The 72089-nt window shown below is 35.2% G+C and overlaps 6 protein-coding genes and 1 long non-coding RNA gene across 7 annotated transcripts; 2 read left to right on the top strand and 5 right to left on the bottom strand.

Moving 5' to 3' along the window:
• Positions 1-16210: 16210 nt before the first annotated feature.
• LOC141668082 (uncharacterized) lies at positions 16211-17927 on the bottom strand. Its single transcript, XM_074474774.1, has one exon. The coding sequence runs from the start codon at positions 17736-17738 to the stop codon at positions 16290-16292; it is 1449 nt and encodes a 482-aa protein (XP_074330875.1). The 5' UTR covers positions 17739-17927; the 3' UTR covers positions 16211-16289.
• A 533-nt stretch (positions 17928-18460) lies between these two features.
• LOC141666695 (uncharacterized protein At4g19900) lies at positions 18461-22795 on the bottom strand. Its single transcript, XM_074472842.1, has 5 exons — positions 21229-22795; positions 20992-21141; positions 20677-20811; positions 20117-20311; positions 18461-19203 (listed from the first exon to the last, which is right to left on the bottom strand). Exons 1-5 carry the CDS (start codon positions 22524-22526, stop codon positions 19017-19019), a joined length of 1965 nt encoding a protein of 654 aa, XP_074328943.1. The 5' UTR covers positions 22527-22795; the 3' UTR covers positions 18461-19016.
• Positions 22796-23108: 313 nt separating this feature from the next.
• Positions 23109-23962, bottom strand: LOC141667390 (uncharacterized). Its single transcript, XR_012552623.1, has 2 exons — positions 23700-23962; positions 23109-23565 (listed from the first exon to the last, which is right to left on the bottom strand). It is a non-coding gene; the product is annotated as an uncharacterized LOC141667390 (long non-coding RNA).
• A 1702-nt stretch (positions 23963-25664) lies between these two features.
• LOC141667852 (peroxisomal 2,4-dienoyl-CoA reductase [(3E)-enoyl-CoA-producing]-like) lies at positions 25665-29509 on the bottom strand. The gene is made up of 5 exons (XM_074474485.1): positions 29198-29509; positions 27625-27784; positions 26981-27150; positions 26687-26906; positions 25665-25996 (listed from the first exon to the last, which is right to left on the bottom strand). Exons 1-5 carry the CDS (start codon positions 29405-29407, stop codon positions 25842-25844), a joined length of 915 nt encoding a protein of 304 aa, XP_074330586.1. The 5' UTR covers positions 29408-29509; the 3' UTR covers positions 25665-25841.
• A 1870-nt stretch (positions 29510-31379) lies between these two features.
• Positions 31380-32969, bottom strand: LOC141665092 (uncharacterized). The gene has a single exon (XM_074471074.1). The coding sequence runs from the start codon at positions 32967-32969 to the stop codon at positions 31380-31382; it is 1590 nt and encodes a 529-aa protein (XP_074327175.1).
• A 22900-nt stretch (positions 32970-55869) lies between these two features.
• On the top strand, positions 55870-56364 carry LOC141665093 (uncharacterized). The gene has a single exon (XM_074471075.1). The coding sequence runs from the start codon at positions 55870-55872 to the stop codon at positions 56362-56364; it is 495 nt and encodes a 164-aa protein (XP_074327176.1).
• A 3274-nt stretch (positions 56365-59638) lies between these two features.
• On the top strand, positions 59639-60301 carry LOC141665094 (secreted RxLR effector protein 161-like). Its single transcript, XM_074471076.1, has one exon. The coding sequence runs from the start codon at positions 59639-59641 to the stop codon at positions 60299-60301; it is 663 nt and encodes a 220-aa protein (XP_074327177.1).
• The last annotated feature ends 11788 nt before the right edge of the window (positions 60302-72089 follow it).

The following is a 72089-nucleotide window of genomic DNA, read 5'->3' on the forward strand; positions in this document are numbered from 1 at the left end:
ATGTAGCACTCGACGGATAAGAATTATATTCCCGACGGATAACTCATTATAGTCCCGACGGATGTTGACTTATTATCCATCGAGTGAGTAGCTTATATAATAATGAGTCTATAGCACAGTTCTGTATACATCTTTGTATAGATTCTGTAGTAGCCTATAAGTCATGCTGACTTTAACTAGATATGCAGAATAGGTTGATTAATTGTATATAAATGATGTCTTGTAATTCTACATAAGTGAAATGAAGTCAAGTGCCAAAATAGCTACCGACGGATGATTAACAAAGCCATCGACGGATGATCAAATGACTATCAACGGATGTTTAATATAGCAGTCGACAGATGATCAATGAAGCCATCAACGGATGTTCAGAAAGTCGACGGATGATCATATATCCAACGGTTGTTCATAAAGTCCAACGGATGATCAGATAAAGAATTCAAACAGCAGTTGAACAGTGAAAGCTGAGCACAGCCGTCGAGATGTATACAAATCTACTGTGGAAGCCCATTAACTGGGTAATAGAGGACGAAAAGTAGCAAAGCTTAAGACTGATAGTTTTTATATTTATTCAGTCTTTTTGACTTTGTAATTTTGGTAATATATAAACCAAGAACGTAGCAAATAGAAATAAGAGAGCTGAGATACAAAAACAGAGAAATCTTTGTAAGCAGAATCTTTAGCATTTCCCTGTATTCTCAGTAGTTCAATTTGTAAGCAGCTGTGAGCATTCTTGCACACAGAGTTCTCTTGATATATAATATATATCTCTGGTGGAATTGTTTAAATCCACCAGAAAGTTTTTAAAGACTCTTATTTTTAATTACTTATGTTTTGATTCAATTAAGTTTCTATTCCGCATTATGCTAATTAAAACACTTATATCTATATTCAAGTTGAACATTTTTATTTCGAGAAAAAGGTTCAAGAATTCCATTCAACCCCCCTTCTGTAATTCTTGCTATATTTTTAAGGGACTAACACACATCTTATTAGAGTCCAATTCCAAGTGTAATGTGCATCAGGTGCCTGATATGTCGTAATATTCTCAAGTCTCGTCACTGGTGTTATATGTTAGATACTGCTTCCTGATAATAACCTAGCACAATATACAAATTTACAATGATAACATTTACAGCTTGGAAACAGCCATATCCCTCAAATAAACCTTTGTTGTTATCTCCAAAGGTAACCAGTGGGCCAGCTTTCTCAACCACATTTGATAGCAGGGCTTTATCTCCGGTCATATGTCTTGATGATCCACTGTCAAAAATCCACACTACCGGTTCCACCTGTTTAATGCCCTGTACTACAAATGGATTAGACCTTCTTCGGAACCCAAACTTGGTTGGGCCCGGCATACTTGTAAAATTGTCCTTTGTCAGGCAAAACAACATTTTTAATTTTAATGGTCTCAACTTTCTCAATGACTGAACATTTGACCTTGTAAACAGCCTTAACAAATTTCTGTTTAGGCTTAGGCACAAATGTCTCATTTCTAGCCTTAGAAGGACTAGCAGTCTTAGACCTATCATGCTTCCTATTATTCACATGTTGACGAGGAGTAGTCTTATCACTAGAAACATGCTTACCATTAAAATAAGCATACATCAAATTAAAAGCACAAGATATACAATTAGCAACACCACATGCATTATGAGAGGGATTAACAACAGGCAAAATATGCATGGTAGACATGGCAGTTTTGTTATCCAACTCATGTGTGTCTGAGTTAGTCTCAGTTATTTTCACAACTTTGAATGGAACTTTCGACACACTTGACTTGGAAACAACCTTCTCATTAGCAAGATCTTCAGCACGCATTTCTTCTTGAATAATAGAGGAGGTCGTATCAAATGGTTCAGCAATTGATCTTTTATAGAGGGGTTCATTAACACCCTTAAGCACATGTGGTACTTCCCTACCTTTAGCACAGACATGAGGAGGGGAGTTTATGCCTAATTCTCCAATAGCATCATTGTAATCATAACCTATTCCAGATGTTTGATTAACAGCTTGCTTATTGTAGAACTCTTTAGCCTTCGAACAATAATTGAAGTAGGCTCTAACCTTAGTCTCAAGACCGGTGATCTTGTCTTTGAGAATAGTTTCGAGTTATCTATAATAGTTAACTCTATTCCCTAGAAAAGATACTTCTTCTTTTAACTTGTCTTGATTAATGTGCATAAGTCTTAATTCATTGACCTCTTTCTCAAGGTCTATGATCTGCAGACTTAACAGTTCATTATCACGATGAGCACAATCTAAGGAACCTCCTAGATGATAAACTAATTCAGCATCAGTAAATTTTACCTCTTTTCTTGAAGTTGAAGCTTTTCCATCAATAGTCATAAGAGCAAGATTCTCATCTTCTTCATCTTCACTATCAGTATCATCCCAGCTTCTTCCCTTTGTCAGGTAAGCCCTTTCAGAGTTACTCTTCTGATTTGAATCATAAGAGTTCTTCCTTACTTGCTTTGGCTTCCTGCATTCTGTGACAAAGTGTCCCAACTCATTGCAGTTATAGCATCTAATGGTGCTTCGATCAACCATCCTTGTTTTGTATCCACCACTACTGGTGTTAGAGGATGAAGATCCACCTGTTGTAGTTGGACTTGTACTTGAACTTGGGATTTCTCTTAAATCTGACATTGGAGAATCTCTTGACAATCTGGGCCATTGACTCATCTTCCAATTGCTCCAGCTCTTCCAAGGAATAAAAATCATCACTAGATTGATTTATAGTAGGAGGATCATATTCTGCTACTAACACATTTTCCTCAGCCTTGGAAAACTGTACCATTCTCTCCGACTGTTGAGATTGTTATTGTTGTTGTCCTTCAGCTACAAGAGCAATAGATATGCTGACCATTCTATCTTTCCCGTAGACTTCCTTCTGCTGAATCTGCTTCAACTCATAGGTTTTTAACACACTATAGAGTCTATCCAAAAAAATCTCACTCAAATCTCTAGCTTCCTTATGGCAGTGATTCTATGTTCAAGATGAGTTGGCAGTGTTAAAAGGAACTTTTTGTTGACCTCCCTGATTGAATAATATTTTCCATTTATGTTCAGGTTGTTGATCAATGCATTGTACCTCTCAAACACTTCAGTAATTCTTTCTCCTGGATTGGATTTAAAATGTTCATACTCAGAGGTAAGGATCTCCAACTTGTTCTCCCTAACTTCCTCTGTACCTTCATTAATCACCTCAATAGTTTCCCAGATGTGTTTGGAATTTTTACAGTTCATCACATGTCTATTCATCAAGGGATCGAGGGAATCAACTAAAATTAACTGAAGGCTGGCATCCAAGGAGGCTTCTTCTTTTTCAGAAGGAGAAAAATCCTCAGGCTCTTTTGGATAGGTTCTAGCTTTGGTAATCACAACATCATCTACTATCACCTCTGGTTCAATAACCATCGGAGTTTTTGGACCCTTCTTTAACAAGTTCGGATATTTGGGATTTGCAACTTGTAAAAACAAGAGCATCTTTTTCTTCCACATGATATAATTTTCTTTATCAAATAGTGGAATTTTAACGGTTCCAAATTTTTGTGAAGTAATTATGAATTTTTGAATAAATAAAAATTCAAGGAGTTGAAAAATCACAAAAGTCTAGGATCTTGATTTGTTCGTTAATCAGAAGACTCTGATACCAATTGTTAGGTCCCAATGTGTTTGTAGAAGGGGGGTTGAATACAAACAATACCGAATAATCGAATTTAGTGCAGAATAAAAAATTGAAACAAAATTCAAGTTAAATAAAAATATTATTAAACTTGAAAGGTGTTACAACAATGGTATCGATTAGAAGGGATTAATCTCAAATTAATTATCACAAATCTAGAACAAATTCGACATGAACTTTTTCTATTTTTGCAATAAAAAGATTCAAATGCTAAATTCAATTTGAGATTAAGTTCTAGGGATTTTGATCTGCTAGATAGTTACACAAGAACAAGAGAATGATTTCTAGTTGTTTGGATTTAACTTTAATTACTAGAAATTGTGATCTTGAATTTAGCAGATGAAAATGAAATATTGTGCTCGGCTTCTGCTTCTGTTCTTGAGTGTTGATTTTGGATGATAGTCTTGAATGTCTGGTGCTGCTTCTGTCTTTATATTTCAATCAACAGAATCACTTGAACTGGAATGACAATCGGTTGAACTAGCAAGACAATCTGCTGAACCAGTAGAACTTTCGGTATGACAATCAGTTTAAGCTAGTATGACTTTCGGCAAGACTATCTGTTGAACTAGCAAGACTATCAAACTAAACTAGCAAGACTATCTCCTTCCAGTAGAACTTTCGGTGAGAAAATTGAAATGACTTGGCATGACAATCGGTATGACAATCCAGATTGTCATGCTAGTTCAATTTCAATTGTCTTGCTGAAATAAAACTGATTTTAATCCAATTAAAATTCTGAAAATTCTTAATATTAATTCAGAATTAATTAATCAATTAATTCAATTAATCAATAAATTAATTTTTGCAGATATAATTTATTTTCTTAATTAAATTATATGACTTAATTAATTAATAGAGAATTAATACTAATCTTGAGCAGCAACCACTCTTCTGAAAATCTTTCTGAAAATCACTGAGAATTATGAATCAATTCCACCACTTCAATGTTGACACTCGATGTACTGTCTGGTTCATGAGTGACTAACTTCCGTGACGTTTCTTCATGTCTTGACTTTGACACTTTGATTTTCTTCAGATTAAATCCTTGTAATTCTCTGATACCCTGACGAGATCTCTGTCACTTGATTAAATCCACAATCTTGATTTGTATCACTGAGGCTTGAACAATTTCTTGAACTTCTTCCAGTGAATTAATTCCTCAATTCTGTAGATGAACGTTGTTTCTGAATCCTTTGACAGATGTTACTTTGAGAGATCTCTTTGACGGTAGATCCACTATTTACTTGTTACATTCTTATTTGAGTTGAGTTAAATCCTCGAATAAACAAATAGGCTATGACATATGCCTTTCAACCGATTTAATTATTATTACTTGGGTAGCAATGATGTATTACTAGATGCCACTCATTGTTTATAATTTAAGTATGAGATATTTAAATTATTGCCAACGTAATAATAACCTATAGGGTCGCACAAAGAAATCATGGAGGAATATTTAATTTAAATTCGGATTTAAATTAAAAAGAAAATTTGAATTATCTATTATTAATTAAGTTGGACTTAATTAATGGGATAAATGAATTTCGAACTTGTATTTTATTAAATCTGAAATTCAGTTGTTATTTAATAATTGAGTTAAACTTAATTATTAAATAAATAGAATTCAGATTTTAATAAACTCTAACTTGGATTAGGGGTTAGGACTATTTTTGGCCTCTCTATATAAACATTCTTATGGCTAAAATTAGGGTTACGTTTTTATTAGATAAAAACATAAAACCCTAGCAGCTAAAGGTGAGAGAGAGAGGGGAAAACAGGTCCGTTCTTGGTACTAGTACACGCCTCCTCCGTACCAGCTTTCGTGTGGATGCCTCTATGGCGTAGATCGTTAAGGCGGGATACGTGGTGTTCGGTTAAAGCTAGGATCTTCTTTTGACAATCATAATCGTAAAGCTTTTTAAGGTAAACATCTTATCCACGAATTAAATATTGTTTTTCGCATGGATCTTGTGGTGGATTTCGGTTTATTCTATTTTTACGGTTTTATTTATTATTTTCGCTGTGTTTTATGCCTCGAAGCCCAACAACAACCTACTACTTTTGTAAGAAGGCTGGACACATGAAGAAAGAGTGTTCCAAATATGCTGCTTGGCGTATGAAGAAGGGTAAGACTTCCGTCTTTGTTTGTTCCAAAGTTAATTTGGCTTCTGTACCTTAGGATACTTGGTGGGTAGATTCTGGTGCTACTACTCACATAAGTGTATTAATGCAGGGTTGCTTATGGAGCCGACCGCCATTTGATGCCGAAAGATTCATCTATGTGGGCGACGGTAATAAAGTTTCAGTTGATGTTGTTGGAAAAATTAGATTATTATTAAAAATTGGTGTCCATTTAGATTTATTTGAGACATTTGTTGTACCGTCTTTTAGACGGAATCTTATTTCTATATCCTGTTTTGACAAATATGGCTACACTTGCTCTTTTGGAAATAATAAAGTGTGTTTCTCTTTAAATTCAAATGTGGTTATCACCGGTTCTTTGATTGATAATCTTTATATGCTTGATACTGTTGCTTTTAATAATGGAATTTTGCACTCAAGTGCAAGAGGTACAAAATTTAAGTGAACTGAGAATTCTGCTATGTTGTGGCACAAGTAATTAGGTCATATCTCTAAACAGAGTATTCAGAGGCTTGTAAATGATAAAATTCTTGATCCCTTAGATTTAAGTGACTTTTAAGTCTGTGTTGAATGCATTAAAAGAAAATAAACAAACTCGAGAAAGTTAGGTGCCAATAGAGCTATAAGTGTCTTGGAACTGATTCATACCGATATATGTGGACCATTCCCTACGGCCTCTTGAAACGGTCAACGGTATTTTATCACTTTCATAGATGATTACTCAAGGTATGGTTACCTATACTTGATACATGAGAAGTCACAAGCTCTGGACGTATTTAAAGAATATAAAGCCGAAGTTGAACTTTAGCTAAACAGTAGTATAAAGCTGTCAAATCTTATTGTGGTGGTGAATACTACCGTAGATATAATGGACAGGTGAGCAACGTCCAGGACCCTTTGCTAACTTCCTAAAGGAGTGTGAAATTGTCCCTCAGTACACTATGCCAGGAAAACCAAATATGAATGGTGTTGCTGAAAGGCGAAACCGTACTCTTAAAGATATGGTGAGAAGTATGATAAGTCATTCTTCCTTGCCTGAGTTACTTTGGGGATATGCACTAAAGACTGCAATTTATATACTTAACCGAGTTCCAACTAAAGTAGTGGCTGAAACCCCTTATAAAATTTAGACTAGGAAAACACTTAGTATTAAGCATCAACATGTTTGGGGTTGTCCAGCTGAGGCAAGGCCAAATAGGCCAAATAAAAAGAAACTGGACTCTAGGACGGTCAACTGCTATTTTTTTGGGTATACGGAACGTACTCGCGGATTTTAATTTTATGATCCCGCTACTAGATCCTTCTTTGAGACTGATAATGCAAGATTTTTTGAGGATGTTGATTTTGGGAGGGAAGATATAGGTAAAATTATTGTCTTTGGAGAAGATAGTCATGATCCTATTTATGACTCTGTCGAGAGCAATGATCAGATTATGATACTTATCATTGTTCAAGGCCCTCCGGTTCAAGATAACACTGAAATTCCCCATGAGGAACCAATTGAGCAAACTCAACAACCTCATGAATCACAAGAGGTGCCACTAAAGAGATCCACTAGAGAGTGAAAGAGCGTAATTCCAGATGATTATGTTGTTTTTTACAAGAACATGAAGATGGAATTGGCATTGGGGAAGATGAACCTGTAAATCTTCAAAAAGTCATGCAGAGTCCTAACTCTCAAAAGTGGATTGATGCCATGAATGAAGATATGCAATCTATGAAAGACAATGACGTTTGGGATCTTGTCGAGTTGCCTAAAGGCTTAAAACCTATTGGTCGCAAATGGGTATTTAAAACCAAAAGGGATTCGAGTGGTAACATCGAAAGATATAAGGCACGTCTAGTCGCTAAAGGATTCACTCAAAAGAAAGGTATCGACTACAATGAGACTTTCTCTCCGATTTCCAAGAAAGACTAATTTAGAATTTTTATGGCACTGGTGGCTCATTATGATTTAGAGCTACATCAGATGGACGTAAAGATGGTGTTTCTCAATGAAAATATTGGCGAGATAATTTATATGGTGCAACTAGAAAACTTTATCATTGGAGATCCAAAGACCGTGGTTTGCAAATTAAAGAAGTCCATCTATGGTCTCAGGAAGGCTTCTCGCGAATGGTATCACAAATTTCATCATGTAATCACTTCATATGATTTCGAAGTGAACTTAGTGGAACATTGTGTATATCACAAGTTCAGTGGGAGCAAATTTATCTTTCTTCTCTTATACGTTGATGACATCTTACTTGCTACTAATGATATAGGCTTATTGCACGATACCAAGAAATTTCTCGTTAGTCAATTTGAGATTAAGGACCTTGGTAATGCCTCTTTTGTATTATGAATTAAGATACATCGAGATTGCTCTCGAGGTATTATTGGATTGTCATAAAAGAGCTATATCGAAAGAATCCTGGAAAGGTATGGCATGAAAGATTGTGCACCAATGGATACACCCATGTCTAAGGGAGACAAATTAGTCTCAAGCAGTGTCCCAAGAATGAACTTGAGATAAGGGAAATGCAAAGGATACCATATACATCGGCAGTGGGAAGCCTAATGCATGCTCAAGTTTGTACCCGTCCTGATATAGCATTCATTGTTGGAATATTAGGAAGATATTTGAGTAATCCGGGAATGGAGCAATGGAAAGCAGTGAAACGAGTCGTACGGTATTTGAAGAAAACAAAAGAGATACTCACATACAGGAAATCAGATCATCTAGAAATTATTGGATATTGGGATTCTAACTTTGGAGGATGCAAAGATGAAAGAAAATTTACTTCGGGCTATGTTTATCTACTAGTTGGTGGAGCGATTTTATGGAGGTCTTCCAAACAGACGCTCATAGCTTCATCCACCATGGCTGCAGAATATATAGAATGTTTTGTGGCATCCAATCAAGCTTTATGGTTGTGAAACTTTGTCACTGGTTTGCGTAACCTTGATGGTGTTAAAAGACCATTAAAGATATTTTATGATAATAAATCAGCAGTAGAGTATTCAAATAACAATAGGAGTACTACATATACAAAACATATAGATATTTAGTTCCTAATTGTTAAAGAAAGGATTTAGAGTGGAAATATTTTGATAGAACACATTGGCAATAACTCCATGATTGCGGATCCGCTCACCAAGGCGTTAACACCTAAGGTCTTTCATGAGCATACTGCTCATATGGATGTTACCTTATTTGATACTTTGGTTTAGTGGGAGTTTGTATTTTGGTGTTTTACGTAATAAATTTTGAGTTGTTTATGTTCTGCAGAATATAGTTGATGGAATTTTATTAAATGTCACTATACTTTTGTTCAATTATCTTATTGTGGTTTAACATTGAGTTGAGAAAATTGGAATCAATCTCGTTAGAGATTGACTACGGACTAGTTGGAAATAGACATTATATAGATCATATTATATGTAATTTCCATGTCATTTATCCATGAATTGATTCATATCGTTGAATATATTTGTGCGGTGACCATGGAAGGTTTAGTCACGTAAAGTATATGACGAATGCCGCCAGAATCTCATGCATATATAGTAGACGGACCGAATTATTTTGGTAAAATCTAAGGACGATAAATAGCATAAAGTTGTGCACTAAAGTTTTGTATAATTGATTCTGGATTCATATGAAGCCCAAGTGAGAGATTGTTATTATTATTTGAATAATGATTATTATTTTATGGCTACATATAAATATATCAATTGTATTTGCTATTAATTATACTAGGTTAAATTAAGTGATCAAATAAAAAACCCAATTAGGTTTTAATTTATTATATGGACCTAATAAGTGGATACCTAATACCAGATCCAATTAAATTATAATGGGAGATTTAATTAGGTGGTATATAAAAAGGGTTATAGTCCCCAATATATCAAGTACATGTAACGGCTTATCTTCTACCCATCAGAGAGAGCTATTGATTGAGGAAGACAATAATTAAGAACATTATAAATATTCGGATACCGTTACAATCGTCTTATGGATTCAGGTACGTTTCCGTTTTCGGTTTAATCTTGATAACTAGATATGATGATTACGATCCTTGTCTCTATTTTAGAGAATTATATATTTATAGAATTTTTATATTCTATCAATTACAAGAAAAACAATTTATTTAATATTACTCATAATGATGCTAGTATACATACAACTATGGCTCGGCCAAGTGCTCTCAGTTTAATCAGCTAAACATGCAAACAGGGGAACATCTTAACAAACATGTTTAAATCAAGGAAATATCATAATATATTTTGTTTCTTTAAATGAGTTGGCTGTCTTACGGGCATCTGAGCTTGTCCCTATCATCGCCTATTAACTTCCTTTTCAAGTTATTTTCTTTTTCTAAAGAATCACATAAAAGCTTTATCATGTATATCTCGAATAGCTTAAGACTATATTCAAGTATTAAATTTTATCAATATTGAGATTTTAATGTTACATCTATTACTGATGTAACTAATTAAATTTGCCACCTCGTCAAAAAGTGGAAAATGAGAGAACTATATACATGAGGCTCTCGGAAGTGTGGTTTACTTTATTTGAATTAAATTTGTATTTAAAAATGTGAATTACTTGAAAGGTAGTTAAATTTGCAACAAGATTTAGAACAATACATAAGTGACATGGTATAGTATTATTTTAGTACCAAAAATATTTTTCTATACTAAAATGTAGGTATAGAAATAGCTCTATTTTACCATAACACTGGCTTTGCTCTTAGCTGCGTAAATGCTAAAACTTTCAATCTATACTCAATTCTGAGTATTGAGGGATTACCTCTCACAGTAAGGGGACCACTGGACAACAACCTCTGCAAACAAACAAATGACAGCTCTTCTGATGATTGGCACTAATTCAAAATAGTTTGTTAGGGATTATTGTCTTTTCTGATTCTCAGTAGTATCTCCTTATGTAGTCTTCTTATCTTTATTTTACATTTTGAGACAGTGATGTATGAACCTTAATACAGGGCACTTGAACATTTCACTGCATCTCATATAAGATCCTTTTTCTGTGATCATTCTGTTTCATATGAATATCACATATATGCTTGTTTTGCATTTCTTATCATGGTATCAGAGCTACCAAGTGCTCTTTTGAATCTCTTGATTTGTTTCTTAAAGATTGAAATTTTTTTTGTCTGAGAACGTGTTTGTTTGTTCACTCTTTAGATCTTCAACTATTACTATTTTTTCAGTTGAGTTTTCTACCAACTATTACTATTTCTTGAGTTCTCTACCAACTGATCTTATTTCTTATCATGGCTAATCCTCGACTTACATATCAAGATATGGTGAATCCATTTTTCCTACATCCTTCAGATGGACCCATTTCAATACAGGTTGAGAAGCTCCAAGGCAGTTCTGACTACAAATCTTGAAAAAGATCTATGGAGATAAGTTTGTCCTCAAAACGTAAGATTGGGTTCGTTAAAGGAACTGTCCCTCTTCCAACTAATGATCCGGTGAAAGCTGAAATGTGGACAATCTGTGACAATATGGTAATATCTTGGCTCATTAACAATCCATTTCCTGCTATTTGTAAATCCGTTATTTATATGAACACATCTAAAGACATCTGGTCCAACTTGGAACAAAGATTCTCTCTAACCAATGGTTCTAAAAAGTACAGATTGAGCAAGAATCTGTATGAAATCAAACAAAATAATCTCTCCATCACAGATTACTACACATCGATAAAAACCATTTGGGAGGAGCTTGATGCTATGAATGCATTGTCCAGTGTTACTACTACTCCTGAGATTATAAAATTACTTAATGAGATTGAAACTCAAAAAGAGGAAACAAAACTTTTCCAATTCCTCAATGGTCTAAATGAGGAGGTAAAGGGACAAAGCTCTAACATTTATAATTGTACAGCTTGCGGAGGTAAAGGGCACACAGTAGATAGGTGTTGGACCGTCATTGGGTATCCAAAGTGGCATCTAAAGTACAAGGGACCCGGAGGAACTTATCCTAATGCAAACAATGGGGGAGGAACGAGAGGAAAATGGCATAACAACCCCCAAACAACAACAGGGATTCAGGACTGCTAATGCAGCATAAACCTCAGAATCCACAACAGATGGATTAGCATTCTCACAACAACAACTGAATCAATTGGCACAACTAATACAACTATTTGGACTGTAAAACTCAACGAATCAACATGATGAACTCCTGGAAAGCCCGTTCTCTGGAATGATGAGCTGCAGTGCAACAGTGGAAGGGCCAAATGGCTGGATTATTCATTCTGGAGCCTCCGACCATATGACTGCTCATTTGTCCAATTTGGAGTCACCCAAAGCTGTTACAACAAACAATCATATCAACTTGCCTACTGGAGCAACCGCAAACATCACCCACACTGGTACGACTGTTCTTTCTAATGGTCTCTACTTAACCGATGTGCTATGTGTTCCATACTTCAAACACAACTTGTTATTTGTTCAAAAGCTTATTAAAAATAGAAACTTTAAGGTTAAGTTTTTGCCTACACACTTTATTATCCTTGACACGCTCACTCAAGCTATTAAGGAAGTAGGTCAGGCAAAACATGGCTTGTATTACTTAGTTAACACAAATGACCTTGTGAGCTAGATAACCAAAAGTCAATATGTTTTACCATCTTGTGCAATTGTTAGTAAAACTTCTGAACTGTGTGGCACCATAGATTAGGGCATTCCCCCTTGTCCAAAATCCAACAAATTCCTGAGATATCTGTAACCAAATCTGTCTCACAAATTTGTGTAACATGCTCCATGGCCAAATTTACTAAATTACCATTCTCATTGAGTCAGTCACAATCCTCAGAGGTGATTGATCGCATTCATATAGATATATGGGGACCTTATAAGGTATGTACAAAAGGTAATTCGAAATTATTCATGACAATTGTGGATGACAAGAGTAGACACACCTGGATTTCTTTGATTGCATACAAATCAAAAGTTTTCTCAATAATAGAAGCTTTTTGTCAATATGCTGAAACACAGTTTGATAAGTCTGTTAAAGTCATTAGATTAGATAATGGCATGGAATTCTTGGACTCTAAATGATCTCAGTACTTTCACAAGAAGGGGATTTCACATCAAACATCATGTTCTTATAGGCCTCAACAGAATTCAAGAGTTGAAAGAAAGCATAGATACATTCTTGAAGTTGCTAGAGCCTTGAGGTTTCATGCTAACTTACCAGTTTCATTCTGGGGTGATTGTGTCACATGTGTTGTTCATCTCATAAATAGATTGCCCACACCAGTGCTGAATAATACTACCCCTTATCATGTGTTATTCCAAGAGCCACCTCAATATGACCATCTCAGAGTTTTTGGATGTTTAGCCTTTGCTGGCAATCCTACCATCACCTCAGATAAATTCGCTGCAAGGGGTGTACCCTGTGTTTTCTTGGGATATCCCTCTTTAAAAAAGGGCTACAAACTATACAATCTTATAACAAAAACCCACTTTGTGTCAAGAGATGTAACATTCCAAGAGTCTGTGTTTCCCTTTCAATATGATTCTCTTCAAACCTACATGTCCCCCTTGCCAATACCTATACAAACAATGCACCCAGTCGCTGAGTTTGACGATATTTACACATCTCTTGATAACACTGAACAGACTTCACCACCCTTGTCACCACCACATACTGAAAACATTCACACTCAGCCTTCACCAGATAATATTACACCTCCAGCTCCGGTATTGAGAAGGCCAACTCGACCTCATAAGCCTCCATCTTGGTTGCAACAGTTTCAAACAAACTATGCTACTTCAAACATAGATCTGCAGCATATTTCTAACCTGGCCTTCACAAACATACAACCTGAATTCAATTGTTTCCTTTCCAACCTCTCAATTCACAACGACCCTTTGTTCTTTAAAGATGCAGTCACTGATTCCACATGGGTCGATGCTATGAATATTCAATTAGACGCTCTTGAGAGAAATCAAACATGGTCAATTACCAAGCTTCCACCTAACAAGACAGCTATTTGTTCAAGACCAAATACAAGGCAGATGGATTATTTGTCAGAAAGAAGGCCAGACTAGTTATACTTGGATGCAACCAAACCTATGGAGAAGACTATGCAGAAATATTTGCTCATGTGGCCAAGATGACCACAGTAAGAACTCTGCTTGCTATAGCTGTTGTTGCTAATTGGGAAACCTTTCAAATGGATGTCACCAATGCCTTTTTGCATGGTGACCTCCATGAAAATTTTTACATGAAATTGCCTCATGGATATTCTCATTTTGGCAGCATAATCAAACTCAATGGTACAATAAATAAAGGCACTACAGATCTGGTATGTCTTCTCCTCAAAGCTCTTTATGGCCTTAAACAGGCTCCAAGGCAGTGGTTCTCTAAATTGTCAACCACTCTTCTTAATCTTGGTTTCTCTCAATCAAAGTCCGACTATAGTTTATTTTTGAAGAAATCTGAGTCCGGTATAACTGCACTACTTGTCTATATATGTAGATGATCTTCTTATTTGTGGAAATGACACTTCGGAAATACAACACTTGAAATATATGTTGTCTCAAACCTTTCACATGAAAGACTTGGGCACCTTGATATATTTTCTAGGCCTAGAGGTGAACAGAACAGCTGCTGGATTCTTTCTCTCACAACAAAAATATACCAAGGATCTCATACAAGAGTATGGACTGCTCTCTGCTAAACCTTTGAAATTACCACTTGAGAGCAACATCAAACTCACTCCTGATAAGGGTGATGTCCTTCCTGATGCTCGAATTTTTCAAAGACTCTTAGGAAAATTAATATATCTCACCATTACACGACCTGCCATCGTGTTCTCGATGCAACTCTTTAGTCAGTTCATGCAAACACCTACTACTGTCCATCTTCAAGCTGCAAAACGATTGTTAAGGTATCTTGTAGGCAGCATGACACAAGGAATTCTTCTCGCAACTACTAGCACTGCTCAATTATATGCTTACTGTGACAGCGATTGGGCTAGTTGTCCCAATACACGTCGATCAACAACGAGTTACTGCATTTTCTTTGGGGACTCTCCAATATCTTGGAAGGCCAAAAAATAAACAGTTGTAGCACGAAACTCTGCAGAGGCTGAATACAGAGCCATGGCCCTTAACACTTGTGAAATAACCTGGTTAATTGCTCTTTTGAAGGACCTGGGATTTGGTCATGATCCACCAAAAATTCTGCATTGTGATAATCAAGTAGCGCTGGCCATTGCAGCTAATGCAGTGCTCCATGAAAAAACTAAACATGTTGATGTAGACTGTCACTACATCCAAGATGAAATCAAAGTTGGGCACATCATTCCTACCAAAGTCTCCTCTACCACTCAGATAGCGGACATCATGACCAAGATCTTGCCGGTCCTTCTTCATCAGTCTCATGTCAACAAGCTGGCAGTTAATGTTCCTAACTCCCAGCTTGAGGGGGAGTACTGAGAGATTACCTCTCACAGTAAGGGGACCACTGGACAACAATCTCTGCAAACAAACAAATGACAGCTCTTCTGATGATTGGCACTAATTCAAAATAGATTGTTAGAGATTATTGTCTTTTCTGATTCTCAGTATTGCCTCTCCTTATATAATCTTCTTATCTTTATTTTACATTTTGAGACAGTGATGTATGAACCTTAATACATGTCATTTGGACTGCATCTCATATAACATATCATTTTTCTCTGATTATTCTGTTTTATATGAATATCACATATATGCTTGTTTTGCATTTCACATCACTGAGCCTCCCTTGCATTTCTTTCATCCGATTCTTCGGAGCCTTCATTTGCAAACTTTTCTTTAGGGACCTTCTTGTCTTGTCATTTGAGAACTTTTCTTTAGGCACCTTCTTAACAAACATGACACTATCCACTAGACCTAAATATTATTTTTAGTTACAAGAATTTGAGTTTGTCATCAGCCAGATTGGAGGCTTTGAAAGTGATAGAGTAGGTTGTAGTGTTGTCAAAATTAGAAAATAATTTCAATCTGTTGACAATATTAGCTTTCTCATACAATTCACCGTGCTTCATTGTACAGCATTTGCAGTGCTCTATGTTAAACAAATCAAGAGCATACTTGGAGAAAGAAAGGGGCAGTCTGTAATCAAATTTAGAGTCTAGCTCTATTCCTATAGGTTTGTTGCCGCAAATTTCAGCATCTAATCTTGAATTATGTTTCTTTTAACATACAATTATCATCTTTTATTATTACTCCGTCAATCTTCTCCATTGTCAAACCCAAATTTCATATTACATTACTCGGCTATATTGGTATTGTATAGAAATAGTTGTGAGAGACAGTGATATTGGCACGCAGTCAGAACCGATAATGAACCTAGTTACACTACTCAAAAGTTCAAAAGATTTATTGACAAGTACAAACAGTGATTGCTATCGTAATACAGAAGCTGACTTAATATATATTACCAGTTAAGATGATTTCTTGTAATAGCTGAGAACTGTATAAATTGTTTGCACCAAAGTGAGTACAAGTACTAAACTTAGAAATTGTCCAATTTTCTCCCATGGTGGCTGCGAGTAATCCTCGACCTGAAGCCTAACAACACGAACATTCTGAGTAGAGTAGTTAATGTCAGTCACCAGTTCCTTGAAAAGCTTTGGCAATTTTTCCCTCTGATCCCGATTTGCTCGAATTATCCCTTTATTTGACAGCAATTTTGCATCCCCGGGTGTCACAATGAGTTCACTCATGAGACGCACATAAGATCCCACCTCACGCCTGTTCTTTTCAAAATCCTGAGTAATCTCGTAATCTATGAGATACCTCAGCATCCACTTTGTATCCGTGTCAATATGTAAAGAAGGCAATTCAAGAACTGCTCGAAAAATGTTACTACTGAATTTTATTCCTCTTATCCCTTCACTTATTGGGATTTTCTTAAAATGTATTCCTGCTTGTTTCAACTCTGTTGCACTGCGAATTGGGCTTCCTATTCCACCATGATTTTCTAAGTTCTCACCTTGCCATTCCAAGTCCCCGCCATCTTCATCATCTAAGCTGTCGTCGTCTTCCTCATCTTCATAATTATATGGATCTTTCTTTGGGCCTACTGTCAACAAGTGAAGGGCATGGAGAAGATCTGCAGGCTGCTTAGTACGATCTTCTGTTTCAATTCCAAAAAGTTGATAAATCAGTCCTTTAACATTTACAAAGAAACTCCCACTACTACTGCTCCTCTGATTCTTTAAGGAAGGCAACAATAAGGAGTCATACAAAGCCATTTTGAAAAGATCCGATGAGGGTCTTTCCCATTTTCGCTTAGCTATCACACCCTTAAAAAAGCTTTGATCCATTAGCTGCAGAAGCACAATTTGCGGAATCTGATTCCCAACAAAGAACAGGGATCTTGTCCATGTTCTCAAAAGAGCTTTTATGTTGCGTTTCTCGCCAAATACTTGATGATCACTTGGATAATCAAGTTCTGCAGACCCTCCAAGAAGATACAAAGCTACTTGTAGAATAAAGCAACCATCTTCAATCAGCATCCGTATGAACTCATCATCTAGATAATTCTTGACCGCATCATCCTCATATGTGTTCCTAGCTTGTATATTTATATTTTCTACTGCAGAAAAATATATTCCCTCTGTTTCAGAATCCATACCTGGTGATTTACTTGCAACATGCTGCCAAGTGGCTTGCTTTGGCCTTGTTAGTAAGAGAGAACCTTGTCTATTGTAAAAAGGCCCAAATCTTTGGAGTGATTCGTACAAGTCTTTGACATCGACACGGTCAGAATGAAGCGAAGCTCTGGCTAGCTTACGAATTCTGCGATGAGGCTTTTCTATGAATTCTTCCAACTCTATCAGTTGGTTTCTTCTCAGAATTTTGGTGGCTGGTCTTCTGTTGTTTTCCATGAGGCCACCACTTAACAAGCTTGGTAATGCCTACTGGATAGCAAGTCATAAGTCTCTCTGTTAAAATAATAAAAAAAAAAAGATAACCTTCCAGATAAATGTACCAAGATCTCAGCAAACATGGCATTCCATCCCTACCATTCAATCCAAGAAGTTTACAACAGCATAAAAAACGCATTACAAGACAACAAACTATGTCCCCACTGCAGTTCTAATCATAATTTACCCACCAACTTTGTAATAAAGTTTAATTTTGGGTGTAAAGTTTCCAAACAGGAGAAAAAGAAAAGATGGATTAAATTCTTACAACTTATGGCAATGATATAATTGAAAGTGAAGAAAATATCAATTAAGTACTTTAGAGTTTTATAATATTCGTAAATTCATAAATCCAAACCTTATGAACTCTATCTTGTCATTCGGGTCTTTCTTTCAATTTCATTATTTCAATAAAATCATATTCATAAACTAAAAAACTTTTACTACCAAATTACTAATTTCCGGCAATTCGTAGGTGGGTGTGTCCCTCCAAGTCTAATATATTGAAGAAGGATGGTCCATATAATTGATAAATCAGGGTCATACCACTACTATATGCACACGCACACATTATCTATCCATGGCCACTCTGTTTACATCTTATGGATGAATATGGCCTAAATTGTTACATAACCAATTCTCCAATAATTAAACAAAAAATTGCTGATCACTGCAGCAGGCCATGTAAAATTTTCCTGTAAGATTGAATTTTGATTTACAACTAATATTTCTGACATTTATAAACATAAAATAGATACTAAGAATGTCTAAAAGCAGAACAGTACTACATCTTTTCTCAGTTTCAAAAGATTATGGGAAATCTTTTCCAACTTCGTGCCTAAGGCCGTTTCCACAAAGATAGATGTTACAGAACCATACACAATTTTAGCATTTGTCGTCAATTACATATTAGATCGCCCATCTCTTTGTCAGTTTCCGAACCTTAACTTCAAAAGCAGTGTACAAATGTTCAAGGCCAATGGCAGAACTCTATAAGATGCTTCCTTGTTAGCTCTCACTGAAGGTTGCAATCCATGTTTTGATTTTTCAAGCACAACAAAACCTTGATCTCTTAAGCATAGTATTTATGGCATAAACCTTCATGAATCAATCTTGTTCAGTGTGCCCCTTTCCAGACATCAGCTTCAGTATTGTTCAACATCAACTCAATGAGAAAGACTAAAAACCAATGTCCAAGTTCTTCCTAGTAACTTCTGGAATATACATGACTCTAAAAATTTACAACACGTCAGAGCAACGGATACAGGAGTGGTTAATAAGCCTTGCTACTAGACTATCCGGCTCGGGAATCAGGGCAGATGTTAAGCTGTTCCAAAAATGAAACGTCATGGACTCATCCAGAATCTTTTTGAATAAACCATCTTGCAGAGCTCTTTCATATGCACTTGATGGAGTAGTGAAATAGCTGTATAAATTCCAAAGTATTAAAGGAAAGTAGGACATGAAAGAAATGGAAACTAAAAGATGCATGCAAGTAGGAAAAAAAATTAAAGAAATTTGCAGGTTAAATGTAGAAACACCATTTATCAGAAATTCAAGCATTGCAAGCAATATTTCAGGAATGTTCTAAAAATATACAGAGATTTGGGGAGTAGTATCTAGAGTCTAGACATTCACAAGTACAATGCGGAAGCAGAACTATGAACAGGGGAAATCAAATATTACATTGGTGAAACAGCCTATACTTTTGTAGATATGATATATGACCAAAAAAAATATAATAAGTTTATGTGGATTAAACCGCAAATAACTTACAAGCCCTAAGTTGATTAATTGTAAAAGAACCATTGCCCTTTTAACTTCTCAGCCGCGAAACAGAAAGCAGCCCATAACAAGAGAGAGAACAATCTTAAATTCAATCAATCAAATCCTATAATAATAAAAGGTTGCATCTGCTTAAATAGGAGTAAATCCCTAAAACCTAACCACCAAGTAAAATCCTTATACTAAAGGATAAACCCTTTTCTTTTTCTCTGCCATAATCTAATATATTCCTGATCAACTATTTACATCAAAATGATTAAAAAATATAAAATTATAATTGAATTTCAAGTAACTATTTAGAAAATCCTAAGCAAAGACAAATATCTTAATTTAGCAGACTAATATATATGTATAGAAATATCAGATAAAGCTGTGAATCATTCTGCCCTTGTACAACTCCAACCCAGGTGCCATACACAGGGCATTATATTCATTATGTTTTGTAGTATCATGCATGTGTCCTTCTCTGAGAAACACCGATGAGGGTCAATGCAAAACATGTAAACTTTCACAGTTTCATGTAATTCAACCACATTGCATACTGTAAAACATACCTTGTAATTTTGTCACGACTAATAGGGAAGAAAGCAAAAGAAGGTTGCAGCTTCAGCTCCATCTGTTTATTGAAAGGACTCTTTTTGTTCAGAAAACTTTTACCAACTCTAGTCAGCAAATCAGCTCCATTCCCTCTTACAAGGGTATCATCATATGTCGCATAGAACTCTGTTAAACAATCCCAAATAAAGGGACTGCAGAGAGATGTAGAATAAGCATTAAACGATGGAACAAAGAACAAAAAAAAAAAGATACACCTGTATTTACAACTAAAAAGAAAAACTTTTAACCATTTGTGTTCCGAATTCCAATTAAGTACAACATGCATGACGGTGAACAGCTGCCCAAAAGAGAATTATGAAACTACATATAGAATAAAACTACACTGGGAGACCTAGTCATTTCACCCAACAACCTTGAACTTACAATTGTGGAATACTAAATACAGAACACTAGCTTATAGAATAGGCCAATCTGTTGTTGATTCAAACTCTATGTTACAAAATGCAAGTCCATGTCACATGATTTCTATCACGATTCACATATGTAGTTGCAGTACCTGTGTTTTCTAAATGCCATTACTGCACCATTCAGATTGCTTTCATTGTGCTCATTCTCTAGTCCAACAGTATTGTCCAGTGAAGATAATGGCTGTAAGACTACAATGTCTGAATCAAGATAGATTCCACCATATCTGCGTAACCCAGGCAACAAATGCAAAGAATCAGTGATCATGACTAAACATGGCAGATCTTTAAAGCTTGTAAGTTACACCACTCAAGGTTATAGCTCAAAAGAACATTAGATACCTAAATCTAAATAGATAAAGCTGAAGGTATAAATATTAATTATGTGCTACAGGTAGATCACTTACTTATACAGTGAAGCGAGTCTAACAAGTTCACTAAAGTGAGTAGAGTAGAATTTAGTCTTTTTCCAATCCAACCAGACAGAAGCAAATATATGGGTTGGTGTATCCTTCAAAAGTTCATCAAGATTTGGCAGGGCTACCGCAACCTTAAAACTGTGAAACATGTAAAGGACAAAATATGTTAGCTCGTTTGTACATACGATCTAGCATCAGACACATTCAACCAAGTTGAGAACATACCCGTCCTTGACGAAACTATCAAATAAATTAAGCTCAATTGTTTCAGAAAAAATAACTACACATGCATCTGGATTGTGAAACAGAAGGCTTTCAAGTCCTCTTTGATGCCGAACACTAAATGCCCATGGCGGGGAATTCCAGACCATAAAAATCCTCATAGAACACCTCCCTTTCTTAAAAAACGTATCCACGAAATCCGAAAACGACAAATGGCCATCCAATCCAGGATAATAACCCCATCTCCTTCCATCAGCATAAACTTGACCAGAAAACTCAGACCATGCCTTACCATCTACACTCTTAGAACCCTTATCACCAACCACCGAATCCACTCTTTTAGCATCACTTCCATTACCCTCAACACCACTTTCACCAACCGAACTATTAACTACATTATCACCCAACGCCTTCCTCTCCGCTACCTTATTTTCACTTTCCACATCCTTACCACCACCCTCAACATTACCAATCTCCGGTGGCTTCCTAACCAAAAACGGGACATTCTTAAACTCACTAACCAACGCTTTGAAAACCAACTTATCCCCTTTCGTCAACCCTGTCACCCCAACCCCATCAGGATCCTGCAAAAGCGGATTATTCAACGGATTCAACAACTCCAAATTCGACTTAAACATCTTATCCCTCCTCAAAAAATCACCCTTCTTATCAAACCAATCCCCCCACCCTTCTCTCAAAGGCGAAACCCTACCTCCAACTTTCAACAACAACGCGTCCTCAATCCCCTTAACCTCCCCAACTCTCCTCCTCACATTCTCATTTACCGGAATATCATCCGAACCAAACACACCCCTACTCAAATCCTCTAACCCTAACCCTAACCCTAAATTCATATCAAAATTAACATAATCCTCCCACAAATCAATCGATTTCTTATCGAAACCGCGACGAATCACACTACTAACATGATCAAAGTAATAGCCACTCACTAAACCCCTAGCTTTCGAAACCTTATTACTCTCATTTTCTAATTCAACGCCACGGTGAATCTCATCCTCCTCGTTGGAGATCTTCGATGGATCGGAGTCGACGTCGTCGAGCTCGTCGATGCGATCGTCGGATCCGGCGCCGGTTTTGAGGTCATCGGGATCGGCGTCGTCGAGGAGTGGATCGGAGAATGAAACGGCGTCGTTTGATTGGAGGATAGGGTTAGTGGGACGGTCAGAGGTGAGGCGGCTGTAGAGGAGAGAGACTGAGAGGAGGAGGAGAATGGCAGTGGTGATTGCGCAGAGATGCGATGCGTAATTGGGTCGCCGCCGTACGCGGAGGCGCCGGAGCATTTCTGAGGCGGAGGATTGTAAAAGTGTGGCGGGAAGAGAGAGTGTGATAAATTAACTGACTTTTTTAGTTCAGTTGTGTTGTGTGTCTGAAATTTGGACTAACTAACTAATTACATTCATAATAATTTTGGTTTAAATTTCTTATCAATTGTTATAAAAAGAAAAAATTTGCAACAAAACAAAAATTGTTATACAAAGAAATACTGCAGGGATGATTATGGGTTTCTTCTGAATGACTCGGTTGTAAATATGCACCGACATAGAATATGTTGCTAAATTGGCTTTGATTCTTGTGATAATTTCTTTTCTTTGCTTATTTTCTGTTCTCGGATGTATACGCTTCACTTGTACAATATTGCATTAGAAATTTCACTAAATTTTGGTCCACTTTTATTGATACCAAACATGTTCTCAAATGACATGAATAATGAAATAGAGTACCTGTGTATTTATATGCATTCATAAATTAAAATGTGATAAGTATAACACCATTTCATTCGGGACAAGTTTTGAAAACAGATTTGGGATAGTAACACTATTTGCTAAAAGTGAAATTGAAATAAAATTACACCACCAACCACAAAAAGAGGAAGTAGTAATTTATTGAACCAAAGTAGTAGAGGGATGATTAATCCTATTTATTTAACATACTTCCTTAATGGTCACATGCATGGCACTATTATGCCTATGTTAAATACATTGCGGTGGTTACATGATCCTCCCTGAATGCAAGCGAGCGACTCCAGTTATATGTGGAATGTCTGTAGGCAGAGCAAATGCAGTTTGGATGACTTGACTTCGGACACAAAGACGGTCCATGACAGAGTCCTGATTAGTGAATAATGTTGTTGATGATGTCTCTCTCTGCATCGGCGTTCTGGCAACAAGACGACCTACTGCACCTTCTTCCTGGCAGTCTAGATGGTTACCAGGCCCGGGAACTTTCTTCCGGCAGGGATTTTCCATTCTAGCTTTTGCTTATAGTGTGTGCTAGCTAGTTGTCTTGCTGTGCTTTACCATTATGTGCTGGAAGATTTGCCTGTTTATATAGACACATTGAAGAATAACTTTAGATAGTGAAACAACTATTTAATTATTCTCTATCTTCCTCAATTATGTAAACTTCATAGGCAATGGATTTTAATTTGTTACGAGTGATCAATGATGCTAAACCTGAGGTGACCAGTTATTCTTGATAGACAAAACAAGATCAAAGGCATGCAAGCAAGCAACTTGAAATGACAATAATTTGTGTTGCAAGAATCAACTGTCTCATCTTCTGGTTCCCAGATTCTCAAAATCACAATATTAAGATCGATCTATAACAAATTGAACATACCCTTTCGACTTGATACGCAAACTCATCTTAGACGACAATTGAGAATAAAAGTCACCGGCATGTAGATACTTGCATTATGATGTTATAATGTACATTGCTGAAATTAGGTTTTGGTGGAAGGGCTAACTTTGAAGTCATATCCATGAGTTGAAGTGGAGGAGCTATGAGAGGCCAACACAAGCATGGGAGACATGGAATTAGGTAGCTAGCAATTCTTGTGCACTTTTATAAAGCAGCTAGGGCTAGGGTAAATTATATATGCTTTGCCACCGGGGGTGTATATAAGGTGACATGACACCACTCATATCCCAACTTACCCAGCTTCATCCATTAACCTTTGCGATTACCAGAATCAGGTGACAAGACTCTACCCAGCACGCGGACAATCTGGAACAACTGGGCTTACTTTTGAGTTCTTACGTGTTTACTATTTATCAGTTGATGAGCAGAAACACCATAACCAAGCACCTACTACTTACTGTATATGATTATTGATTGTTGACTGGTACATGATCCGTTCATGCTAAACTTTTTCAACAATAATCACATATATGCATATATACAATCAAATATGGTGGTGTTGTCTAACTCACCCTCAGGTGGGTATTCAATCTTATTTTATTGAATAAAATAAATTTTCTAAATTTAATATTTTATTGAAAGATGTGGTTACATTTGGTTAAGATCTTTTAAATTTTCTAAATTTCCGATGGTACCAAATATTGATTGATTTAATGTAATTTCTATAAAATGATAAATTTTTAGTGAATTCATGACGTCAAGTTTTATGATAATCTATTAAAATTTTAATTGAATAATTACATTATGATCTTTCCTTAGGTGAAATCTAAAAGATCATAAATTTGGCACGTGTAACACAGGCAAAAGAGAACAATTAACATTTACCTATACATTTCAGGTTATGACATTAGTGTTCAGGATACTTTCTCCGGGAAGTGAAGATATTAGATTAACACTTAACAGGGATACCTTTTGTTTATGTATAAAAAGGACTACATATATGCTACTGATCATAGTGTACGTAAATCCTTCGAATTAGAGCTCATTCCAAAGTGCCAAACCAATCAAAGTAGAAATGCCAAAAATCTCAATAACCTGCTTTCTGGTCATCTTTATTCTACTAATTTCAGGTACCTAGCTACTTGTCATGCATCCGGTACATTTATATATTTTTAGCAGGGACATCCTATTCGAATAAATATACAGAGACATGTTAATGCTAAAATGACATAAAAATCTAATTTGTAACTGTTGTTGAGTGCAGGTGGAGGAAATGTAGGAGGGGTGAATGGACAAAAGCTGTGCGGAATGGATGTAAATGGAGACTCGTGCTTACCAGGAGTTGATGCCAAGTGCCAGAAAGATTGCGTCAAACTTGTCAAACCTTCCCTTCTTTTTAAGGCATTCTGTAGACAGGATACTAAAATTTGTAGATGTCTCTATATCTGTTGATTTTCAACTTCATTTTTATAAATTCATTCTTTAATTTTACCATTAACTATTTGGTTTACAATTTCTTTCGCATGTCCCGCAAATTTACACAGATTATCACCTACGTCCTACGATACCAAATCTTTACCTTTGAAAACTTGAAACTTGTTGATTGAATCGTAGGGGGTAGAGGATCCGGACTCAAATTAATAAGAGTGTGAAACTGATTTAGCAATACAGCTAACCACTGCACTGGCTAGTTAGTCTGTCTACCTGACTATACCATCTCTCTCTATTACATCATTTAGAGCAGACTATACTGCTACAGCTTTGAAAATATATAGAGCTCACTTTCAAGATTGTAATATATTTTCTTCTGTATTGAACCATTCAAGATTGTATATAATAGCTTGATACATTATAAGTCTTTTTCACACAATTTGTTGCCCATTGGTTTACTTCTACGATTGTTCAATTACAATGAAAAGCTTTGGTTCATATATTAGAACAAATAACTTTATCAATTATAGCTTGCTGTTTGGTACCCCAGTTGGGGTTTCTCTAGACCTCTTCTCTACTGTTCGTGAAAGTTGCTTCACTGCTTCTTTAGGGATGGATCGAGGCTTGCTCAACCATAATCCCCCATCTAGAACCATAGTTGTCCCGTTTATATATTTGCCTACAAGCAGAAAACTTCAAATGAGTTTTTCGTCATGTTAGAAGAATATGGCAAAATGTAACAACAAGATCAGCTAGGTTGTTGGGAAACCGATAACAGATAATACAGTAGTAACATATGGTTCAAGCTTGTAGAATGGTTTTATAGAAGAACGTCATAAATTATACTGTGGTTTATTATCTGACTAACAAAAAGTACTAGACATTGGTAATTTTTAGAAAGTCTGTGCGCCCACTGAACGTGACAGAGTTGTATGCATTTGGGATGATAAACTTCAGAAAAACACAACTAAGCTAGACTCCGGAAGCCCTCTTACAAAAATTCTTTCCCAGTAAATTTTTAAAGAAGAATCTAATCACAGAAAGTTAAGGATGACATGGTTGTGCCTAAACTAATCAAATTCATATGCTAATGTTTGCATTTTGTTGCTGGGTATAGATTGCCCGGAAAATCTAATGTGTAGGTTGTACAGAGATAACAGAACCTACAGATTTCTCATGATTAAAATCTCAAACATAAATCCTTGCTGTAACTTGCAAGTTTTAGACCTTTCCATAGAATTCCTAAAGTTTCAAAATATTCAAACTTACAAGAGCCATCCAAATAGTTGGCAAACATAATGTCCACTGAGTGGCTTTTACTAATATATTGCTAATTAACATGCTAAAGCTATTGAAAATTATTTCTGACCTGCATCACAAGCGAGATAAAGAGCAGCCATAGCAATATCCCATTTCTCCCCATATTTAAACAGAGGATCTGCCAGATTCGAACTCTCTATCTCTTTAGGTGCAAGTTTGCTGGCACCAGCCGTGTCCCCAATAGGTCCTGGTGCAATTCCATTGACTCTGATATCATAATCTGTCCCCCATTCTAGTGCTAAGCTCCTTGTAATGCTATCAACTGCTGCCTGGTAATGGAAACATATTCAATGGTTTCATCAAGAAATCTAAAAATGATAAGTGTAATAATATATTAACATACCTTGGCAGCAGAAACATGAATCTGATACCAAGTTGCGGTATAATGCAACGTTGCACTTATGTTTATAATTAATCCACCTTTAGATGGATCCCTTCCCGGCCCCCCTTTCTTAAGATACTTGAGTGCTTCATGGCACACAGTAAAAGTTCCAACTGCATCAATATCTATCACTGCACGACAGACCAAACAAACAGAAATATACATGTTATATACCTCAAGAGCCATTAAATTAAATTTAAAAGAAAAAATATATGAAGATAGACAACTAACAATATTAGAATGGCAGCAGTGCATGAAGGCCAGCCCAGAAATATTGGAGGCCCCAAGCTACTAAAAATTTTGTACCCGGCGATAATTCAAAATCAAATACATACAGTTCATATTGTGGCGCTCCTTGTACTTGCAATTGTTTTTGCTGCTCCTAATATTTCTTTTCTATTTTTCTGATTCTATACATTTAAAATTCTTTTGCTTACTTATCTGAAAAAATGTGCCCCTAAAATATTCAATTCTTTTGTGCTCTTTTTCATTAGCATAAGCGGCTTGGCCTCGGGGCCGGCTCTAAGTGCAATCATTTTTTAATCAGGTTCAAAATCTCCGCAAACAATTATTTAAATTGAAAAGCTCAACCATCTATTAAAAACCTGTCCGGAAGCCATTGGGGCTCAGATCCTCTGCTGGTACAAGGAAGTTTCCAGCTGCAGCATTTACAAGAATGTCAATCTTACCAAAACGTTTAATAGTTGCCTCCAGAACTTCAATTACATCATCTTTTTTGCGAACATCTCCCACAATCCCAATAGCCTGCAACAAAATTAGAGTAAGTTTTAAAGTCTAAATATGAGTCTCCACAGCATTCTGTAGGTTTTTCGAGTTTGTGTTGCTGTAATACTATATCAACTGAGAAATTCAAATACAGACTGAAACATGACATAAAATCCAGAGAGTGAACAAATTGACTAATACAATGTAACATAATAGACAATTCTTTATTTAATTACGCACAGAAAACAAGCAGTCCCTAATCTCACTCTCTGGGTATATTACGCACAGTACACCGTCATCACAATTAAGTTGTAGTATCAAAACTGCGAAAATGTGAATATAAAGTTTGGCTTTGAATATCTTGCAGCTTATATTGATATATGAGGTTTAGTTTAAGATACATGAGAAGATCTAGCCTTAATTTGTTATAATATTGCTGACCAAACAAATCCTTGCATATGTTTTTAACAATCCTTTTAACAGCGAGAGAAATAGTAGATACATTCCGTCCAGGTGGGTGCAGATAATAGTTGTCTTTAGAGCAGTAAATTATCAAAGCCAAATCGGAATGCCAGTGAGCTGAGGATCGTCTGTTACGAAATAATAGCATGGAGTATGGGCTCGAGCTCAATGCAAACTAATAAACGAGTTTAATGTAGTTGGTTAAAAATATATATTATATGAGGCAGGTTCAAATTTAGCTCAACATAGGTTCAATAATCGGTGTTCAAGAGTAAATTAAAGAGTTTAGCTAGAGTTTGGCGCGGCATAAGGCCTTAGTTAGGTTAGCAAAACATCTATTTGAGCTCAAAGGGTTTATTGAAACCCATCATCTTGCATTTTCTGTGGGAAGGAAGACAGGGAGCATTATTTCATTCCCAACCGGGAGATGTTTATTTTATACCCCGTGGGAAGAATCTCTTTTTGTGCGAGTTCAGTGGCTCTAATTATAGTTTCAGGGTCAAAAATTAAAATTTAGGGGGCGTTAGGTTCATGTTCATGAGCCCGATTAACCTGAACCATATCCTTAATCTCATGTGGCAGTGTTTGGTATCATTCTGGATTAAGAACCTAATTCGCATTCTCAGTAAGTGGGTAAATCATTATCTTCCTACCCCGTGAGATTCCGTATCTTTCTCATTCCCCATTACCCCCAATTATATACCCGTAACTTTCATTCCCATCACCCACCTAAACGCCCCCCTTAAGCTCAGCTTGTTCAACTTTCCAAATGAACACAATCAATCCTATCCACTCATCTCATTTACAACCCTAATTGCAATTTTAACAAAAAAAAATAAACAAACATCCAAGATAACGTTGTCATTCCAAATAGAAAAAAAAAGCACATACAATACAAAAATTGAAGGATGTAAAGTAAGAAAGTGGTTAAATTCTTAAAGTTGATGAAAACAAATAGAGAAGCTAGATGGATAACAAGGAAGGTGTTACCGGAATGCCGAGAGAGGTAAGAGAAGAAACAGCAGAGTCAACAACATGCTTCCTACGACCCATGATTGAAATGGAAGCTCCATGTCTCCCCAGTTCTTCTGCTATTCCGTACCCTATTCCTGAACCACCTCCAGTTAAAAGTGCCACTTGCCCTTTAAGTATATCCCCTTTGAATGGGGATCTTGATGAAGACGAATGTAATAACTCCATCAAGATTTTAGTTTTACTTGCTCAAACGTGCAAAAACAACTGTATATGCTGCATACATTGGTTGCTTGGTCAACCCAGCTTACCTAGGCTATATTCAATGTTCTATTCTACATATTTGCCTATTTGGTGTGCATAAACCTGCACGTTACAATATTTTAATTGATCTTAATTTATGTTAATAAATAGATGGCCCATAAAATCAAAATTTAACAAATATTGTTTTGTGAAAAAATTTATACCTAATTTTGTGTATTAAATGTTTTTCTTTAATTTTTTTTCCAGTTTTATTTAATTTAATATTCTAATATATTAAACTTTTCTTGTTTAATAACTTTCAAGTTTAAATTATTATGACTTAATTTGATTTCTAAAATTTCTTTTTTAATGTTGATTTTTTTAATAAAAATATATTAAATTATAGTAGTGCTAAACGTACACAATTGTACTCTTTTTTAAAATTTTCTTTTGAAATTCTAACTATATATTATACTTATTTTTTTAATAAAATTTTCACTTCATTGAGAGTTTAACATCCATTTGTGGGTTTTGCTACCCATGTGTTGGATTTTATTTACTCTTCTTACAAGAATTTAGCTTATGTTTTTGATAGGGATAAATAAATTATGATTGTATTATTAAATACTGCATTAATTGTACAAGCTGTGGGCTGCTAGGCCCAATAAAAAGATATATGATACTCAGACCAGAAAGGTTAAGCCTGATGGACCAGATCAGGCCTGATGAAATAAAAAAGGCCCAAAAGCCCTGATTATTAATTAATTTCGTAATTAATTAATAAGGGACAAAACAGATGTTGAAAAGAGTCCCGATAAGGATATAAATCCTTGGAGATTAGCCTCAAGGGGACCTAAAAGGATAAGGAATCAGTTTCCTACTATCTAGGACTCCAAAGTCCATTCTAACTATGAGACTTGCCCACCAAGTCTCCTATACCAAGTCCAATTCAAGGACTCCCAACATCTATATAAGGGGCCTCACCCCACAAATCAGAACTACGTTTTTTGGCTTGATTCTCTAATTCACAGAGATACGTAGGCATCTCGTAAAGGCAGATTGAGTCACGAAACACGAGAGCAGCCATTAAAGGCCTTGAGCTCCCGAATCTTAGTATTAAATACAGCAAGTAATAACCTTGGTTTTTTATCCATAACAGTTTTTATCGAAATGTAAATTTGTAAATCTTAGTTGATTTAGGTTATATGAAATTGCAATTATTCTTGAAATTCATATATATATTTTTTGTATTGCGATCAAGATCATCTCTCTACAAAAGTTGTATATATTAGCAATAAAATTATGTTGAATATATTAGGTGTAAAAATTCTTTCTTTTCCTCTTTCATTTTCTTCTTTCCTCGGCCCATTCTTCCCTTCATAAATTGAATTCAACACACATTTTTGGACATCGGATTATGTTAGACAATAAATGTTAGACAATAAAGTGGTTACTAGCGTTTATAACCCACATGGCCTCCTTCCACGCATATGTCTTACAATTTTTCTCTTTATTCATAATTCAGTTTTGTGATCTTCTGTTGGGTATAATTCTAACTATACGCGAACAATTGGCAGTTATATATACTAGTATGTAGCCCGTGCTTCGCACCGAGGCCCCGAGGGTTTTTTTATAATATTTTTTTATTGTAATTACGTAAAAAAAAGTTAGTTCTAACAATTGACTTGAAAAAACATTAATAAACTCATTAGATAATAGTGAAGTAAAATAAAATTAGACATTAGATGATATTTAAAATTGCAAGGATGACATACTTCTTATTTTAATACATCTACTTTTGGAAGATAAATTATGAAACTCTTTACATGATTAAGTGAAATAAATTTTAGACAAAATATCACATTAAAAAATTGAAAAACTAATGATCACGATTAAATTTGGGTTTCATCTTCTAAAAAAGTGTGGGTTTGATATTTTAGATAATGACATTAAAATACTACATCTTGGGTAAATTGTAGAAAACTTCCTCGTACACAATATTTTTTGTACTATATTTCTTTTCAGTAGTTCCATCGCCTAAGAGGATATGAAGACCAGCCGGTGAAGTGACACATGAGAGAGCAACATAAAGCTGACCATGACAGAAAGTAGGACTGGGAAGATACACACCAACCTTTTCCAAAGACTGACCTTGACTTTTATTAATCGTCATTGCAAAACAAACTTGCAACGGCAGCTGTCTCCTCTTAAATATGAAAGGCCACTTAGAGTTGCTTTCATTTGATGTTGTGGTAAACCTCGGAATAATATGCATAGCTCCTGCATGACTTCCTGTAATTATCTCACATTCTACTGTCCACTTGAATAATTTCTTTATAACCATCCGTGTACCATTGCACAAACCTAGAACCTGATTTATATTTCTGGTTAACATGACTACAACACCAACTTTTAACTTAAGCTCATGCTTAGGCATTCCAGACATGTCGATTGAATTCAAAAACTCCACAGGAAAAGCTGAATTTAAACTATGCTCGTCAATAGGACCTTCGTCAATGCTATCAACACTAAGATATACATGTTCCTCACCAGGTATTCGATCCAACACATGAGCATTAATTTCGTCTACCAGTTTGTTAGTGGGAGCAAGAATAGCTCTGTCTCTGAGATATTGATGATCTTTAAAACTGCATTCAACATCAGGATAGACGAAGTCAACAATATCTGTTATTGGATCCTTGGTGTGAGGAATTAAGAACTGTTCAGGAATGAAAACTTCAGGATCTTTATTCGGGTCGTTTTCATCAACAAAAGAAAGTCTACCATCACCAATATCCAGTACCCATTTACTAAATTCATCAATAGCATTATTAATGGCATCAGAGTTACCTCTATGTAGTCTCATATTCTGCTTTAAAGTGAAGAGCATAATTTCATCCCATATGTAAGACCTGTTAATGCATATATTTACGATGTCTTGTCTATTACCTTTCTCCACAATAGGCAAGATCTGTCTAAAGTCACCACCAAAGACTACGGTGATACCACCAAACGGCTTCTGACGATTTTCTGATGAGACATAACCCATTATATCCCTTAGAGCTCGATCTACCGCTTCAAATGCATACCTTTTTTGCATGGGAGCCTCATCCCATATAATGAGATCCGTATTTTGTAACAACTCGGCTATATCAGTTCCATTTTTCAATCCACAACTTGATTGTTCATCTATGTCCAGCGGAATCTTAAACCTTGAATGTGCTGTTCGGCCTCCTGGTAATAGAACAGCTGCAATCCCAGATCCCGCAACAGGCAGTACAATTTTCCTTTCTGACCTCAGTCTAGCAATAACTGTACGCCAAAGAAATGTTTTGCCACAGCCTCCACTACCGTAGACGAAGAACACATGTCCTTTCTTATTGTAAACAGAATCAATAATAGCATCATATACTATTGCTTGATCAGCATTTAGATTTGAGTGCAGGTTTTGATGTTCTTCTTTCACCGCTTCAATATCGTAACTCCTTTCCTCGGCAATAAGAGTGTTTGAAAATCCACTAAAAAACTGAGAAGGTGGCAAAGGCATGTCTGGATAACTCCGTAAAGATTTTCCAATGGAATTAAAAATCTTTTCAAGTTCTGCAGAAATAAAACCATGTTAAGAAAAATGAAATAAATGATGCAGGATCATATAACATAATTGTCAATCCGCTGCTAATTGCAGATGTAATTATCAGTTGCTCTATATGTCAGTAGAAAGATAATAAAGTCTAGTTTCTTTTAAAACTTTTGACTCGCAATTTCGATTTTTATTCAGGGAGTTTTTGTTATTTTTAGTGTAGGCTTTTCATTTTCAGAAAATGCAGAATCTGTTATGACCTAAGTTTGAAGAATAAACTGCTACATCATAAAATTGTGCTACACCTATTTTATACATCAGTAAAAAGATAATTAAGTCTATTAACTTAAAAAATTAACGGTTTGTTATTTGAATATTTCTATAGGGAGAAAAGTCATTTTTCGTGAAGGGTGGTCAGAATTTTGAAATGCTGAATTTGCTAACCTTCCTGCGTGATCTAAATTAACTGCTCTAATTTAGAAGGATATATTCATCGATTCATATATTATTAGAAAGATAATTAAGTCTAGTTTTGAACAAAATTAATAATTAGTTTATTATTTTAAAATTATACGGGAAGATAAGTCATTTTTAGTGAAATGTACTGTTTCACCAAATGCTGAATCTGTTAAAAGCCCAACCTTGTAGAATAATCTGCTAAAATGTAGAAGGATATAACAGTTGTTCCCTAGATATTTGAAAAATAATGAAGTCTAGTTTGTTTCGAAACTGACGGCTCACAATTTTGATTTTTCTACATGGAGTTTTGGTTATTCTTAGTGTAGCCTTGTCATTTTCAGAAAATTCAGAATGTGTTATAACCTAAGTTCACAAAATAAACTGTTATATTGTAATATTTTGCTGCACCTTTTTTATAACTCATTAGAAATATTATTAAGTCTATTAACTTACAAAATTTACGGTTTGTCCTTTGAATTTTTCTACAGGGAGAAAAGTCACTTTTCGTGAATGGTGGTTAGAATTTTGAAATGCTGAATTTGCTAACCTTCTTATGTGATCTGAATTAATTGCTCTAATTTAGAAAGATATAGCCATTGATTCATATATTATTATAAATATAATTAAGTATAGTTCTGAACAAAATTAACGGTTAATTTATTAAATTTTTGTACTGGGAGATAAGTCATTTTTAGTGAAGTGTTGACTGTTTCATCAAATGCTGAATGCGTTAATGGCCCAACTTTGTAGAATAATATGCTACAATGTAGAAGAATATAATAGTTGTTCCCTAGATATTAGATACATAATGCAAGACTACTTTTTTTCAAAACTAACAGCTCGCAATTTCGATTTTTCTACAGTGAGTTTTGTTTTTTTTAGTGTAGGCTTGTCAGTTTCAGAAACTGCAGAATCTGTTATAAACTAAGTTTACAGAATAAACTGCTATATTATAATATTTTGTTGCACCTTTTCTATACCTTATTAGAAATAGAATTAAGTCTATTAACTTACAAAATTAACGGTTCATTATTTGAATTTTTCTACAGGTAGATAAGTCATTTTTAGTGAAGGGTGGTCAGAATTTTGAAATGCTGAATTTGCTAACCTTCCTTCTTGATCTAAATTCACTGATATAATTTAGAAGGATATGATTGGTGTATCATATATTATTACAAAGATAATTAAGTAGTTTTTAATAAAATTAACATTTGGGTCATTGAATTTTTGTAAGTGGAGATAAGTCATTTTTAGAATGTAGAAGGATATAATACTTGTTCCATATATTATTACAAAGGTAGAAGGAACTTCTGAGCATCATGTATATTAATTAACTTTAACGGATACATACTTATTATCTTCTTTGAGTTGCATTTATCTATATTCATGGATTCCACTAAGAAAATATCTTAGATCCAAATATGAAAGTTTAAGTTCTCATGTCAAGGAACAACCTCCAAGTGTTAGCTTCCGGAAATCATATTAAGAACATATATAAAATATGCCTCAAACTTTCCATTTTCTAACAATCCCCCACAAATCCATAATTAAGTTGCAAACCAGGTTTTATACATGACAAGTTTTTCAGAGTCGGTACCCTTCCGGGTTTGAACCCTCCTAAGTCCTCTACTTCGATGGCTACAGGATACAGATGGAATGTTTCACCTTGAATCTTTATCTGTTGGGTGTAACCACACTTCATAAACGACGACAAGTCAAAGGCTATGGTGCCAATCTACGTCTTTGAGACGTTAATGGTCATGTCTCGATCCTGTTCGTCGAATGTTTCGAGGAATAACCCTTTCCTCTAATTGCGACCACACAATTACATTCGCTTAGCTGGGCATCTCCAGAGATGTACTGTTATCATCTCGTCAAATGACTTGACCCCATTCAGAGTTCAAATAACTCTTGCTATCTAGCAGTTCAAGAGTTATTGCTAGCGATTATACAATTTGAATAAGCCGCTTCTTGCTAGCGATTCTACAATTTGAATAACCGTACTTCTCAAGTATAGATTTCTCTATATAATGAGACTGTGACAAAGTTATTCCATCAGTTGACTGAGTCAACTTGATCCCAAGAATTACACTAGCCTCACCCATATCCTTCATCTCAAAGTGCCTCTTCAAGAAACTCTTTGTCTCGTTAATAATCTCAATATTGGTTCCAAACAACAAGATATCATCCACATATAGGCACACAATCACTCATTCATTTCCTCTAACCTTATAGTAGACGCACTTGTCACTTCCATTAACTAAAAACTCGAAGTCTAAAACAGTTTCATCAAATTTTTTATGCCAGTCTATAGGTGCTTGTTTAAGACCATAGATGGACTTGACTAGTCTACATACTTTCCTCTCATTGCCAGAAGCAACAAATCCCTCAGGCTGATCCATATAAATCTCTTCTTCAAGGTCACCATGAAAAAAAGTTATCTTTACATCCATTTGATGGATGATAAGACCATGTACATAAGCCAATTCAATAAGCATTCTGATTGTTGTCATTCAGGAAACTGGAGAATATGTATCAAAATAATCAATGCATTCCCTTTGTCTAAAGCACTTAGCAGATAGCCTAGCCTTGTACTTATCTATTGAGCCATCATGGTTTAGCTTCCTCTTGAAGATCCATTTACATCCAATAGTAGAACACCCAGGAGGGAGATCAACTAACTCCCATGTTCCGTTTGAAATAGTTGAGTCAATTTCATTCTTTACAGCGCCTTTCCAATGCCTTGACTCTGAAGAATCCATGGCTTGACGGAAAGTTAAAGGCTCATCCTCAATATTGTAAGTGATAAAGTCACTTCCAAAGAACTTGACTACATTTGCACGCTTACTCCTTCTAGGTTCCTCTACTTCGTTAGGAGTAGAGCTACTACCAGGATCCACCCCTACATTTATCATCTTTTCTACATGATCAGGAATAGAAGTCGATGTGTGAGTGGGATCATCCTCAGAACTACCCAAAGGTATACCAGTCTTCATTCGGAATACTTCCTCAAAGAAAGTTACATCACGAAACTCAACTATTGTATTCGCCACAATACCATCTATGTCAGATTTTAATACTAAAAGTCTCATAGCAGTTGTGGTTTCAAGATAGCCTAGAAAGATACAATCAACAGTTTTCGGACCCAGTTTCTTTCTCTTGTGTTTAGGGACAAGCACCTTAGCAAGGCACCCCCATACATGAAGATAACTCAAACTTGTCCTACAGTTTTTCCATAATTCATATGGTGTCTTGTCCATATGTTTCAGAGGGACTCTATTCAGAATATGGCAAGCCGTATTCAGAGCCTCTCCCCACATGTACTTAGGCAACCCATAATTAATTAGCATGCTGTTATTAATGTCTTTAAAAGTTCTGTTTTTTTTCGTTCTGCCACCCCGTTAGACTCATGTGTGTATGGTTGAGTAACCTCATGAACTATACCATTGCTTGCACAAAATTCATTAAACAAGGTACTCGTATACTCACCACCTCTATCAGATCTCAAACGTTTAAGTACTTTTCCAGGTTGTGTTTCAACTTCATTTTTATATATAATGAATTTATCTAGTGCTTCATCCTTATGTTTAGACAAATAAACATAACAATATCTACTACAATAATCTATAAAGGTAATAAAATATCTACAGTGATCATTAGTCAACACACCACCAAATTCACATATGTCTGAGTGCACTAAATCTAACAAGTCTGAATCCCTAACAATATTATGAAAAGGTTTTCTTGTTTGTTTAGCAGTTACACACACTTGACACTTAGATTTCTTATCAATGGCGTACTTTGGAATCAACTCTAAATTCATCATATTCTTTAGAACACCAAAATTTGAATGACCAAGTCATAAGTGCCACAAATAAGATGATTCTACACAATTAACAGAAGGTGCAACACTATTATTAATAAAACCACCCAAAACGGGTTCAACATTTATCAAAAACAAACCATCAGACAAGTAACCCTTGCCAAAGAATGTACCAGTATGAGTAATAACTACTTTATTACACTCAACGAAAGTTCAAAGCCATTCTTAACTCAACAACTTCCACTTATAATATTTCTATAAATAGAGGGAACATGATGCACTCTAGTGAGAGATAGAATCCGCCCAGAAGTAAACTTCAGGTACACGTTTCCTGTTCCAAGCACTTGTGCAGCACTAGCATTCCCCATCGTCACTGTCACTCCATGACTTTGTTGATAAGATACAAATAAGTTAATATCAGCACAAATATGTACATTATCTCCAGTATCAATCAACCACTCATATGACAGATAAGTGGAAAGTAGTACAGGGTTGTAAGTAACATACCCGTCATCGGTCCCAGAGGCAACAACCTCACCAATGACCATGTTAGCTACTGGCCCACTCGTGGTTCCAAGTCCAAGCACAGTATTTGCTTGAGCTACCACTCCAGCTTTCTTAGCTTTCTTATTAGGACAGTCCTTGTTCCAATGACCAACCTGTCCACAAGACCAACATGGTTTGTTCCCCTTTGGTTTCTTAGCCTTGTTAACTACCTTTCTTTTATGTCCTACAGTCACTACATTCACCTTCAATCTCCCATGTTCCACAGGCAACACATGTCCCTGTTTGGACTTGTGCTGCTTCTGTACAGAGATGTCCAACATCAAGTTAGTCCATGTGATCTCTCCTTTCTGTATTTTCAGGGAGAGAGCAAACTCTTCCCAAGACTTAGGGAGCTTTTCAATCACAGACATCACTCGAAACTTCTCAGGCAATACCATATCGGACTCACCCAAATCATGAACCAACATCTCAAACTCATGAACCTGTTCAGTCATGGATTTCCCATCCACCAACTTGAAATCAAGAAACCTAGCCACATAATACTTCTCAAGACCTTGAGAATCAGTATTATGGGTTTGGTCCAGCTTATCCCATAAGACTTTGTTGAATATATTTGAGATGTCATGTCTAATATGTTTCATGTTTAGTTCTCAGATCTCAACTAACAGGAAATATCAGTACTTACTGGAATCAGAACTTACTGGAAGTCAGAACTTAAGGATATCAGAACTTAGATTATCAGAAGATAATATCAGAAGATGGATATCAGAACTTAAGTACTGGAGGAATTACAGTTAAGGAAGGAAGCAGATTTACAGGAAAGAAGATGGAGACTAATACAAGAAGAAGATATGCAAGGAAAGAGTTCGAGGATTAGAAGAATTATAAGATATCTGGTTGATATATTTTAGGAGATAGAATTATATTCCATGTCAACTAGAAGTTATCTTGTAAATGTGTGTCTATATAAACACAGACATAGGTTTACTCTATAAGAGTTACGTTCATCGAGAAGATCATATATTGTAACCTAGCAGCTCTCGTGATATTTGTTCATCACTGAGAGAGAACAGTTCCATTGTAACAAAATTTGTTATATCAAATATATCTGTTTTCTGTTACTTGTGCTTTAAATCGATTTGATTATATTCTATACTGTATTCAACCCCCTTCTACAGTGTTGTGTGACCTAACAAGTGGTATCAGAGCCTATCTGTTAACACACATACAGTAAAGATCCAAAACAATCATGTCTGAAGAAGCAGAAAATCCAACCAAACCCGCTAAAACTGAAGAAACTCCAAAGACTCAAACCCATAGTCGATATGAAACTATTAGGGTTCCCATGTTGAGACCGTCTGAATATCCCATATGGAAAGTAAAGATGGCTATGTTTCTGGAAGCTATCTTAAATGATCAGTCACTGGTGGACAAGGAATATGACATTGAAGATTCAAATCTAAAATTCCTTTTAGCTTTTCCTGAAAGTTGGGATTTGAAAGCTACTATTATAAGAGATAACTATGCTCTTGATGAAACTACTCTTGATGAAATTTATGGAATGCTCAAGACTTATGAACCTGAGATGGATCAAAAAAGCAAGAGACATGGGAGAAAGTCAAGAACAGTTGCTCTTAACGCTGAGGAGGAATCCCCCAAAGTGGCTGTCTCAAAGAAAGGAAAAGGAAAGGCTCTCATCATAAAGTCTGATTCAGAATCATCAAGTTCTGATGATGATTCAGAAACTGAAAGTCTACCTGAAGTAGATGTTGATGAAGAGATAATGAAGCTGTGTGCTCTTATGGTGAAGGGTATCACAAAGATAGCATACAGGAAATTCAGAAGAGGAAAGAAGTTTTCCAGGAAAGGTAGAAGTTCTGATAAGAAGGGCTTCAGAAAATCTGAAGGCAAAGCAGGAAAGTCTGACATAGGAGATTACTCAAATGTCAAATGTTACAACTGTGGTGAGAAAGGCCACATATCTCCTGAATGCAAGAAAGGAAAGAGTGACAAAGGTAAGGCACTTGTCACAAAGAAGAAAAGCTGGACAGACACCTCAGATTCTGAAGATGAGGAGAACTATGCCCTAATGGCAAATGTTGATAGCAGTTCTGATGCTACTGAGTTAAAGGTACCTCAAACAACTTATGCCTTTCATACTGATGATATTACTGAGTTGCGATTATATCTTAAAACCATGTTTATTAGCTATAGAGATCAAACTTTAACATGTGAAAGATTAACTTCTGAAAATCTTGCTTTTAAAACGAGGAATGATTATTTAGAAAAAGAGTTAGTTATGTTCCATCAAACTCAGAATGATAGAGATGATGCTTTCTATGTAAGAGATGAAGTGCTAAAAATGAATAAATCTCTAAAAACTGAGTTAGAAAATGAGAGAGAGATTATAAGGACTTGGACTAACTCTGGCAGAGCAACTCAGGATATAATAAGTAGTGGAAACTGGAAAGAGGGCTTAGGTTATGGAGATGAGAAAAGTGAAAAAAGAACTGAACGAGTTAAGCCAATTATGGTTAAACAGACTACTACGCCAAAGGTAAATCCTGTTAAATTTGTAGCTAAAACTGTAAAGTCTGATTCTAAAGAGATGAAAGATATTGAGACAGAAGTGATAGCAGAGTCAACTTCTGACAAATTAGAACAGGATAAACCAACTGAAGTTAACATAGGCTTAATGATAAAGAAGCAGCTTAAACATAAGCTGAAAGAAATTACCAGTGTAAACAAGGTAAAGGAAGCTAGGAAAAATAGGAATGGAAAGGAATGTGTGAATAAAAGCAACAATTATATGCATGTTCCTAATGCTCCTAGAAAGAAATGTTATAACTGTGGAAACTCTAACCATCTGGCTTCTTTTTGCAGGAAGAATAAGAATATAAACTCCTTACCTTCTAAGTCAGGAGTTAAGAGTCAGTATGTTAGGTTTAAGCCATAAAACCCTTGTTTTCATTGTGGTAGTATATGGCATTCGATTTATACTTGTAAGGAATATCATAGTTTGTATTATGATTATTATCAGATAAAACCTTCTTTGAAGAAAGTTACTTTAATTCCTTCTAGTATAAAGTATGATGCAAAGTCTGATACTGACAATACTGATAAGAAAAATGTTAGCATAAACTTTGATGTTAAATCCGCTGCAAATGTTAACAAACTTAAAAAGGCCAAAGGATCCAAGAAAGTCTTGGTCCTTAAAACTAACCTTTAGCGGTCTTTGTGATTGCAGGGCAACAGGAAGAACATCCTAATTCTGGACAGTGGATGTTCAGGACATATGACTGGAAATAAAGCCCTGCTATCAGACTTTGTGGAGAAAGCTGGCCAAGGAGTTTCTTATGGAGATGGAAACATCGGGAAAACTCTGGGATATGGCAAGATCAATCTTGGGAATGTCATCATTGAAGCAGTAGCTCTTGTCTCAGGACTTAAACACAATCTATTGAGTATAAGTCAAATCTGTGACAGAGGTTATCATGTGGATTTCTTTGAAGAACACTGTGAAGTTATAAGTATTTCTACAGGCAAAGTGGTTCTTAAAGGATACGGGCATGGTAACATTTATGAAGCCAGACTTTCAATAAGTACTGATGGTTCTGCAATCTGTCTGTTGAGTAGAGTATCAATTGAAGAAAGCTGGAATTGGCACAAGAAACTCTCTCATTTAAATCTCAATAATATAAATGAATTAGTCAAGAAAGATCTTGTGAGAGGACTGCCAAAGTCAGTATTTGCTCCTGATGGCCTTTATGATTCTTGTCAGAAGGCTAAACAAAGGAAATCCTCATTCAAGAGCAAGACTGAATCATCAATTCTTGAGCCTTATCACCTACTACATGTTGATCTATTTGGTCCAGTAAATGTCATGTCTATTGCAAAGAAGAAATATGCTATGGTTATAATGGATGAGTTCACAAGGTACACATGGGTGTACTTCTTGCACAAGAAGACTGAAACTGCATCTACCCTAACTGATCATGTCAGACAGCTGGATAAATTGATCAAAGATTTTGTTAAAATCATAAGGAGTGATAATGGCACTGAGTTCAAGAATTCAATCATGGAAGAGTTCTGCAAAGATCATGGAATCAAACAATAATTTTCTGCACCTGGAACTCCACAACAAAATGGAGTTGTAGAAAGAAAGAACAGAACTCTCATTGAAGCTGCACGAACAATGCTTGATGAAGCAAAGCTACCAACCTATTTTTGGGTTGAAGCTGAAATACTTTCATGTATTTGGTTGCAAGTGTTTTGTTCTTAAGACTCATCCTGAGCAGCTGTCAAAATTTGATCTAAAAGCCGATGAAGGAATTTTTGTTGGATATCCACTTTCCACAAAAGCCTTCAAAGTCTATAATTTAAGAACAAGAGTTGTCATGGAATCTATCAATGTCTCTTTTGATGATAAGAAGATTACTGGACTTGAAGATTTTGATAATCATGATCAGCTGAGATTTAAGAATGAAGATTTAAATTCTGATCCTGAAAATTCTGATCCTGTAAGTTCTGATGGATTAAGTTCTGATGTCATTGAAACTGTGGTAACAACTCCAAAGGAAAATGCACATGTCCAGGGGGGCAAGCAGAAGATCCTACCACATCTCAAGATTCTCGAGAAGCATCAGAACCTGTCACTGGCTCTTCAAGTTTTGATTCATCTAGTTCTGATGAGCCAAATTCTGATAATTCTGGAAGCTCATATTCTTCAACTTCTGAAAAATCAAATTCTGAAGTCTCAGAGAGCATAACTACAGGGGGAGCATCAGAAGATGTTGATGGTGACAACATGGATCATGGGGGAGGATCCAGTTCTAGAGATCAACTTCCATCTGCAAGGAAGTGGACTAAAGCACATACACCTGATTTAATCATTGGAGATTCTGAAGCAGGTGTCAGAACTAGAACTGCAACTTCAAATGAATGTCTCTATCATTCTTTTCTATCTCAGACTGAACCAAAGAAAGTGGAAGAAGCTCTTCAAGATGTTGATTGGGTGCAAGCAATGCAGGAAGAGTTAAATGAATTTGAAAGAAATATAGTCTAGACCCTAGTGCCAAGACCAAAAAACAGATCAGTTGTAGGTACAAAATGGGTGTTCAGAAACAAAACTGACAGTGATGGCATAATTACAAGGAATAAAGAAAGACTGGTTGCTAAGGGCTACTCTCAATGGGAGGGTATTGATTATGATGAAACATTTGCACCAGATGCTAGCTTAGAAGCTATAAGGATCTTTTTGGCTTATGCTGCTCACAAGAAGTTTAAATTCTTTTAAATGGATGTGAAAAGTGCTTTTCTCAATGGAGAACTGGAAGAAGAGGTATATGTTGAACAACCTCCAGGCTTTGTAGATCCTAAATTTCCCAATCATGTCTACAGGCTTGACAAAGCACTTTATGGCCTTAAGCAAGCTCCAAGGGCATGGTATGAGACTTTAGCTCAATTTTTTCTGGAAAGTGGATTTCACAGAGGCACAATTGACAAGACTTTATTCTACCTCAACCATGGAAAGGACTTACTTTTGGTACAGATATATGTTGATGATATCATATTTGGTTCTACTAATTCTAAACTGTGTGAGAAGTTTGCAAAGCTAATGCAGTCAAGATATCAAATGAGTATGATGGGAGAACTCAGCTATTTTCTGGGCCTTAAGTCAAGCAAACTGAAGAAGGCACCTTTATCTGTCAATCCAAGTATACCAGAAATTTACTGAAGAAATTTGGAATGCAAGATTGTTCAACTGCATCCACTCCCATGGCCACTGCAACCAAGTTAGATAAGGATACTGGTAAATTAGTAGATATTACTAACTACAGAGGTATGATTGCCTCATTACTCTATCTAACTGCAAGTAGACCTGATATCATGTTTGCTACTTGTCTTTGTGCAAGATTTCAGGCTGATCCAAGAGAACTTCACTTATTAGCTGTGAAAAGAATTTTCAAGTATCTTAAGGGTACAGCTGATCTAGGATTGTGGTATCCTAGGGAATCAGATTTTAAGCTAATTGGTTACTCAGATGCAGATTTTGCAGGATGCAAAATTGACACGAAAAACACTAGTGGAAGCTGCCAATTTCTTGGAGGCATATTGGTTTTTTGGTTTAGCAAGAAACAAAAGTCAATTTCCACATCAACTACAGAAGCAGAATATATTGTTGCAGGGAGCTGTTGTGCACAGATTCTTTGGATGAAGAATCAGTTACTGGATTATGGGTTAGAATTTTCTAAAATCCCTATTTCCTGTGATAATCAAAGTGATATTTCTATGACAGGTAATCCAGTTCAACACTCAATGACAAAGCACATCAGCATTAGGTACCATTTCATAAGGGAACATGTGGATGAAGGTACAGTGGAATTGCATTTTGTTCCAACATATCAACAGCTAGCAGATATCTTCACAAAACCACTATGTGAAGCTACTTTTATAAGATCGGTAAATGAACTTGGAACGGTTTCAGGTTCTTTCTCTAAATCTGCTTAGTTTTTGTTCTCATGCATCAGACTTTATGATTAGTGTTTATAGATTGTATTATCTATATGTAATCTGTGCTTAATTTGAAAATTCATTAAATGTTGATTGTTATCTGATGTGGATTTATATACTCTGATAAGTGTTTTGAATGTTCTGTGACTATTCAATCCAATGAGGATAAATGTGCTAGATGCTGACCTAGTAGTCTTAACATACTAGAAATCCCATGTTTGAATTAGTTATTTATGTGGAAACTCATTAACACAAGCAGATTCTGATATTGAGCTTAGTCAAATTTACTTTGTGTATCTTATTACTAAGTCACAAACTAGATTCTTGTTTCTTATCTGTCAAATTCTGATATCAGTAAATCTTAATAATGAACTAAGTGCTGATAAACCTCACTTATCAAAAGAAAAGAAAAGAAAAGAATAAAAGTCAGGTACTCCTTTGAGATCTAGAGTAAAAATGTGGAAGGGAAGACCCAAGTGCATTGCTGGTATTAAGTAATATGCATTAGAAAAGCAAAAATTTTCTTGGTGACTTTTCACACTCTATGATTACTGGAGAAATACTTTGATAACAGCATAAATTACGATAAGCAGTCGTGACTCACTTACACTGAGAAGCCACTGTAAACAGGAATTTCAAAAGATTCATAAAATGAGCACAAACAGTTGAGGTGGACTAATGCATAAATTTGTTCTATAGTAGATATCATGACTGATGATAGATTTTAAGCATTTTTCTTAGTTATGCCTTATTTCTAAGATGTACTGAAGTTTATCAGACTTTAATCTTTATCTGATATTTTGCTGAATGCACACACTTTCACTCCATATGAATGATGAAAATTACTGTGGTGATTAAGTTGTTTTTGACAAACAGTTAAGTGTCATTTGCATAAATTCTGAGGAGGACTTCTAATAAAAGTTCTGATGATTACACTATGAAGAATCAAGTCAGTATTTGTATGAAGAATCACATAAAAAGATATTCACTTGTTGAGTACAGAAGCCATGTTCTGATGACTGTTAAAATCTGATATAGGTTAAGTTCTGATATTAAATTCTGATGGACTCTTTGATGCTTACGTGGCAATTTTCTTTACTTGACTTATTTGTGGTAAAATCTGAAACAGTCATATTTAAATCAGAATAATTTGGGTGAAATAAATCAATCATAATCATTATGGGTTAGTGATTAACGTATGTCTTGAAAAACTGCATGTGCACGGTAATTATTGCTTATTTTACGTGCCCATTAACTCCTCTCTAGCCGTTTTGACTGTTCACACGGTGCCAGGTGTAAAGTGTATATTATGCTTCAAAAATATAATTGTTGAGTGGAGAGAGTATATATATGGGAGTTAACAGATTTTATAATCTTTTACTTACTTTTCTATTTTTCATCTCTCTTATTCTCTCTCTCTCTCTAATATTCTCTGAAGCGTTTTCTTTCAGGACTTTTAACAAATATTTTGCAAACACTCTCTTTCTCACTTAATTTCTTACAGAGATGGCCCCAAAATACGTAATTTTCAATGGAGCTAAGTTCGTTCCTAACAACTACTCCGCCATTCTTAGCAAGGCTGAAGCTCCATCGGAACTTCAATTCATTCAGGATTTTCTCGCTAATTCTGATATTTGGTACGCTCTACCCAACCTGATGTAGTCTCTGGAACTTAAGTGCTGGAGTTCTGGAGAAGTGGAGTATATGATGATGGTGGTGCTCAAGGGTCCCCAAGTATAATCTTTTCATCAGGGGAGGACGAGCATGTCGTAACTTTGGCTACAGTACGCCAAGCACTGCAGCTACCTGAGAACTGCGCCTATTCCACTGTTGAGGAGCCAGTTCTTCAAAATATGATGGTCAGTCTGGGGTATGAAAGGACATTGGCCAAGCTGGGTCAATTGAAGAGACCTTACATAAGGAGGGAATGGAGTTTCTTCTTTGACTGCATTACCAAGGCTTTTGCAAACAAATGTTCTAACTTTGATGCAATCCCCATATTCAGTCAACAAATCGGGTATTCTCTCATTAATCAAACTGATTTTGATTATGCAAGTGTTGTCTTAGGTTTCATTGGGGATAGGATGACAGAAGACAGAAATATTGTTTATTTTGCCAGATTCTGTCAGCTTATTTATAGTTTTTGTTGTGATGATAAGCCCAATCAGCTAGTGAATTAATTCCATCATTAAGACTATCTAAAAGAGCTTTTAATGACTTATTATCTACTGATAATAAGAAGGCTGTGTTAAGACCCCTCAAATACCTTTATCTGTCAAACAAGCCTTAATAATCTATGATCCAGTAAAATACACTGCATTATATCCTGATGTCCAACCATCAGAACCTCAACCATCAGCACCCACCACCTCTACACAAACACCTCAGACTTCTCAACCATCAGCACAAACAACCAGACCTTCATCTTCCAAAAATACTAAGAGGACAAAGTCTGTTCCTCAACCTCCACAAAAGAGAAGAAAGATGATTCTCAGAGATGAGTCTGAGAGTGCAGAAGAAACAATTGGAGCACGGGTTCATGCATCTGAACTTGTGATAAATGAAGCTGAGAATGTTACTTCTCAGAAAGAAAAAGCAGCTCAAAGTTCAGATACTTTGAAAAGGAAATCTGTACATTCTGATGATGCCGAAGCAACTCCTTCATTGGCAAGGAGATTGAAGAAAATGAAGGCAAGGAGGTATTTGGCTAAAGCTATCACAGAAGATACTGAAGAAGCTGAGGAAGGGGATCAGGAATCTCCGATCTCACAGGAACCGATTATCATTGAAGCCCTTCCAGCTCAAGCCAAAAAAACTGCTTCTGATACAGTTGTTACTCCTGTCTCTCCAATTAAAGCTACAGATGATGCTAAAGAACAGACTGATATTTCTGAAATAGATATTCATAATTTGAATATACCTGAAGTTCTTTATCTGGAAGCTCCATCTACATCAAGGACACCAGCTCTGGAGATAAATTCTGCTGATCAGAATTTAGATAATGTTATTCCTGAATCTCCAGTTGCTTCACACACTGTTGAGCTATCAAAACCCAATGAGTCTTCCTCAAGTTCTGATGACAGTGTTTCTACTGAGACTCCAGTACCTATTCTGGGCAAGCAAAAATTGGTGAAGAAATTTGTTGAAAAGGAAGCACCTATTCCTTGGGAGGATACTCACAGAGGTGTTGAGTGGACCAAGAAGTGGAATCAATCTGATTTTATTCCATGTTCTAAAGTTCTGACAGAGCATATTGCAAAGGCTGATAAGTTGCTTACAAATGCTGATTTCAAGACTCAACTCAAGATCACAGCTCTGTCTACAAAACATCTTCAAGGTCTACATACTGCTACTCATGAAAAGGTTGATACACTCAGAGAACAAGCTGATAAGCTAGATCAAGTACTCAAGCTTGACAAACACAGGTATATCAGACCTATTTCTGAAAAAGTTACAGCCATTGAGAAAACTCAAGAGAAGCAACATGCCCAAATTGCTGAGGTTCTGGTTAATCAAGCTTCTCAGAAAGCTCAATTGGATGAAATCTAATCTTCAGTTGAACTTTTTCTTTCTCTCTTACTTCCTGATGATGCCAAAAAGGGGAAGAAGGTAGTTAAGACCAAATGCTCACCTACTCAAGAACTGAAGAAAAAGGATGATGAAAGTGATGACCAGGGAAACTCTAAAAAGAGCAGAGGTCAAAGAAAAGTTCAAGGAAAATCTTCTATTCAGAACAAGTCAAGTTCTAATGCTGTGAATGCTCAAAGAATGAAGTCAAGTGGTGATAAGCAAAGTCTGATGTCAAGTTCTGATATTCTGATTCACTCAGGATCTGAAGACTCTCAGAGGTTTTTGTAAACTCTGAAGTTAAAGGGGAAGCAGACTAATGTTTATTACAAAGATCCTAAAATCCAGACACTTGATGAGGAGATAGCATGAAGATTATTTCTGAAACACAATCCAGGAATGGATTTAGAAACTCTCAAGGAGGAAGAAGCTAGATTTGCTGCTGAAAAGACAAATCCTAATTCTAAAGCTTCTGATACAAAGAAACCTCCAAGGCCTAAGGAGAAAGGCATTGTGATCAAGGAGAAATCAATCACTGAGGCATATAAAGCCAAAACCAGATCACAAATTGAGATTAATTCTAAATCAAAAGGAAAAGAAAAGGTTGGTGAACCTTAAAAGAAAAAGAAAAATTCTTCTATTCCACTCTATCAAACTACATTGCATTATGGTGATTTGATAGAAGATGAAACTGTTCAAATTCTGAAAAGAAGAAAGATAAGCGAAGATTCTAAAATAACCTATGACACTGCTCAAGTTGTTGTTCAGAATAAAGGACAGCAAGCTACAGAAGAAACAACAAATTCTGATCAAGTTGATTTGGATAAAATGACAATTGCTGATAAGAAGAAGCTGTTATGGAAGAAAGCTACTCCAGTTGAACCAAAATCCAATCTCATGATAAGTCAACTTGCTACATTTGGGTTGAGATCCAAGCAACCTAGAGATACAGCTGGATTAGGTTCTGACTAAGAGAAGATTCAAACAGGAGTAGAGGTTACTCTAAAAGATCCTTTCATATTGACAAACAAGCCATATGAACAAATCAAACAAAGACACCTTAACAAGGTGTTGTCTGCTCAAGTTGTGATAGAAGCTCATGATAAGGAGAATCTAAAAGAGAAATTGATCTTATTTCTCAATGATGGAAGGACTTATAGATTAGCTGATTCTGATGTATTAAAGAAGTTTATCAAAGAGCTTCAACATATTCATTATCTTCTGGAAGTAAAATCTGATGTTACAAGAAGATGGTCAGAATATATTTTGAAGGCTATAAGAGATCTATTCAGAATCTCTGGTACAAAGACTTCTCATTACAGTCCAATGATTACTGAAGATGATGCAAGAGAAATTCATATGCTGAAGAATTCTGCTAAGGTGGAAGTTATTCTGAAAGGAAGATGCTTATGTTATAATGAAAACTCTTCACATCCTAAGGTTATCAGACTTGGTGATGGAGTTGAAAGAACATCCATTCAAGCTCTCAGAACAACCATTTATCAAATTGGTGATAGTAAAGAAGAAGAACTGATGCAGGTCAAAGCACAGTTAGCTGAAGTTCTGAAGAAAGCTGAAGATAATCTGATAAGAGATTTTGTTAAGAATCATTATGGATTCAGATTGATTCAGTGATGCTGGTAAAGTTGGATGTTTTGTAAGTTGTAATTATTTGTTTAGTCAAACTCTTATTGTATTTGAACTTAAATGTTTTTGACATCATCAAATCTATTAACTTGTACATTCTTGCATAATTTACAAGTTGGGGGAGATTGTTGAATATATTTGAGATGGCATGTCTAATATGTTTTATGTTTAGTTCTCAGATCTTAACTAACAGGAAATATCAGTACTTATTGGAATCAGAACTTACTGGAAGTCAAAACTTAAGGATATCAGAACTTAGATTATCAGAAGATAATATCAGAAGATGGATATCAGAACTTATAGTACTGGAGGACTTACAGTTAAGGAAGGAAGCTGATTTACATGAAAGAAGATAGAGACTAATACAAGAAGGAGATATGCAAGGAAAGAGTTCGAGGACTAGAAGAATTATAAGATATCTGGTTGATATATTTTAGGAGACAGAATTATATTCCATATCAACTAGAAGTTATCTTGTAACTGTGTGTCTATGTAAACACAGACATAGGTTTACTCTATAAGAGTTACAATCATCGAGAAGATCATATATTGTAACCTAGCAGCTCTCGTTATATTTGTTCATCACTTAGAGAGAACAGTTCCATTGTAACAGAGTTTGTTATGTCGAATACATCTATTTTCTGTTACTTATGCTTTAAATCGATTTGATTGTATTCTACAATGTATTCAACCCCCTTCTACAGTGTTGTGTGACCTAACAGTCTTTAGAAGTATAGGCATGTGATGAATAAATATCGAACAAAGTATTCTCCAAGGCTGCCAAAATGGCTGCCCTAGCCAACCCATCCTTCTCAGCACATAAAGCATAAGCCTTAATAGATTGAGCCTTCTCTTGATCCAACACCGGAGGATCATACTGTACCACTGACCATAGACCCTTAACCGTTAACCAGAGCTTCATCTTTTTCTGCCAACGAGAAAAAGAAACTCCACCACCGAATTTATCAGGCATCCCGATAAATCAATTGGTTAGGGAAAATGATACGTGGTCCAGTCAATGGTAGTTGTACCACCAGAACCAGAACCAGCCTCAATAATATTGGGAACATCACTCGTTAACCATCTTGCTATTTAACTATATATACAACTATAATCTCTTCAAGATTGTTGTGTATAATTCTAACTACATAACAACAATGGGCAGTTATATATATAATAACAAGAACAAGGCAAATAACCAAATACAAACTAATGAAACAAAACACGAAGGCAACAACAAACTATAATCAGAGACTATAATTGACAAAGAAAGTAAAGAAAACTTATCTCTTATCGCTTTCCAAATTCTGATAAGAAGAAGAACACAACAGCTGAGCCGCCAAACCCTTCAAGAGGACTTGACTATTCTTGAAGAGATTATTGCCCCCCACTTAAGCTGTGATGGAATGCATCAATATCGCTTCCATGATAAAACAACAATAGATCAATCTGGCCACAGAACCAACAATGATCAACGGCGACTCGCACCACAGTTTGCCCAAAAAAACTTTAGCAACTCATATATGTTTGCGAGATAGGCACCAAGACTTGTGTTATCTTTACTCAAGTGTACCTCCCAATATATAGACATCTCAAGTTACTCTTCTTCTATTTTACTCGATGTGGTACACCAAGTAACAAAACAGAAAAAGTAAACAAAATGGGTTTTCCTTATTATTTATATTATATCCTGATTAATTAATATTAATATTACAAAATATATTCAGAGTATGATTAAAATAATCCTTACTTAATATATTTTATATTGATAATTAAAAAATCAATATCAATATAAATAATTAAACTTGTTATAGAAAAGAAAAATATAAGAGTTCCCACTAGCACTAGGTCACACAAGCATTCCACTTATGCTAGTAGTTGTAAACAACACTAACACAAGATACTATATAAACTCAATATCTTTCTTTTACAATATCAATGTGGGACAAAATCCCCATAACCCATTTCAAACAAGCAACTTTGTCGCAATATATTCATGGATTCCACTAATAAAATGTCTTAGATCCAAATATGAAAGTTTAAGTCTTCATGTCAAGGAACAACCTCCAAGTGTTAGCTTTCGGAAATCATATCAAGAACATATATAAAATATGCCTCAAACTTTCTATTTTCAAACATCTTCAATAATCGTTCGCATGTTCATACGTATGTGAGATCTTTTCTTTCACGGAGTATCAGAGTCGATGCACTATCATAACTGCAGAAAAAAAACTTCAAGTCTTGAGTTAATGATGGCGCCAACATCAATGTTAGAGTTAAGGGTCAGAGTGAGTCTTTTATAAGTAAGTCCCGTGTAAATAATATTACGGACTCAGGTATTATTTCAAAAATATCAAACATTTATTTTACATATTGATACACTAAGTCAGGAATTTCACGAAAACAATCTACCTAATTCACGGAATCACAGTCTAAACGGAATATGATGAGTACATTTGATTTGGTTTGGTACCATTACCTAAATCCAAAATAAAAAGATTATGATAGTTATGATCTGTGTTACAGCAATCGGTAATTAGGGAAGATTGGTCACGTGACCTTGTAAGGATTAATCGATGAATCGGGGATTAATCGGTTGGATTTATCAGAGCAAAAATCGGATATATTTTATTAAATTTAGTATAAAAATTATTATAAACATAAAATCACTCCATTACTAAATATATTGGACTTGTATGTTGTCTCTAAATTCACCCCATGTTATCTCTACATTCGTGCATCACATTATTATAGTAATTTACACTTAGTCTACACATAATACATAGTCTACTAGAAGTAAAAGATTACAACACTTTCCAAGAAAAGAAGTGTAGGGTTAAAAGTTTTATTTGTATAAAAGGTTCGCCAGAAAAATGTCCGGCCATCTACTTTCTTGTAATGACCCGACTTACAGACCATTAAATTCTACGTCGAAACTAATACAAAATACAATTATTAATCCAAAATTCAATTACAAAGGAGACTATTACAAACGCGCAGCTAAAACGGAAGTCCAAAAGTCAATCTACCCCAAACCTAAGTCATCGAACTCCAATGCTATCCAACTCGAAATCGACGAAACCTGAAATATTAAAAGGATGAGCGGCGAAGCCCAGCAAGCAACTACCGTCCAACGGCTCAAAATAATATTTTATATCTTTTTTAAAAATATAATTTAAACATACTTGACACATAACACAGATCACATAAAATCACACATATATTGGATAACAAGGTGAACCAAGATGCACACGATATAATCAATAACCATAATCAAAGCGAAACACACTACACATTCTATAATCCACATAATCAAAATTCTTAATCAATCAATAAATCTTAATAACAAATTTTTTTCTTTAGTCCCACCGTCCTAAATCACACCTTATGGCCCACTTTGCCAGTGACCGGTATCTAATACTTTATGCCACACTTCCCAAGTGACCGGGTTCTAATTCTTATTCAATGGGGGGCTAGTTTACGTCCCTCGTCAAGTGCAACCAAACCCCGATAAGGTATCGATGTGTTCCGGAACGTGCGCAAACTAGTTTTAAGTTCTAAGTATCACATTGTCCAGTGATCGGAATCTTATTCTTATACATGACTAAGACTGGGGATTTCCGAAAATTTGTTATCTTATTAATCATATATATGTATCACACTTACAATAACTAAACAAATATCGGAGAATATATAATCACACATAATAAGGCACGTTACATAATACATACGGAGTAATAAAGATTCACTTACATAATCAAATAGATAATTCATGTTTCAAAATATACGGAGGAACGAATAGTCACTTACAGAACACGTAATCAAATAAATAATACAGAATAACGAAAAGTTACTTGCAGAACACGTAGGCAAATAAATAATATAGAGCAACGAACAGTTACTTGCCTCAATTATGCAAACAAACAATCCACGTTATGACACATATCGAATACTCAACAACCCATCAAACACGAAACATCTAAAATCTTGAATATTTTCACAATTTAGTAGTGTATAAATAATAATATAAATATTTGTTATTGGGAGGGGCTCTAACTTGGGAGTTTGAGTAGTGTATATTCTTTTAGTATTTGAATCTAATGATTTTGATCATTTGATTAAAAAGATCTGGTTTTTATAAATGTGATTAACCAAACCAACCAAAAAAAGACATACAAAAATTATATATCATTCCGGTTATTATAGTATACTAGCCTAAAACACGTGCGATGCACGGTTGTTTTAAATAATTGTTATATTATTATTTTTATTTTAATATTGTATCAATTATAGTTGTTAAAAGAGTAAGAAATATATTATTTTTTAGCCCGATGTCATTATATCAACTAACAAAATATTTTTTATTTTAAAGTTTTTTAGTGCGGTTCAATAGTCTAATTATTTTGACAGCGTCAGTAGCATTTATTATTTTTTAACCTGAACACCGTCTATATCTACCCAAACACCGTTTCCTACTCGCCTACTGTGTCTGGGTATATATCTTTGTTTCAGGGGTTTCATAATTTTTAACGATAATATTATATAAGATAATTATGTCAAAATAAAAATTTAATTAATTCTCGACAATTAAATAATTTCAACAAGTAATTGTTTAAGAACAAAACTAAATTTAAATGATAATTCGTTGGTAGGTATAATATCTTTGGGATAAAAATAAAATAATATACACTATTCATTTGCGCTCAATATAGTCGCATTTGATGCATCGGGTTTAAACAAAATAATAAATATTATTGACACGGTGTGATACACCGGTTTCCGTTATTTTTTTTAAATTCTATTTATTCAATCATATAAAAACTTTAATGTGTTTACATAAATATAAAATAATTATAGATTTATAATCAATAAAATAAAATAATTAGGCAGAAACTGTGTCAGTGGTTTAGGATAAGGGGTAGTTTAAAAGGATGAGGACACTATGTATAATGGTTTGTCGATTTAGTAATAATTAAAATAAGGAGATAACGGATAAAATACATTATAACTCAACATATCTATTATAGTTTAGTATATATTAGTAATTTAGTGGATGTACAACTCCATTTTTTTAATAGCCCGTTTATTTTTATTTTTAATAATAAAACTAAATGTATATGTTTGAAGCAAATTCTACCTCGTGCTGTTTATTATAACTTTGATATAGATTTTAATCAGGTTGGCTAAGTAACACAACTCTCCATGCGCACATTTTTTTTCCTATGAGATAGTGTTGGCTGCTCGTATGTGTTTTAGAGATGATGTGTTAAAAAAGATAATCAAATTAAGGGTAAATAAGTAATTTCAGTAAGTAACGACTGACCACTTTTAATGTTTCATTTTTTTTTAATATTTTGCCTATTATAATATAGTATAGATAATAAATGTATAAATTAGGTACTGTTGTAAATTGATTGTCATATAGTTAGTCAATATTGCAATAGTTAGGCTATGCATAGATTTGTAGAAATTGTTACCTTGCATTTAATACTTGCTCCCTTTGTTTTATTATAAATAGATTGCATCTGTGAATGAAAATTTTGCACCGAACAATTCTTTCTATGCTCATATTTCCCTCCACTCTTGCTCTCTAATTTAGTAGCTCTTTTATAGTTACCATTATTACTAGTATATTACAACACGTTATCAGCACGAAGCCCTGCCGAAACTGAGAAGGTATAATTTTAATTTAAAAATGCATATATATGAGTAGACGTGGTTACACCCTCTACATATAATTTTTATATATCTATGACCGAAGTAGACGTGGTTATACCCTCTACTAATAATTTAAATATATATGGCCGGAGCACCGCCTATTGAAATTATTTAACGGTACCATTTAATTTTGGGTAATACCGAAGTATAATGGGAACCTTAATTTATAAATTGCATAACTATCGGATAATAACTTTTTGCCCCTAACTAACTTATGCAGGATTGTCCACTTTAATTTATTATTGGTCGGAGATAATCTGCACACGCAGACGTCCGTATGGCGGGTGAAAATCCATTTGTCATTTTATATATAGATCTGTTTATAATATCAATGATAATAATGATATATACATTGTTGCATACTTGTTAACGCACCCGATTAAGTAGGATTTTATGTAATATTTACATTGATAAATTAAAATTTAATAATTTTCGTGTTAATTCAGATTTAGTATGACAAATATTACAAGCTTGTCGTTCGTTTTCTTGGACATTTCTGGCGATAATTATTTATCATGGGTACAAGATGTAAAGTTGCACTTGGGTTCAAAAAAATTAAGTGATACAATAAAGGCAGAAAATAAATCCACGACTGAAGAAAACTTTACCTCCATAATTTTTCTCTGACACCACATGCATGAAGATTTAAAATTTGAGTACTTAGAAGTCGAGGATCCTTTTATATTATGGGAAAATCTAAAGGATATGTTCGATCACCAGAAACTAGTTTATCTACCTACAGCTGAAAATGATTGGGCTAATTTAAGACTTCAGGATTTTAAGAGTGTCCGAGCATATAGCTCTGCTTTGTTCAAAATAAGTTCTAGGCTTATTATGTGTGGTGAGAAAGTGATGGAGAAAAGAAAAATCGATAAAATACTATCAACTTTTCACCCCAACAATATCAACTTAGCAGAGATGTACAGGGAGCGCAAATTTACTAAGTTCGGGGATCTTCTATCAACTATCCTCGTTGCTGAACAGAATCATGAATTGGTGATTAAGAATCATCAATCCCGTCCAACAAGATCTGCCCCATTACCTGAAGTAAATAACATGTCATTCCAGCCGAATGTACGTGGAAAAGGGTATAGAGGTGGACGGGGCCAAGGGCGGTACCGTGGATGAGGTCGGAGCCACGGGCATTTTCGTCCATATAACAACTCTGGTCACCGGAAGTGGCAATCTGAATCACAGAGTAAAAGAAAGGCATCACGACTGAAAATATTTGTTATAGGTGCGGCATGAATGGGCACTGGACACGTAATTGTCATACCCCAGATCATCTTGTTAAGTTATACCAATCTTCTCAAAAATCAAAAGAGAAAATGGTAGAAACAAATTTCGCCAACAATAACATAGATGATTTTCCGAGAATCACAACTGGAGGAATAAGCATTAATGGTCCGAATGAACCTAACGAAACTCTCATATGGGAGGCTGAAGATTAGTTTCATATAATTATTATAGTAGTGTGTATTGTGTGCTTTATTTTATTTGAACTATGTAGTGTGTTATGTACTTATCAAATAAATTATGTTTCTTAATTATATATAGAATGGATTCTGAAGATATATGCATTGCTGATTGTGGTACAACTCATACGATTCTACAGAACCAAAAGTATTTTACCCAAATAACCAAAACCAAAGCTCAAGTCAGAACGATTTCCGGCGTATCTAATATAATCGAAGGTTTTGGAAAAGCTAGTTTCGTCCTACCTAACGGTACCCACATACACATTTCAAATGCATTATATTCTAGTAAGTCTACTAGAAATCTTCTTAGTTTTAAAGATATCCGACTCAATAATTTTCACATTGAAACTACCTCTGAGGCTGATAGAGAATATCTTCTTATTACTTCCGCTAATCCTAGCAACAAGAAAATCTTAGAAAAGTTTCACTCACTTTCTTCAGGATTATATAGAATAAAAAATAAAACTATTGAGTCACACAATATCGTTGCTTCCAAACTCATAGATCCAAAATCTTTTACACTTTGGCATGAAAGATTAGGTCATCCTGACGTCTCTATGATGCGTCGTATTATAGAGAATTCTACTGGTCATCCTCTTAAAGATTTTAAAGTTCTTTCCAACAATGATCTTCCATGTTCAGCATGTTCTTTAGGAAAATTGATTACTCGACCATCCTCTACTAAAGTTCAGCTTGAAAGCCCAATTTTTTTAGAAAGGATCCAAGGGGACATATGTGGACCTATACACCCATCATCTGGCCCATTTAGGTACTTCATGGTATTAATCGATGCCTCAACTAGATGGTCTCATGTTTGTCTTCTCTCAACTCGTAATGATGCTTTTGCAAAATTACTTGCCCAAATAATCAAATTACGAGCTCAATTCCCAGATCATTGCATTAAGTCAATTCGTTTAGATAATGCCGGCGAATTCACATCTGCAACTTTTGTCGATTATTGCATGTCTGTAGGAATCTCAGTTGAACACCCAGTTTCTCATGTACATACACAAAATGGGTTAGCCGAGTCCTTTATCAAAAGACTCCAACTTATTGCAAGACCGCTGTTGTTGAAAGCAAAATTACCTACATCTATTTGGGGTCACGCAATACTTCATGCTGCTAATATTATTAGGATTAGACCAACTTCCTACAACCAACATTCTCCGCTACAACTGGTACTTGGTCAAGTTCCTAATATTTCTCACTTCAAAATTTTTGGATGTGCTGTATATGTACCGATTGCTCCACCACAAAGATCGAAGATGGGAGCTCAAAGAAGAATAGGTATCTACGTTGGTTTTGATTCCACATCTATAATTAGATATCTGGAGCCTCTAACCGGAGACTTATTTACCGCAAGATATGCAGATTGTCATTTTGACGAGTCTATGTTTCCTCCCTTAGGGGGAGATAAACATTCAAATAAAGTTAATCCTGACATAACATGGAATGCATCAGGATTTTATTTTCTAGATCCACGTACCGGTCAATGCGAACTTGAAGTTAAAAGAATTATTCATATGCAAAATATCGCAAACCAAATGCCTGACGCATTTAACGATTCTAGAAATATAACTAAATCTCATATACCTGTATTAAATACTCCAGCTAGAATAGATATACCAATTCAAAAATCAGATACAAAAGAATTGGTCACAGAATCAAAGCCACGCCTGAAGCGTGGTAGACCGGTCGGTGCAAAAGATGTTGCACCACGAAAAAGAAAAATAAAGAAAATTGCTCCTGAAGTGGCACATGCTCCAGAAGAAGTAAATACCCCTGAAGTGGTATTATCTCCTGAAGAGATTCCAGTCCCTGAAGATACGGGATTAAACAATCATGAAATTTCAATAAATTATGTGCATGATATGAAATTATGGGATCGAATTAAAGCCATAATCGATGATGTATTTGTGTATTCCGCAGCATTGGATGTAGACATAAATTCTGATCCTGAACCACAAAGTGTGGATGAATGCCGTCGAAGAAAAGACTGGCCAAAATGGAAAGACGCAATCCAAACAGAATTAAATTCACCGCGTAAAAGAGAAGTATTTGGACCTGTTGTCCAAACACCAATGGGTGTGAACCCTATTGGAAATAAATGGGTATTCATAAGAAAACGAAATGAAAAAAATGAAATTATGAGATATAAAGCCTGACTTGTAGCATAGGGGTTTTCTCAAAGGCCTGACATTGATTATCAAGAGACATACTCGCCAGTGATGGGTGGAATTACTTTTCGTTTTATATTAGGTATGGTAACTAAAGAAAAAATGGAAACACGTCTTATGGACGTCGTTACTGCATACCTGTACGGTTCACTTGATAGTGAAATTTTTATGAAAATCCCAGAAGGGTTAAAAATGGACGAGTTCAAGAAACCTCGTCATATATACTCCATTAAACTTCAACGATCATTGTATGGACTGAAACAGTCTGGTCGTATGTGGTATAACAGACTTAGTCGTTATTTACAAAAGAATGGGTATATTAGTAATCAAATTTCTCCATGTGTTTTTATCAAAAAATCACAATATGATTTTATGATTATTGCTGTATATGTGGATGATTTAAACCTTGTAGGAACAGCTACAGAGGTTGATGAAGCTGTCATATACCTAAAGACAGAATTTGAAATGAAAGATGTTGGAAGGACAAAATATTGCCTTGGTATACAAGTCAGCACTTGTCATCGGGAATTTTCCTCCACCAATCTACGTATACAGAAAAGGTTTTGAATAGATTTTACATGGATAAATCTCATCCATTGACTACTCCAATGGTGGTTAGATCTTTATAGCCTGATAAAGATATATTTCGACCACGAGAAGATGATGAAGAAGTTCTCGGCCCTGAAATCCCATATCTTGGAGCAATTGGTGCACTTATGTATCTTGCAAATAATACAAGTGCCAGATATGGCATTTGCTGTGAATTTATTGGCTAGATTTAGCTCTGCTCCGATGGACAGGCATTGGCATGGGATCAAGCATATATTTCATTATCTTCGTGGAACAATTGATTTTGGGTTATTCTTCCCGAAAAACTCAACATCTCAGCTGATTGGATATGCAGACGCTGGATATTTGTCAGATCCTCACTTTGGAAAATCACAAACTGGATATGTATTTACATATTGCGGTGTAGCCAGTTCCTGGAAATCCACGAAGCAAACTACAGTGGCAACCTCAACAAATCACTCAGAACTCATTGCAATTCATGAAGCCAGTAGAGAATGTGTTTGGTTGCGGTCTATCATCAAGAATATTCAAGAATCATATGGATTACCGGACATCACAAGAAATCCTATTGTCTTGTTTGAGGACAACACTGCATGCATTGATCAACTTAAGGAAGGATATATCAAAGGAGACAGGATGAAACACATTTCACCAAAATTCTTTTACACTCACGAGCTTCAAAAGAATGGAGAAGTTGATATACAACAAATCCGATCATGTGACAACCTTGCAGATTTATTCACGAAATCATTACCGAATTCAACATTTGGTAAATTACGACATAACATTGGAATGCGTCGACTCAAGGATTTGTTGCAACAAAATTCAGAGAATGATTAGTTTTCAAAAGATAGATTGTACTCTTTTTCCTTCGCCAAAGTTTTTATCCCACTGGGTTTTTTTTTGACAAGGTTTTAACGAGCCAATCTATGATCCATACTATCATAACAATCAAAGGGGAGTGTTGTAAATTGATTGTCATATAGTTAGTCAATATTGTAATAGTTAGGCTATGCATAGATTTGTAGAAATTGTTATCTTGCATTTAATACTTGCTCCCTTTGTTTTACTATAAATAGATTGCATCTGTGAATGAAAATTTTGCACCGAGCAATTCTTTCTATGCTCATGTTTCCCTCTACTCTTGCTCTCTAATTTAGTAGCTCTTTTATAGTTATCATTATTACTAGTATATTACAACATGTATAAAAATTATTTATATAAAACTTGATAAGAGTGATATGACGTTATATAAAATATTCTTATAAACCCGTATTTTCCAATATAATATATGCAGATCACGTTTTTAACGTACAAGTTCTCATACTCTGATGTCATCATTGTTTGCGTTGAAGATATTTGCCTCCACTTGCTCAATTAGTTTGATCAATAAACGTGCAATGTTTTTATCTTCATGCGCGCGTCGCGATTATGAACGGATCGGCACTCGCTACGCTAAGTGGATCTTGAAAGTAGATCAGACAATTTGTTCGTATCATATACTTTCGTGTCGTATATTTTCGTATTTCGTGTATTTAAATGTCAAATATAAAACCGACATGTTTAGCGTTCGTGTATATTTATGTTCGTGTACTTTCGTTTCGTATCGTTTCGTGTCGTGTTAATTAAATATTAATATATATTAAATTTAATATTAATATAAATTAAAATATAAGATTTTTAGGTAAAAAAATATAAAATATATGAAAATATATATTTAGATCTCAATTCAATACAATATAATGAAATTAACTAATATTTTAAAAATAAATATGCATACATTTATTATAATTCTACATATTTATAAAAAATATTAAAATTTAATTATAATATTTATTTATGTCGTATATTTCGTGTCGTGTCGTGTACTTGAAGGTTAAAGACAAAACCGACACTAAATCTCGACCATGTATTTTCGTGTTCGTGTATTTTCGTGTCGTGTACTAAAAATGCAAATACAGACACTAAATTTTTATATCATTTCGTATCGCGTAAGTCGTGTCATGTTCAAATTTGTCGGGTCTACTTGAAAGTCCAATGCCTACCTTACAAATCTGAATGTTAATATTACAGAGGAAATGAACGCGTGGTTTGACAATTGTTTTTTCCTTAACAAACAGGATCTCTGAATTTAATATTAAAAATGGCTGCACAGTAGACTTATGAGATAATTTAAGATATTAAGTATATTGGATGGATGATATTTTACATTAAAATTATTTTCTAAATGACAACGGCCGCGACCCCCTGCCTCCGTCCTCCGTCCTTGACATTATTTGCATCTCTTTGCAGGTTCCGTATTATATAGTTTTGCAAACCTTTAAAAAAATCAATAGATTCGTAACCGGATACAGTTAAATAGTTTTTAAAATTACAAATAGTTTCTTAGCTGAACACACTTAACAAATACAGTACTACTTCCCGGGGTTCAGGATTACCATGATCATTAAAAAATTAGTACAATATCAGTACTAGGTTTAGTGTAAGTTGAGTATGCATGTTAAGCAAAAGACATAATTATTATTAATTCTTTAATATTATCACTAATGATAAATTAATGACTGGCATGTTAGTATGTAAGTTAGCTGCACCTAGTACTTTATTTTATATAAGATTCTTCCGACGTAATTTGGCAATATTGTATCTTAGGTAATTCGTACCATTATTTTAAGTAATTTATGATAGACGCGTTCGAAACCCGAAATCTGATCTGATTAGATTCGGAAAAAAACCCGAAAAGTCCGACCCGAAAAAAAGTCCGGTCCGGTTTGGCCCGGTCCGCGGGCCTTACATGGGCCTCCTTTTTCTCGAAAATCAGGCTCAGCCCGAAACCCGAAAAGCCCGGATTTAAAAAAGTTCGAATAAAAGTTTGGATCGAAAAAAGCCCGGATAAAAGTCCGGTTCGGCCCGGATAAAAATCCGGGCTTTTTGAAAAACCCGATTAAAAAACCGATTTTTTATAAAAAAAATTTAAAATATACGATACTTTTTATGATTTTTATAATAATATATTATAATATTAGAAGTAATTAAGATATATATGATTATTTATATATTATATTTAAAATAATTATTTATTTTGGTGTCTAAACTACTCTATCTGATATATCAAGATATTATTTTCTCTAGTATTTAAACTACTCATAATTCGAGTTATAAAATATTAGAATATTTTTTTAATGTATAAATAAAAACCCCGGATAAAACCCGGTTCGGCCTGATCCAGCCCGGCCCGCGGGCCTAAAACGTGTCTTATATTTCTTTGGAAGCTCGGCCCGGCCGACCCGATTTTTAAAAAAGTCCGGCCCGATCCGTTTTCAAAAAAAAATGGACTCTTTAAAGTCCGGATAAAACACGGCCCGATGAGCTTTTTGTGCATCGCTACTGTCAACTTTCTTACCATGTTTGTCCTGATCAAGCTTGGTGGATGTTGGCATTGGAGTCTTTGCCGAAGTTGAATCTTCCATGCTGTACTTCTTAAGAAGTTCTCTGATATACTTGGATTGGATTGACAAATGAATATACCATCTTTCCTTTGGCTCACTTGTAATCCAAGAAAGTAGTTCAACTCGGTGTGCACGTGCAAAGTACATATTTAAAAGTTCAGTTATTTAAGTAAAAAGTAAATTAAACGCATATATAATGGGTATCAATTTGATTTAGTGGTCAATGAGATGATGAAAAATACATGCCCATGTGCCTGCCAAAATTTATCTTGATCTAAATAATGGAACCAAAATTCATCTAATTGAGATCCGATTTGAAATCTGAATCATAAAATTCAGTTATTATCCAAAAATTATATTAAACCAATTCAAAAATTTAACCGGAAATAATTTGAAACTCTAGATCCCATTATAAATTGAAACCGGTCAAAATCGAATAATAAATTATCCGAACCTCACATGACCCTACTATTTAATTCTATCTAATCATATTTTTTTGTAAATGTGCATTATATTATATTAAAAGTAATACATTTAATAAAAAGATGCTTTTTTAAGTCTCACAAATTAAAAAAATTAATAAGTTATGATATGAATAAAATCCGAATCGGATTTTATCCGACCTTAATCTGATTTTTATCCACTTTCAATCTGATAAGTCCTGACCCCAATCACATCCGATTCGATTCGAATACTATCCAAATATATCATAATCCGAAGATATATTGGATCCGAAATTGATCTGATACGAAAGTGATCTGGTTATCAGAATTGTTAGGTTTACCTAGCCCCTGGACTAAATAAAAATAATATCAAAAATATAAATCTTAAAAATTAGGATTGGTCAATATATATGTATATCTTAATTCCTGAATACATTTTAAGGGTACAACAATAAATTCACTTTTACTCAAAAATTATATAAAAAGCCACATCAGCTAACGAAAATTATATTTCATCCCCAAATAGCGCCTAATTATATGGTACTAATTCAAATTTATGTCATAATTTGAAACCATACTTCATTTTTTCATTCAGTGTTTTCAAAATTTAAGATATAATTCACATATACCTCATACGTAAATAAAATTAATTTTGTAAGCTTACCATTAGCATTTACATACCTACGTGTTTTTCAAGAACGGTGGAATGTAATATAGTCCCACAAAAAATGAAAATCTAATTCTCTTTCATCATTGTTCTCTCTAGCAAATACATACATATTATATATATATATATATGTATGTATATATGTATTATTGAATTTTATTTGTAATGATTTTTTTATATGTGGTAATTATTGATTCTTACTTTAGGTACATAATTATTTATTCTTGTCCCATCTCGAGCAATCAATTTGGGTACTATTATGATTCCTCCGAGTATCATTGATTCCTAACTTAGATATTACGATTCATCTTTTTTTAATTATTGTTAATGTTTAAATTATAAAATCTAAGCATGTTTTATTTTGATCTAGGTATTTTATTCGAGGTTTGTGTTATTCCCGAACAATACAACAAGAATTACAGAAGGGGGGTTGAATGTAATTCTGGCTACTTTTTCAGATTTTAAAACAATTCTAACTTGATAAATATAACAGTGTTTGATTTGTAGTTGTGCGGAATATAAAGATGATAAAAATCAAAACACTAAGTAATAAAAATAAAAAGCTTTTAAACCTTTCTGGTGGATTTGAAAGTATCCACCAGATATGTATAAATATATATATATATATATATATATATATATATATATATATATATAATGAGAACCCTTTGAAGCTTGAATAGCTCACAGCTGCTTACAAGTTTGAACAACTAAAGATACAGAGAAATGCTCACATGATATAGTTTGATATGTTTCTCTGAAAATGTATCTTCTTAGTTAATTGTTCTACTTGCTACACTTGGTTTATATATCACCAAGTTTACATGACAATAAGAAAAGATAATAAAACAAAACATATCTAGTCTAACTTCATGCTGCTTCACTAATCTATTCCAGCATCTTTGAATATCTTCGTAATTGCATGGATATGGTAATGCCTTTTTGTTCTCAAATTCCTGCTTAACAGGCTGCCACATTCCTTTTGCAAACACCCGACGTATGTGACTGTGTTGTCACTGTCAACAACTATTTGAATTTGATCATCCGTCGGGTCTATGCTTGTCATCCGTCAGGAAGCTTTGTTGATCATCCGTCGGGAGTCTTGTAGATTATCCGTCGGGTGTCTATTGGTCACTTGACTCCATTTCACTTATACAAGACATCTCATATTTATAATTAATCAACATATTTTGCATATCAATCTAGTAGTCAACATGACTTACAAATCCCTAAGCAATCTTCTTGACTTATACATGTTTTTTGCAGAAATGTGCTACAGTTCTTATTATTACATAAGCTACTCACTCGATGGATGCTAATCTGCCATCCGTCGGGACTGTAAAGTTTATCCGTCGGGACTATATTAGATCATCCGTCAAGTGCTACAAAATTCACTAGGTTAAATCTACTAAGGTGATTTGTTTAATTTATCATCAAGTTCACAACATATCCCTAACCGTTTGTTTACTGCATTTCCCATGTGATCAAAAGCCCATGAGATTCCAATCATTATAGACAAGTTTAATTATCATTTATGTTGAGAAGTTTAGTTATCACTAATATCTTTCCGAATTAATTTAATAATTTTCTTTTTTTTGTGTAGATGCGGAAAGTTCCCAGTCCATGTTTAATTATAACTCTTATTGAGAAACCACTATGTAAAGCTTCCGATACAATAATTATCACTCCTTTTTTCTGCAATGAATCTGAAGCTTCTTTCCTCAGTTTCTGAGCTATCTCAGTCATGGTGGTTCCAGGAAGTCTAGCATCCAACCTTGCTATGAAATCCTGTTTTACTTCAGAAACTTATTACTTTATTTCATCCACACTTTGAATATGTTGGAGAGCTTGAATCTTGTGCAGCTGTAGAGCTTCAAGATGTGTTGTAAGTAATCTCTTTGTCCTGGCATTTGTTGATGCTTGAATGGCTGTTTGGGTGTCATGAATGAGCTTGAACAAAGTGGATTGGAGATGTGAGTATGAACATTCTTTGGTTAGCATCCAGGAAGGAATGTCTGCATCTCCCCCTTATGCTCATGTTATCTTCCTCATCATCCCCACCAGCATCCCCAAAAGAATCTCCAGCCAGTTCAAAATCACTACCAGTATTGGATGGCATAACAGTGATTGCATCCTTTACTCTTTGTAGAGAAGTTGTTGTGTGCACTAGATTGAGCATCTTTTCAGCCTCCTCATTGCCCTGTACAGCTAGAGTTTGATAAGCTGTAACAGGATGAGTAAATATCTCAGCATCTAGGGAGATAGAATCTATGACAGCTTGATATTCTTGCTGAAATAGTCTCTCACTTTATGCATCACTGACATTCATTGACTCACTAGAAATGGTGTCCACCCTTATCACTCATGTACCTGCATTTCTTTCATTATCTCTCTTTTGTTGCATCAAGGGCTCCCCTTGGCTTCCCACCCTCACACCCTCACCTTCACCATCTAAGGTGGGAATCCTCTCACTCACTTTTTCTAGACCTGAAGAAATGGTCTGTTTGGTTCACTTAATATCTCTCCTTTTGCCTGGGAGCAAACCAACCTCTCACTCAATTCACCTCCTGCCCTCAGTCCTAAGAGTGATTGTACTACTACTAAGTCATCTACACTTGTGACAATTGTAGGAATTTGAAGTTGTGTAGAGACTCCCAATGGATGAGGAATATCCATCGGGATAGTAGTTTGGCTAGCCGACGGATGACTGCTGTTAGGCACATCCGTCGGGATACAATCACTACTCGACGGATGAAGAATATCCACCGAGATAAAAGAAATGAGTGAGTTTGGAGTGGAGACTATTGTAGACTCTGTGCAGATTGATGAAAATTTGGGCACAAATGTCTCAATAGACTCAAAAAGAATTGGCAAGTGAGCCAACAAATCATCTAAAAGATGATGCTCACTTGCTTGGATTTTTGGCTTCTCCAATAGAGTTAAAGATGGAGAATTTGGAAGTGATGTATGAATCATGTCTACATCCAGTGAGTGTGTGGGTGAATTTGGTATTTCAGGTGCTTCAATTATTAATGATTTTGGCTGTGACTCCACATTTATTGGAGCCACATCAATCTGACTTTGAGATGGTGCAGTGACTGTGTCTTTAGCACCAGTTTGCACTGTGTGTGTTCCCTGTGCATCCCCAAGGGTTTTTTATCTTTTCTTTCTAGCATAAGTCTGTGGTGAACTTGTGTCCCTAACCCTCTTGGTATGTGCTCCTGGTTGGGAGCTTGTTTCAATAGTAACATCCTTTTGGGAGGATGAAACTAGAATTGAACTTATTTCCTTATTAACTACCATAGTTTATTCGGAAAGTGTGGTGTGGCTAGGGTTTGGGTACACTAATCTCACCAGCCTTATTCTTAGGGTTTCTTTGATTTTCACCCTGTCCCTCATCTTGCTCACTCTCCTTCACACTCCCCTCTTTGTGTTTAGTAGATTTTACAACTGATTTCTTTTGAAAGAAACCAGAGGGGCCTTTCTTAGCTTTGGATTTTGAAACTGTTGTTTTGGTAGCTTGGGTAGGCATCTTTTGGGTCAATGACACAGATGCCATAGCTACACTTGAAGGCAAAGAAATGTATGACGTTGGAAGAGTGGAGACAGTGGTGCTTACCTCACTTAGTTGAGGTCCCCCCATGATTGGAAAGTAGAAGTGGGGCACCTCTTTGTGGTGACTTGCCCTGTTGAGATCAACAATGACTCTCCTTTCTTGAACCCAACAATTCAGCTTGTTGGTTGGGTTCTCAACAACAATATTCTCAATAAGATGGTTAGCAAGCATCATAAAAAATCTATCATAATAGAGACTTTAACCTCTCTTATTAAGTTCTCCTAACTTATAACCTAACTCAAACATGATCAAGTCACTGAAGTTAAAGTAATTATCAGTAACTAACATATACAACATGTTAAGCATAGAGATGTTAACAAAATCAAAATTGCTTATTTTACCAGAAAATACTTTAGTTACCACATCACACAGATAGCTCCATTCCTTTCTAAGACCTAGCCTCCTAATTTCACTTAACTTAGAAGTAGAAAGTGCATAGCCCATAGAATTTAGCATGTTAACTATATCAGTATCTGTGTGTGGAACAGTAGCAGTGTTATCTGGAATTCTAAAGCATGTTTTGATAATGTCACTATTGATGCAAAATTGCTAACCTTTAAGTGTAAAAGTTATGGTTTTGTCAGATGAGTTGTACACGGCAGTTGTCCATATCTCCTCCACAACTTCACAGTAGATTGTGGGTGATTCCAGCATAGCATAACTGAGTTTACAGCTCTTCACAAAGTCCATCATCTTGTGAAAGTCTCCAGACTGTGGAATCTCCTTATTCACGAGAGCTACAAAGTTGTTCTTTTCATAGATATATCCAGATTGAGACATGATTTTGACTACTGGTGCCATTGTTAGATAAAGAGAAATTTGCAGAGAGAATATTTGCTTTGGAGAAGAAAGGAAGTTAGGGCAATTGATTTGAGAATGATAAAAGAGTAGAATACAAAAAAATTCTGCTTTTATACTATCTCAGAAATAAATTTTCAAAAATAATAAAGTGAAATAAAGTAACCAATCAAAATAGCCCAAAATAGTCATTTAAAAAATAAATAAACTGTAAAAATTCTATCACTTATCCATCGTGTTATACTTACAAACTATAAGTATACCCGATGGATAACGTTCAGAGTTTTAACGACTAAGATTGAGACAATTCGACGGATGAGAGTAAAACAATTATCCGTCGGGTTATAAAATAATCAAGAAAAGTAATTGATTTTTATATACAAATAGTATTCCGACGGATGATCAAACTCGATGGATAATGATCATCCATCGGGATGTAAATTTTGACTTAGCCAAAATTTCATCCAAAACAGAGAAATCAATTAAGTTTCTGGATGTATTATAACTCACAAAAATATCTGAAATAATTCAAGAATAATTAAGCATACCTAACTCACTTACCAACCTTGAAAAGGTGGATTCATCAAGTGGCTTGGTAAATATATCTGCAAGCTTCTTTTCACTTGGAACAAAATAAAGTTCCACAATACCATTCATCACATGTTCCCTAATGAAGTGGTACTTGATGTCTATGTGCTTTGTTCTTGAATGTTGTACTGGATTTTCAGTGATGGCAATTGCACTTGCGTTATCACATAAAATGGGAATTCTATCCACTTGTAGACCATAGTCCAATAATTGGTTTTTCATCCACAAAATATGTGCACAACAACTACCAACAACAATATATTCGACTTCAGCTGTAGAGGTAGAAACTGAATTTTGCTTTTTACTGAACCAGGACACAAGCTTGTTTCCTAGAAATTGACAGGTTCCTATTGTACTTTTTCTGTCTATTTTACAACCTGCATAATCTGCATCTGAATAACCAGTTAGATCAAAATCTCTAGGGTACCAAATGCTAAGTTTTGGTGTTCCCTTGAGATATATGAAAATTCTCTTAATAGCTAGTAAGTGAGACTCTCTAGGATTAGCCTGAAATCTAGCACAAGGACAAGTAGCGAATATTATATCTGGCCTACTAGCTGTTAAGTACAGAAGTGAGCCAACCATGCCCCTATAGCTTGAAATATCCATGGACTTTTGAGTAGTTTTTAATTCAAGCTTAGTTGCAGTGGCCAGGAGAGTTTTTGCAGATGTGCAATCCATAAGATCAAACTTCTTTAAAAGATCATGAATATATTTAGTTTGACTAATGAATATTCCATCACTAACTTGCTTAACTTGTAAACCAAGAAAGTAAGTTAGTTCTCCCATCATGCTCATTTCATACTTACTTTGCATCAATTTGGCAAACTTTTTGCAAAGTTTTTCATCTGTAGAGCCAAATATAATATCATCTACATAGATTTGAATAAGTATGCTAGAGCCATTAAAATTTCTAAAGAATAAAGTTTTATCAACAGTACCTCGTGTGAAGTGAATTTCCAAAAGAAACTTTGATAAAGTGTCATAACAAGCTCTAGGTGCTTGCTTCAGTCCATAAAGTACTTTCAAAAGATAGTAGACATATCCTGGAAAATTTGGATCTTCAAAACCAGGAGGTTGACTGAAATAGACTTCCTCCTCCAAATTTCCATTTAGAAAAGCACTTTTGACATCCACTTGATAGACCCTGAAATTGGCATGAGCTGCATAGGCTAAGAAAATTCTGATGGCTTCAAGTCTTGCAACAGGAGCAAAAGTTTCATCAAAATCTATTCCTTCTTGTTGATAGTAGCCCTTAGCAACCAATCTAGCTTTGTTCCTGACCACTATGCCATTTTCATTCATCTTGTTTTTGAATACCCACTAGGTGTCAATTGAATTCTTTCATTTAGGTTTAGGTACCAGCTTCCATATCTTGTTTCTTTCAAATTGGTTTCGCTCCTCCAGTATAGTTAAAATCCAATCAGGATCCAACAAAGCTTCTTCTATCTTCTTTGGTTCTTCCTTAGATAAGAAGCTGCTATATAGACATTCTTCTTGAGTTGCTCTTCTTTTTTGAACTGTAGAAGAAGCATCACCAATAATGAGCTCAAAGGGGTGATCTTTAGTCCATTTCCTTTGTTGAGATAGATTAGCTCTAGATGAAGAGGCCTCATTGTTGTCTTGATGTGTGAATGAGTTTTGATTATGAGAAACTCCCCCTGAGTTTGTGAATCTTTGATTTGAGAAAGGGGAACTTTTTGTAGGTGATCTATTCTGACTTTCAGCTTCTCTTAATATTCCGACGGATGATGCACTTTGTGTCCCGACGGATGAGGCTGATTGTCTCCCGACGGATAAGGCAGATTGTCTCCCGACGGATGAAGCATTTTGTAACTCGACAGATGTTGAATTATGTGCTTCATTAGTTTTAGACTTTTCTGCATTATCCTTTTTCAATATTTCTTGATCATTATCATCATCACTGTCATCACTAACCATCTCCATATTATCAAACTTGAGGCTTTCATGGAAATTTTCATCTTACAGTCCTTCAATCTTTTTATCATCAAACACAAAATGTATTGATTCCATAACAATGTTGGTTCTCAGATTGTAGACTCTATATGCTTTTCCCACAGCATATCCAACAAAAATTCCTTCATCTGCTTTAACATCAAACTTCCCATGTTGATCAGTTTGATTACTTAAGATATAACATTTGCAACCAAAGACATGAACAAAATTTAGAGTTGGCTTCCTATTCTTGAACAATTGGTAGGGTGTCATGCACTTTGCTTGATTAACCAAAGAGATATTCTGAGTGTAGCAGGCGGTATTCACAGCTTCAGCCCAAAAATATGTTGGTAACTTTGATTTTTAAAGCATTGTCCTTGCAGCTTCAATAAGGGATCTGTTCTTTCTTTCCACTACTCCATTTTGTTGTGGAGTTCTTGCTGCAGAAAACTCATGCATAATCCCATTCTCTTCACAAAATGATCTCATCATAAAATTCTTGAACTCGGTTCCGTTGTCACTCTTGATTCTTCTTACTTTAAAATCAGGATGATTGTTCACTTGCCTTATGTGATTGATGATGATTTCAGTAGCTTCATCTTTAGACTTTAGGAAATATGTCCAAGAGAACTTTGAGAAATCATCCACAATTACTAGGCAAAATCTTTTCCTTGAGATGGACAACACATTGACTGGTCCAAACAAATCCATGTGTAACAATTGCAAAGGTTCTTCAATTGTTGAATCAAGCTTCTTTCTGAATGATGCTTTGATCTGCTTTCCTTTCTGGAAGGCATCACACAATCCATCCTTAGTAAACTCCACTTGAGGGATACCTCTAACCAGTTCTTTCTTGACAAGTTCATTCATGGTCTTGAAGTTTAGATGGGACAACTTCTTATTCCAAAGCCAACTTTCATCTTGACTTGCTTTACTGAGAAGACAAGTTACCGATTCCATATTTAATGGGTTGAAATCAGCTAAGTACACATTTCCTTTTCTCACTCCAGTGAGAACCACTTTGTTGCTCTTTTTGTTTTTCGTAACACATGCTTCTGAATTGAAGGTTACTGAGTTGCCCTTATCACAAAGCTGGCTGATACTCAACAAATTA

Source organism: Apium graveolens, chromosome 6 (assembly GCF_009905375.1).
Source record: "Apium graveolens cultivar Ventura chromosome 6, ASM990537v1, whole genome shotgun sequence".
In the NCBI taxonomy this organism is placed as follows: Eukaryota; Viridiplantae; Streptophyta; class Magnoliopsida; order Apiales; family Apiaceae; genus Apium; species Apium graveolens.

Bases quoted from the DNA above. Each gene is read 5' to 3' on its own strand.
- LOC141665092 (XM_074471074.1), bottom strand. From the start codon at position 32,969: ATGCCTTTGCCACCTTCTCAGTTTTTTAGTGGATTTTCAAACACTCTT.
- LOC141665094 (XM_074471076.1), top strand. From the start codon at position 59,639: ATGGCATTTGCTGTGAATTTATTGGCTAGATTTAGCTCTGCTCCGATG.
- LOC141668082 (XM_074474774.1), bottom strand. From the start codon at position 17,738: ATGGAAAACAACAGAAGACCAGCCACCAAAATTCTGAGAAGAAACCAA.
- LOC141665093 (XM_074471075.1), top strand. From the start codon at position 55,870: ATGCATGAAGATTTAAAATTTGAGTACTTAGAAGTCGAGGATCCTTTT.
- LOC141666695 (XM_074472842.1), bottom strand. From the start codon at position 22,526: ATGCTCCGGCGCCTCCGCGTACGGCGGCGACCCAATTACGCATCGCAT. The intron at 21,142-21,228 runs GTATGTTCTCAA...CATGTTTCACAG, and splicing joins GATAGTTTCGTCAAGGACGG to TTTTAAGGTTGCGGTAGCCC. The intron at 19,204-20,116 runs GTATGTTTTACA...GAATTTATACAG, and splicing joins AGTCGTGACAAAATTACAAG to CTATTTCACTACTCCATCAA.
- LOC141667852 (XM_074474485.1), bottom strand. From the start codon at position 29,407: ATGGAGTTATTACATTCGTCTTCATCAAGATCCCCATTCAAAGGGGAT. The intron at 27,151-27,624 runs GTTTTTAATAGA...TCTGTCGTGCAG, and splicing joins CCCCAATGGCTTCCGGACAG to TGATAGATATTGATGCAGTT. The intron at 25,997-26,686 runs GTCAGAAATAAT...TTCTGCTTGTAG, and splicing joins TTATCTCGCTTGTGATGCAG to GCAAATATATAAACGGGACA.